Genomic DNA, 72,089 nt, shown 5'->3' on the forward strand with positions numbered 1-72,089 from the left:
TGTCCCAATCTAGGAGAAGGGGGATCATTTGCACAGTGGATACTCTTGGCAGCTAAGAACTCTGGCATCTTATTTCTCATTATTTGGTTAGAAGTAGGGGAGGACAGACAAAGAGAGAAAAATCTAGAGTTCTATATTAGAAAAATGAAAAATTTGAACCAAAGAGAAAAAGCAAAGCAAGGAAAGGAGGCCCTCTGAGTCAGCCAACCCTTTAGTCCTGTATGTGGTCAAGAAGAAGGGGACAAATCTGAGAAACAAGTAAAACTGTCAAAAACTTGGTTAAACCACTGAAAATGAAACACCAGTCATGTTTCTCAGTGGGAGAGCTTCCCTGATCTTCCTGAGCCTGGAAAAGCAAAAGGTTTCAGAGCACTAATTTGGGGGAACTTGGAGCAGAAGCATACTGGTCCACAGAGGAGCACTGCCAGGTCAGATGGTTCAACCATCAACAATTTCAGCTCAAAAATTTATGGAGAGGGATGGTCCTGTTGGAACACATATGAGGTTGAGGCCAAAGCACCCCTAAGAAGTTGTTTTCCCAGGCTTCAAAAATTTCAAAGCGAAGACTAATCCTCTAAGACCTGGCACACAAGCCCGTGGGTCTTGGGACCTTGCTGGGATACAGTAGGAATAAATTGGAGGTCAGAACAGTAGAAGATGTAACTCTATGCATGCTTCTGGTTCCCCACCACAAATCAGGAAGAATTCTTTCCACAAGAGGGAATGAGAGCTTTGTCACCAGAAAGAGCCTACTGAGTTCAATATGGAAGTGCAGGAAAAACTCACAGGGGAACATATCACCGGGCACACAACGTACAGGGTGGACCTGAGGGAAATGGGGCAGCAGGGGTAAGAGGCTGTGACTCAAAAATCATTGCACATCCTGGGAGAGAGAAATGTCTCTAACATTGGCCCTTCCAAAATGTCATATGGAAGGTGCCAGAATCACTTGGCTGGAGATTTCTCATAAATTGTTTTAAGTTACCATGCTTAGGAGTGCGTGCAGCAGGCCCCGGAATCTGCCTGGCATCCTGGAGCCTAAGGTACTGACAGTTTTTTAATTTTCTCTCACATTTTCTCTGTCTACGCTGCTTTTCCAATCTACCATTAAGTCTGCTGGAACCACGCGCCAAGTTCCAGGAACACATTTTTAATGTGAGTAATTGCTGGAGGGCAAGAGAGATTCTCATGTATTTCCCCAACATTTAATGGCAGGCCAGATCCTGTGATACCTTTCAAGTCCTACTGATCCTAAGACACTTATAAAAATGTGGGACACATCAAGAGTCTTTGAGTTAGTTTATTTTAGATCACTTAAATTTTTACTCAGTTTGGTGGAAGGTGGCCAGTGCTACAGCAGCTCAAAAAATAATCTTGACTTCACCCAGATATTTTAAAAAAGCAACAGCCTGAGAATGAGAGGAATAGGAAATTTCAGAAGGCAAACTTCCATATATTGCTGTGAGATTGTTAGAAACTTTATTCTCCTTAGAGAGTAAATAATGGGAAAGTGGTCATATTCAAAATGTGTGTGTGTGTGTGTGTGTGTGTGTGTGTGTGTGTGTGTGTTAATTTCTACCATTAAATTGTTTGGATATTCTTGGTATCTTTTGGAACCCATTTCATAGCCCTCCCAGGTGATGTAGATAAACAGTATTGGACAGCATGGTGAAAAGTCATTGGTTCACCAAGCAGGAAATCACCACCTTTATGGTTCTCCTTTAGTATCATTTAGTTCCGTCTTCAGAGTTAGCTGTTTATACATGCACTGTGTTCTCCCCACTAGACCACATTCTCTTTAAGTCCGGAACATTGTTTTTGCATTTTTCTGTAACCCTAACAATGCCCCAGTGCCATCCACTAAGCAGTGAGACAAACACAGCCAGCAAGTGGGATGTGTATCCTTCCTCTCTGTAGATGGGACATGCCGACTGGAGAAGATGATGTCAACAAGCAGCAGTGACGGGGATGGGGGTGACAGACACAGCTGGGAAAATAGGATCCAGCTGCAAAAACAGTCAAAGGAAAACTGAGCTAGAGACACAGACACCCTGTTTCCTCAGTAGAATGGTATTCCCAGCCTCCAACCAGGAGCTTTTCCTCCCTCTTTCTGTATCTCTTTTCCATCATTTATTGCACACAGCAGTCATGCACTTTGGACTTACCTGCCTTCACCTGCCATGCTTAATTCACTTGAATCCGGGGCGAGTCCCTCGCTTGGTGCTCCGTCTTTACACAAATACATAGACGTGCGTGGGGGAGGTGGGGAGCAAGGAATTTTGGCAGAATTTCACTTAAACATGTGCAGAGTGCTCTATAATATTTTTCTTGGCTCTGCCACTCACTAGTTACCTTTAAATTTGCTTTATGTGAAACCAGAGAAACCTCATCCTGAATAACCATTTCAGGTGGAGTTGGAGCTCACAAACTGGATTACAGCGTCGGCCTGCCCACTGACCCTCGCCAAAGTATTGGTCAAACAGCCACCTACACTTCTGACCCTCTGGATTCCTTTTTTTTTTCCTAAGCACATACCTAATGCATATGCTACACACACACACACACACACATGCACACACACACACGTGCACACACACGCATACACACACACACACTCACACACACACACAGGGTATATATAAGGAGATGCTGTTTCCCAATGAGAGTATCAGAGAAAATGAAATGTTGGTCAATTAAAATTGTAGTGACATAGAAAGAGTAGCGTTTCTGTGCCTGATAAGTAATGAGGTCCATATGGCATATAAAATAATCCTTTACTCAAGAAATTTTGTTCTTTTACTTTCACGTTTAATGAAGAATTCTACCCAGAGCCTCCCAGGCAGCTGTGAGATTGGTATCTCCCTCTTCATGAAACCACTTTGCTGAGCCATCACGTTCCCAGAACACAGCCTCTCTGTGTCCATTCCAAAGGAAAGTACCCTTGGAAGCTGAAATTTTGTTTCAGGCCACGATTTCCTATTCTCAAATCATAAAGCCATCTGCTGGTTGGCTGGTTGGTTTCCATTCATCCTTGAGGGGTTTATGTATGATATCTGCCACAGAGCCACTGTTAGACTTTTGAAAACAATATTTAAATGGTTTGATTTTTTTTTTAAATCTGATAATGGAAACAATTCCTGGGTCTGGTTAGATTCTTTTGCTTCTTTGTTTCTAATAGATTATGTCAGGTGCCCACTGTAAAGATGGAAAGTTTGTATTAATTGAAGCTGTTGCTGGCTAACATCTTTCCCAAATGATCTGTTATTGTTCAAATTAGAGTGATTGAGAAGCACACACAAAATTAGAGAATTCGTAGTGATTCAAAACTATCACAACGTTATCTTTTGTATTAGATCAATTTTGGGGGAAACTGTGCTTTACATACATGTATCTGTATAGTTAGATTTTACTTCTTATATAAAACCTGAGTCATATCTATTGCAAGGGAATTATCTCTTATTTACCAGGACTCTTGGCTTCAAAGAGCCTCCAAACAAAGACTTTAACTCAGACTAACAAAACATACAAAGTGACATAGTGGGTCATGTACGTACAGAACAAGGATAAAATAGATTCAGGAGTGGCTGAATCTCAGAACTAAAAGACTCTGTATTGGCTCTTGATTGTCCTGCCACTCTTGAGTAATGTCTTCCTAAGCCGTCTCCCTCATCTTTACTTGTCTGTGTGTGAGATTCATTTTCCTCTTCCTCCACAAAGTTCTTCTCTGTGGAAAACACACAGACTGGGCAGCTCTGGCCTTGTACCATCCCAAGTGAGCAGCTGTGGAGAAGGGGTGGTATGGCTGTTTCTCCCTCTCTGAATTTAAGAAGTCCCAGGAGAAGAGTCTGAGGTTCTGTGTTCATTTTCTCTTCACAGTGCCTGAGCTAGCGAGTCACTTGAATTGACCTGGCCTGGGCCACACACCTATCTACCTGGAGAACACTGCCGTGTGCCGCCGGCTCCCCGAGAAGCAGGCTGGGGGACCTTAGAGGAAGACGAGAGGGACTTGCTGGAAGAGTGTGGCAAGGGAATTCTGGGCATGCCAAAACCGCAGGAGTTCACTGCGGACAGTTTAGAGTTGTTCAAACGTTAACTAATTTGAAGAAATTTTTCTTTAAATAAAATATTCAGAAATTGCTTTATTTTTTAAATAGTTAATAAACTGCTTAATGCATATTTCTTGCAGTGAGTCTGCCTTATAATTGTGTCACCTGAATGTCCAAACTGTGAGTATCTAGTTTCTGCTTTATAATATGATTAACTTAATAACATACGTCTGTGTCTAAGCTTGCATAGTAGGAAAGACCAAGTGATAAACTCATTCACTTTGCTCCTATTTAGCCATTTCTTCTATGCTTATGCATGAATTTTCTTCTTTGAACTTTTCTACTGGCCTATTATTCTTGAGACCTGGGAAGAGAAGTGAAACCTATGTGATCTCAAGATTCAGAGCAGGCACTAAGTCCTAATCAATATTTTACCTTACCTGCAATCAAAGCTGTGGGTCTCCTTAGGCTATGAACAGTTATGCTTCATGGTGAAATATAATTCTGTCCCCCTGCTCTTTGCAAAAGGCTTCTGACCGCCTCTCCATCTACCATAACTGCTTTTCCCAGCTGCAGGGGATTACACAAGTTATGAGATTTTCCTAGCAGTAAACTTTCAACAAATAGAACAGTTTTTCCTTGTGGTGTCTGGGAATTTTTCAAAGGTTTGATTTTTTTTTTTAGTTATTTTCCATTAGGTTTTAATTTGCAAAGTTTTATAATCAAAACTAACCAGGAGAATCAGATTTTCATTTACAATAAGTTTCCAATTAGAGAGATTTAATTAAACAACACGGTGCTGGCCCGCCTTCTTCCCTTTTAGATGGTGTGCATGCAGCAGATACTCCAACACAGGGGTGGGATCAGTTGGAGCACAGTTTCAAAAGTCAGCATATGTGGTGGTGCTAACGTTATCAGGTGTCACCCTTTTTATGAGCCTCAAATTCCAGTTACTGCAGGTTTGGAGTTGGGCAACCCTGGTAAAACTGAAAGTTACCAAAGAAAATAATCTTTACTACAAGTGAATCTAAAGTAAAACATCATCTAAGCCTGCAGAGGAAAGAGCTTTAGGAGTTTGGGAGCTACTCTGAAAAGCTGACATCCATCAGAAGTCGCCCAGCTGCTGACTGTCTCAGCAAGAGTAAGTCCAAGTCTTGTAACAGCCGCTGGACTCCATAGGACCTGCTCCCCAACTAGAATTGCTAGATTTGACAAATAAATACGCAGGACGCCCATTATGTTTGAATTTCAGATAAACAACAGATAATACATTAGGATCATAAATTGTATACATGTGTCTCCTGTTTTCAGTGACCACCCTACTCTGACATCCCCTCCTCCCCTCCTTTCTCTTGCTTGTTCCATTTCTGGTGTAACTCTGTTTCCCCCAACCCGCCAGCCCCTGCTGGTCACTCTGCCTAGACCTCTCTTCTCCCAAGGCCTTTCTCCTCAGAGCCCAGGAGGCTGTTTTCTTGTTGTGTCTGCTCACGGCCTTTTGTGTGTGTGTATACCCCTTGTGTCTCTTCTTCTTATAAGGACACCAGTCCTATCGGATGGGGGTCTTGCTGTTAGGGTCTCGTCTAACCTTGATTGCCTCCTGAAAGGCGTTATCTCCAAATACAGTAACATTGGGTGCTGGGGCTTCCACACATGAATGGGGCTGGGGACAGTTCAGTCCACAGCACTCCACCCTCCGGACCCCTAAACCCATGTGCTTTTCACATGCAAAATACATTCATCCCCATATGGACAGCCCCAAATGTCTTAACTCCTTCCAGAATCAACTCTAAGTGTAAAGTCTTATCCTAACTATCATCTGAATCCAGTATAAGCAAGACTCCAGATAGGATTCATTCTGAGTCAAAAATCTTCTCCAGGTATGAAACCACACAAATCATGTGATGACAAAATACCCTGGTGGGATAGGTGTAGGATAGGTGTTCCAATTCCAAAAGGGGGACATGGAAAGAAGACAGGGACGATGGGTCCCAAGCCTGTCCAGAAATTAGCAAGATAAATTCCATTTGATTTGGGGACTCAAGGACAGTCCTCTCTGGCTTGTTGCTCTGCCCTCCTGACCGCTGGGGCGGCAGTGTCAGCTCCTCAGCCCTGGGTGGTGGTGGCCTTGCCCCTGAGCCTGTGTGACCTGGGCCTTGGTAGGAATGAGCCCTGAATTGCCTTTGGGTCATCCTTACCTTTTCTTTTAAAGATAACACATGTTTATAGCCAAACAGACCTATTTGTCCTGTCAAATCCCAGAAGCCCCAGCCTTTCTTTATTCTGTCCCATCTCTGTCCCTCTTAGTCAAGGTATAAGAGTGGTCCCATTGGTAAAATTTCATCTCTGGCTTCCACTGAGATGGGTGACTTTACATTTGTTTCTTGATTACAGCCTATTTATCAAAGGATTTTCCAACACACCCTTGGTGTTCCCTCCAGAGCATGCTTCCTCATTTTTTGCAATGCACATAGGCTGAGACTTTTCAGATCTTTAAGTCATGGATCTTTTTTGGAATGTACTAAATATCTTCCATGCATCTCTCTCCCCTTATATTTTACTATTAGTAGCAAGAAACCAGGCCTTCCATACTTGATTGAGAAATCTCCTCAGCTAAATATCCACCTTGGCCATTTGCAATTTCTACTTTCCACAAAACACTAGAACACAAGTTTGCTACTTTATAGCAAGGATTGTCCTTCCTTCACGATGGCAAGGTGCTCGTTTCCATCTGAGACTTCACCAGAATCACCTTTAATGCCTTTAATGCCTGTATTCCTGCAACAGTCTCTTAAAATCAATCTAGGCTTTTCTCAAATGCACCACTCCCCTTTCATGCTTCGTTTTCTCCAGGCAGTTTCCACTTCCTGATTATTATACATTTTGCTGGTTAATTATTTGTCTCCTCCTACATGAATGTTAGCTTTGTGAGAGCAAGGATTTTTATTTGAATTTTTTGTCTATGGTATGTGTGGACCTGGGAAGTACCTCTTGCGTGGTAGTGCTCTACAGATAGTTGTTTAATGTTAACAATGAACAAGTAGAAGGAGGACCCTGATCCCTGTAGGCTGGGGCAGCTAATGGGTCTAGTGAGAAGACTAAAACTTTGGTAACTGTAGAAGATTCCAGAACTGCCTCCAACTCAAGGTCACCATGTTGTGAAGTACTCAAGCAATTTTCAAATGTCCAAATGCCTGGACTACTTGCTAATAATACATGTTCAGGTTCCAGGGACCCGCCTTCAGATATCTGATTCAATGAGGCAAGGACCAGGTATAGAGAGCTGCATGCTTAATAAACACAGGAGAAACATGATGCTAGGGCCAGCACCAAAACCAGCTCAGGCCAAGACAAGAGGAGCATGAGAGGGGAAGCAGGGAGAGTGTGGCAGGGTGCTTCTTGAGTTACAAAGCCTTTGGCTCACACAAATTTCTAGTCCTTATTCCTAAAAGGATCAAATGTTCTAAGTGATCAGAAAATGCTTTGAAAACATTATATTGCAAATAGAGTCAGTGCTATTTTTTGCAGAAACAGAGATTAATTCTTTTGCTCAGGCTGATAGCTGGTCCACAGGATCTCATGTCTCTCCTCTCCACTGCATATGATGCCCCTGTGAATCTGTGAACTGATTACAGTGACAGCGCTGGGTGGGACTTTGCAGAAATGCTAAGCAATGGGTCCCATTTCTGTCTGGGACAGAGAGATGCAATACTGTTGACCAGTGCCTCCCTCCTTCTGTCAAACCTCCTCGAGAGCTTGCTTATCTGGATCAAGGCAGGAAACATGTCCTAATTGCAATCTGTGTCCTCTTGAAAAGATGGGCAGCTTTCCTTGTCTTTTCTGCCTGTGAACAGCAACCTGGAAAGCACCCGACCTGAAGTCTCTGCTTCACATCAGGCTGCACACACCATTTCTGTGTTTCCTGTTATGAGCTAGCTATGATGGAATGCTGAAAACTTCTCCAGGGCATGTTTAGTCATTCAACCATGTACACACAATTAGCTCCTACATGAAATGCCTCTCACTTAAAAAAAGAAAAAAGCCTTTTCATATGTATTCAGATTCCATTTTCAATTCTCAGTGGTGATCTATAAAGCCACATGTAATATGACTACAGTCTTAAAAGGATGGATAATAGAAAGAGGAAGGCTATTGGAAGAGAAGAAGCAAGGGGAAAATTGGGGAGATCCTTTGGAGAGGGAAAATATACTAGATTAGGAGGAAAAGCAGAGAAGAGGAATCACGTTTTCTTACTGTATCAGTTAGCTGTTGCCATATAACAAACTACCCCAAGACCCAATAACTAAAACAGCAAGCATTTATTACTGCTCACTACTCAACCTGCCGTCTGGGTGGATCTGATGATCTGCCCGTATCTGCCTATAAGCACAGCGTCCCAAAAGAATCCAAGGGCCTTGATGGATTTCAGGTCACACTGTCCCAATGACGGCACCTTGGCATATTGGAAAGCTTAAGCAAAAAAAGTTTGAGTTACTAAACACAAGGCAACAGTCTCAAAATGGAGTTGCTCAGGCTAAGCTCCACGTCAACACGTGGAGATGCAGCCCCCATGGCCCAGCACTCCCAGACATGGAACCTTAAGCCAGGCGATCCGTAGCAGTGAGTGAGCTGCCTGACAGACCGTGCTGTCCCCTGAAGGAAAGTGACCTCGCAGCAACCAGCCTGCTTCCTGGCCACTGGGACTTCTCGGCTCCCACTCCCCCTGCCTTTGTAAGACTTTCATTTTATGCAGCCCCTTGAATCTCCTCCTGTCTGCTAGGTTGTATGTTGCCCAAGTCATGATCCGTTGAATAAAGCCAATGAGATCTTTAAAAGTGACTCAGTTGACTTTCCTTTTAACAGAGAAAACAACAAAAGCAGGAAGGTCACTCTGACCTTCTTCCCTGAAACAGGTTGTAAAATGCTCACACGGAAGGTGCACTCCCTGTTCTCAGAGGGGAGGAGCCTCCTTACTCTGGAGGCAGAGAGTTCTGTGAGCACGTCGGGCACGGGGGGCCTGCTGAGGTCCCCACTTTGTACACTTACCTCATACTCTCTGCTCTGCCGATGGCTACACAACTGCCCACTCTTCGTCAAACCCGGCATAAAAATATGAAGGCTGAGCTGTTTCTTTGGGTCTTTATTTTCTTATGAAGCAGGCACTTGTGTCATGTGAAACTTACATTAAATAAATGTGTAAGCTTTTTTTCCTGTTAATTTGTCTTTGTTGGTTTTATTTTCTGACCCAGCCAAGAACCCTAGATGGTCGAGAAGAAGTTTTTCTTTCCCTATAAGGTCTTGAGGCAGAGTTAAAAACCCCAATGCCTGCAGGGGCCAGGCAAGGCCCCTAAATGGATAAGGCAGGTGGGGTGGGAAAAGTCAGCTGCTCCTTTTAGCTGTCTTGCATTATCCCAGTTTTTAATGGAGAAATGTGTATAGGAAAAGATTTCTCTATTAGAGAAAAAAAACCAAACAGCATCAGTTCCAGGGCAATGATAATGGCTAATGACACAGCCTTGAGGGTGGGAAGCGCTGGGGTCCCGGAGGGCAGCTTTCCAAAGCCTCCCGCAGAGGCTGCTGCTTCTGGGAGTCCGCACCCTGCCCTGCGGAAAGTGCATCTCTTCTGTGAAATTATCAAATAATATTGGCTTGAGCTTTCCTAGGATCATAATGTAGGGCACACAGGTCAGAGCCACATTAAGGCCATGAGTGTCAGTTTAGAGCCTTAGTTACTGAGGGTCCAGCAGGAAGGATATTAGTATATATAAAGCAGGGTATTGACAATGTCGTTTACAATCACTTCAGCCGCACCCGTTTTTCTCGCAGATACGTCAGCCATCTGGGTTTGGCACTCTCTGGCATTATTCCAATGGAGAAAAGTGATTTCCTTTAGTAACTTGACTGGCTGACTCTGCAAGCCAGAGATGAAGAGAATGTCCTTAGTGTCCTTACTCGGTAAATCCTTCTCCCAGGAGCCTACAGGGAATCTTCTTTTTGGTCCCAGCTGGATATTTGCTGGTCATGTCCAAAGACATTAGCTGATAATGGCTTAAAGCCTTACATTTCCAAGAGATATTTAAATTTTAAATGAGGATCCAAAAATGGAAATCTCATCTCTCTTCACCATCCTCCGCCAGAGCGTTATGGAAAGGCAAAGCATTCAAGAGGGTGACGCCCTCAATAGATCAGAGCGACACCCTTCTGACATTTTTAAGCAGCATCAGTTAATTAAGTTAATAGTAACACAACTTCATTCCAGTTCCGGAGGTTATAAGGAATCCCTCTTGGTACTTTTTATGACAGCCTAGCATTCTTAAGGAAATAAAACTAATGGGGGTAAATGTAAAATTTCAAAAGAAAGAAAAGGATTTTTTTTTTACCGGGAGTACTGAATCCATTTACTGGAAAGATTCTATTTTAATGTTGGCCACTCACACAGACAAAGTTGATTATGAAGAGAGAAATTGTTTGGTTCATTAGGCTTTAATTATAGAGATGAATTATTATGGATGAAAAGAGAGAACCACAAAATTATGGAGATTGAATTCCAGTTCAATAAACAACTTTAAATATCTTTACTGGAGACATAAGCTAGTCATGTTCTTTTTTTCCAATTTAATTTGATGTCCGGTGACAAATGATGTTAGAGAGTCCCTGGAAAAATCTTAATATCTACAGTGTGTTGGTGGCTATCATTCAAATTATACTTTTTCCCCCTGATTATATTTTCTGATGGCGGTATGGAGATAGATAGGTCTTACTTCTACTTCAATTTATTTGTGTAATAATGACAAAATGTTACATTCCTGTTTTGCCACTATCCATGAAGCTAAATGACTTTTATAATAGCTCAATGGCTCCCCGATGTACGCAAAGACAAGCTGAAAACCCTGAGCTTGATATTTAATGACTTTCAGGATCTGATCCAACCTAAACATTCAATACCATCTCTTCAGTGTTTTGTTGGTAAGTTACAGAACTTCTGCGGGAGCAAATGTTGTGTTCAGCATCTCAGAAATCGGCCTTGTATATTTTGCTTCTGAGATTTTAGCCACATCTCTCTCTACTCTGTATTTTCCCTCTTAAATTCTGCTTCTCTGGGTCCTCATTTTCAAGGCCTTGTTCAGTATACATCCTTCATCTTCTTTCCTGAGCACAGTATTCTTTTTTGATCCTGCTCTCCAATTTGGTAAAACATTAAATAACCTATAACATCATTAGTAGGTTTTACTCTGAAGTCATTTCAAACAGATTTTTAAACTCCAGACACACACTATATTTTATGTCTTAATAATTTGAAATAACGGTTCAACAAAATATTGTGAAGAAGTAACATTTATGTGACATTGAAAATGGCATGTTTGAATGTGTCCGAGAAATACTGGGAGTTTTTAAGTTTGATACATAATGGTGGTTATGTGGTTACCTTTTTTTTAAAAGAGCATTTTCATTTTTACAGGAATAGAATAAATAGTTATAGATTAAGTACTGTATTGTCTACGATTTGTTTCACATTAATATGAGAAAGGGAGAAGTGGTAGGAATAAATGAAACAAGATTGACCATAATAATCAAGATTGACAAAGCTAAGTCAAAATGATCGATCAAAACTGACCAGTTATGGTTGATAGTTGTTGATTTGGAGTATTGAGGATTTATATAACCTTCTCATTTTATGTCTGTTTAAAATTTTCTATTTTGAAAAACTTCTTTAAACTTTTTAATGAAATAAAGTAAAAAAACTAAAAACCTTAAGAGACAGCATGAGAACACTGAAAAGGGGTCCCACTGTCAGCGTAGAATGCGAACTCCATCTTGGTGGGTCACTTCACCTTGTTGAAACTTCCGTTTCACTCTCTCAAGACATTCCACAGAGGTCCTCAAACTTCAGCCACTTCCAGCTCCAAAACTCTGTGAGTGTAACTGTTTAGAAGTCAAAGATTTTTGGAAATTGAAAAAATATATAAACTTTCAGGAGTGATCACTTGAACACCAATGAAGTGTAAACCCTCTTGGGAGTGAAGTAAAACACAGAAACCCAGCAGGGAGAACATTCAGCGGCCAGGAGAGGACAGCATCGCGGCTGGGGGAGGACGGATGGTCGTCGGGCAAAGGACTCCAGTCCTGACTTTGTTTAGAGAGCAGCAGTTTAGCAAGTAAATGTTCTCCTTCTCATGAATAGTAAGCTTCAAGGGCCTGGAGGGACCCAGAGTCTCAGCCTTGTCCAGCTCCAAGTGGGTTTAGGAAATCAACTCAGGACACACAGTCATGTCACAACAGGGAATGAACAGAAACACCTCATCATAGTGTGGGGAGAGGACGCACAAAGCAGGGCCGGGGAAGGCCAGTCCAGCCAGCGGAGGGCTGCATTTGATCCTGGAGAGCGCCCAGCATATTTTCATGCAGTGACCAGGAGGATGTCTTCCTGATGCCCATCTGGGAACTTTCCGGCAACCTGGAGCTATGCGTCTTTGCTGAGTCCTCCGAGGACCCAGAGAATAAACAACATGTCAGTGTCATGACCATCAAAAGCCCTTCACATCATTGGAGGCAGAGAACAAGGCATCTTGAGCCTTGCATGGTTGACTAGCTTCTTCAAGAAAAGCCAACTTCCGTGGATAAACTGTAGAAGAAATCACTTAAACTTCACTGCATGGTCAGAATCGAGGTATTTGGGTTTTCTAAGCACAAATGGAAGACATCCGGAGAGCAACAATGTGCACTATGCTTGTCAACAAGGCTGACTTTTAAAGATTGCAAGCTGGTTACTGGACTCTGTTCCTTTAGTATGTGGGCTATTACTCCAAAGTGCTGGATACCATTGAACTGCAGTTACGGGAAAACAAAGTAAAATAAAATCCATTCCTCTAACTTTGTATGTGCCACCAGCTCACGAAAGGAAGGATAACTAATTTGTTGAGTACTTGCCATGTGCCAGAAACCTTTGCGAGATTATCGGTACAGTAATCACCTAAATAAAAAGATCCTTCCCATGTAACGGGTGAGGAGATGGCCAGGTGACACAGTTGAGATTTCAAAGCAGATGACAGATGACCCCTGAAGATGCTTCCACTGTCAGCATCTCTGCAATCTTGTCTCTACATTTCATTCATCTGGAGAGCTTCAAAGGGTGCCAGGCTCTGTTCCTTTGAGATCTGTACTTAATTTGTCTTGGGTGGGGCATCAGAGTTTCCATTTTATTTTTGGGATTTCCCAGTACAAGTTGAAAGTCATCTGCCAGCAAGAAGCTGTTTCCTCCCCTTCTCCCAGGCCTGTAAAAATGAGAGGATTGGTCCATAATCTCTGTAAGATGAAGAGGCATTTCAGTGGATAAGCCCACAGCTCTGGAAACTACCTGCTCAGGTTCAAAGCCCCTCCTTACCACTTACTAGCCCTCTGACTTTCTGTTATGCACGTACACATACGTCATGGACAGTTGTGTTGGGAGTATTAATGAGTACAACATTTAGGAGAGTGGTCCGAGCTCACGACATGCCAAAGCTATTATGCAGGCTTGGCCCCCACCCAAACACAAGTCACGCGAAGGCCAAGGTTCCTCCATGTGCTCTGCAGGGTCACGTTTCAGTCCTGAGGTGGCGGTAGTGTCTTCTGGGGCTGCTCTGTCATCTCCTTATTCTCCAACCCTCACTGTTGGTATGTTTCCTGACTACAGGCTTTGCCCTAAACTCTGCCTCCAGCAAGTTTAAGAGTTCATTATTCTGTTATATCTACTTCTCATCTATTTAAACTTTCTATTAAAAAGAGCTAAACAATGTTTTTAAGTAGAATACTAAAATGATAGTCACTTGGATTTACCATTTAATCATTTGATATTTCCTTGAGAATAACCCTGTGAGAAACTTGTCACCTTTACCAGCAATAATACACTCTAACGAGAGTGTACTCCCCAAGAAGGCAGGCCGATAACTGAGGCATATTCATTGGTCATTTGTCACTTGCCCTGACTCAGAGAGTGATGTCATTTTTTGCTAAGAGTCTCATTGTATACAAGGCTTCCAATGTTCATTGTGCTGTACCTTGACAGGTTTTATCAGACCCCCTTATCCTTCTGAGAGCCTTAATAAAATACCTAATGAGTCCAGTGCTAAACACTTAGGGTTTTAAGTGATAACACTACAGCTCATAGGATCATATAATATTATGATCTAAGGAAACCTTGGAGATCTAGACCAATATCTCATTGGGCAAATGTGGAAACTGAGGTCCAGAAAGTGGTTGAACTTGCCTCAAATCCCAGGGCTATGAAGCAGAGCAAATTGCCTCTTTCCTATTTGCAGGTGCCTTTCAGTCTTCTGCTGGGATCAGAGGGAGAATGAGAGAATGAGGTTGGGAATTAAGTGGGAGTGCGGATCCTATGAGCTTTGGAGAATTGCTTTCTCGAAGTGTAAGCATTGACTGGCCTAGCTTCAGCAGATTTCTTAGATTTTAATAGATTTTTAGTGGATCTCAAATTTAAGCACACCTCAGACTTTCCTGGAGGGCTTGTTAAACTGCAGATGGCTGGGCCCTCTCCCCAGAGTTTCTGATTCAGATATCTATGGAGTCTGAGAATTTGGATTTCTAACAACAGGACCACACTTTTAGAACCAGAGCCATAGGCAAACATTTTGAACTCATATCCCTGATTTGCAATGACTACCATTGTTAATAATTACTCATTACCATTGATGATATTCTCAAGGACAGAGCTCTTCCCAATTCATCACTGTGCTTCCACGGGCAGTGGTGTCCATGGCATCCACCACCTGGGCTTTCTCCCTCTTCATTCTGCTTTGCCCTGTAATCCTTCCTTCATCATCACTGGGGCAGCTATTAGGTGTCTAGCTACGATGCACCCTGCATGGGATTCACCCCACGAATGTGGTCACCCTACATCACACCCAGTAAGTAGTAGGGCTCTCCTCAGGACCATTTCAGCTGTGCTCTGCGGTGGGAGAGGCAAGCCCTGTTTGTGTGGCGATCCCCAGCCAAGAGTGGCCTTAAAAACGGTTTCAAGCTCTTTTGATATGTTACTTTGATTAACTCATAAATCCTCTAGTTGTGGCTCAGTATGAAAGCACTTCCCTGAAGAAACATTACCAAGAAGTAAGCTTACCCACAGGCATAAGAAACCTGATTGAGAACCAAGACTGTCCCCCTTTATGAGAGTTTCCTGGCCCCCCTCTCTTACAGGACAGTGACAAGGAGGAAATGCCTCACCTGATATGCATTTGGACACTACATAGCGTAAAAAATTCCAGGTTGGAAACAAGGGGCATGTTGCCATCAACATTACATATGGTAATGTATGAGGGATTGTGTTTCTGCTCACAGTGAATCATGCACTTCAATCGGAGCAAGCACTTTATGACATATGTCCATAGGAACCTTTTGGTGAAAGGACCTTTCTTTTCTTTCCCAGAGCTACAAAATCACAGCAAAAACACATTTGGAGTAAATGGGAAAGGAACGAATTCAATGTCCTGAGGAGAATACATGGTGCATTCAAACCCACTGATAAGAAACATTTCAGTTGCTAAGCCACAAACACGGAAGGACCCTCGTACCTCAGTTACCTGATTCTTCACCAGGGCCTTGACTTCTCAGCTTCCCTTACTGATGAATGGTTTGTGTATTTCCACTGATTCTCTTTTCACTTACCCAAACTGCACTTCTCCAAGACCACGTTTGTCGCCGTGTACTTGAGCAAGTGCACCGAGCACCCCGAAGATGCTGCGTCTGAAATGAAGGGCTCCCAGTGACAGCAGAGGTGTCACTCCTGAAGCAGAACTGCCTACTCCCCTGCCTCCCAAGCAGGCTTTTTTTTTTTTTTTTACCATGTATCATATCGTATCATTCTTCAGTCATTTCTCAGTCTAATTTTTTCCAGCTGTGAGCCAATCAGATCGCTGACACCCCTTTCATGTTGCTTACAGTGTGATCTAGGGATTCATTATTTAAGAAGCCATTTCACCCTTGTGTGCATGTGTGTACACTGGGAAAATAAAGTTCCTCTTATGCTGCTGGTATGATGTCAAGGGCAGTTTTTCATCCCCTGCTACAAAGCTTTACTTCTTCTGATGCAGCAATTAGAAGACTATTAATAAAAAGACATTAGGTTATGCTTATTTATTTTCAAGGCATGACATCATTCCCTGCCTTAATGTCTAGCAATGGAGCAATTCACAGGTCTTTCCAGGAGTTACATCATGGAAGCTGATTGAGCTTGGCAATAACCTTGTAGTTTTTATAACAGTGTAGAAAGGGGTACTGAAAGGTGGGTCAGCTGCAAGAGTCTGGATAAACATCTATGTGGCTATGTGTCCTCTTATTCTGTTAAGTGAATTTGTACTTGGTAAGAAGTACCTGCTGAGCCCAGGTCTGAATACAAATATCCTCCCCTCATTCCAGGAACAAGCTACAACTCTTTGTCTGAGAGGTTAGCATAGACTTGGTAGTATCCAAGTAGTTAGCCAGCTATCAGAGACTGTCCAATAGTGAAGGTCTGCTAAATAAGAGCTACAAATCCCCAGTTTCTAAACTGAACCATTATAGGAACACGCTATATGAAACACTCTTGCAGATTCATAGAATTTTGGAAATGGAAAGTGTTCAAGGTTGTTTTGGATGTAAGGGAATTGAATCCTAAATTACTGAGAAAGTTTGATTAATGCTGAACCATTAGCAAGTGGGAAAACTGGTTTTATGTCCACTCTGTGATAATACCTCCATCTTAAATATGACGCTTCTCTAGATTAATGTGGCTCTCTTTCCACATGTGGAACTTACGATATCTTGCCTGAATTTATCTGGCTTTTCATCTTGATTTAAAAATAAAAACTGCTTCTCATTGCAGGGTACTCAAGTCATGAGGGTGCTTCTCACATTGAATAACTTTGTACCCATAACTCAAGCTTCAATAACAGGACTGCTCAAGCCACTGGTATTAAAGTGGAATCATGTCACCTCCTCCTTCCCAAAAGACTCCGTATTTTATGGGCACAGATTAGTCTTCACCGAAGGGATCAATTTCTTTTTTCTCAATTCTCATAATGGTTGAGTGCAAAGCAGTGGCTTTATCAATAAAGGGTCTGATTATGTCAGTCATTAAGAAGATAATCAGATGTATTGCTCAGTGATGGAACTGCCAGAGGTCTGACTAACTGAACAGAAAGACATGGCCTTTGACCAAAGCCAGTCAAGGGAAACTTCTTTTTCACAATCACAGCTTCTGCCTTTAGTAAGGTGTTGCATGGCAGGAAATGACAAGATTCAGAAACTGACCATCCACTTCACCAATAGGCATGTGTCTCGAGAATCAGGACTCAGATGTAAGACATAGATTGAACTATTGCCCCATGGTAATACCCATGGCAAGGGTAGGGGAGGAAATATTTCCCTTGATCTTCTTGGGGTCCCTGGCCTGGGCCTGAAAATTAAATTGACAAAGACAGATTAACGGTAGAAAAGCACGCACTATCTTAATTGAATTTTTACACGCACGTGGGAACCTTCACGAGAGAATGGGGACCCAGAGAGGTGACCTGACCAGGAAGTGTTTATGCCCTGTAGACAAAGAAACACTAAATTTGTGAAGAATTAACAGGACAAAGGGCTTGGGCTAAGGGTAGCAAATGGTGAGAAGTAACTAGGGAGATCAGGGTGAGTTTAGAAAGGTCTGTTTATTCAGTCTTCTCGGCCCCAAATTCCCCATCTCTGGTGATAAGAATATCTTCTTTCCTCCTAGTACACAGCGGGCAGCATTCACTTGGGAGCTTTATGTCTTGTTTCAGGGGAGAAGGGCAAGCCGAGGAGGTCACTGTGACCTTCTGCTTCTACTGTTTTCTCAAACTCCTTCAGTTTAAGAAACCCAATATGCAAGGTGCCATATTTCGGGGTAGCATGTCCTGAACCCCATCACAGAAAATGATGTCCCATGAATATGCCTAGAAGGCTGTCACCCATTTCAGTGACCTATCCATTTAAAGGTCTGAAGAGTTTTGAGTACTTTAGTTTGTTTTGGGATGGAAGAAGGTAACTGTGAAATGATAACACAACACAGAAATACCACTTTTTTTCATGCAGTACTTTTATTTCCTGCTTTATAGTGATTTCCCCATCCACAGAAGGGGAAACACAGAATTTCACATGAAGTGGACCCCATGTATTTGCAAATGAAAATGTCAAGAAAATTCGTATGGATTACATTACTCAGCCCCAAACCCCAGGCAGAATGTCTGTAATTAGTTGAAACAAGATGGGGACAGACACACAAGCTCTTTACCACCACCAGCACTAACACACACCTCACCTTCAGGGTTTCTGCACTGTGTGTGTGGCTCTGACACCATGTGCTATAGTCTGAATGTGTGTGTTCCCCGAGAAGTCGTATATTGAAACCTAACCCCCAAGGTGATGATATTAGGAGGTGGGGCCTCTGGGTGGTCATGAGGGTGGAGCCCTCATCTATGGAGCTAGTGCTTCATGAAAGAGACTCCACGGAGCTCCTCAGCCCCTCCTGCCAAGTGAGGATACGGTAGTAAGTCTGAGACTCAGAGAAGGGCTCTCATCTGCCTTTCCTGGCACCCTGATCTTGGACTTCTACGTTCTAGAACTGTGAGGAACAGATTTCTGTTGGGTATAAGCTACCTAGTCTGTAGTATTTTGTGAGAGCAGCCCAGATGGACTGAGACACCATTGCAACATTGTACCCTTGTACCACATGCATTGCACCATTCGTGGACCCACTAGCACCTTGTTGCTCACAGAGAAGAAGCCCAGGGAGATCCAGCATCAACCTCACTGAGCTTATTAAACAAACCAAGACTTAGTAAATAGCATCTGCATTTGTAATAAGCTCCCCAGGTGGTTCATATGCAAGTTAATGCTTGAGGGGTCCTGTTTTAGAGGAATGATTCCTAAACTTGGACAGACATAGGAATAATGGAGAGTTTGGGATGGATGCCTGAGTTCCATCCCCAGATATTTTGATTTAATTGGCATGAGGGTGCAGCCTTGGCTTTAGGATTCTAATGTGCATTGAAGGCTTCAAATCTCTGCTAAAGAGAGCACTATTTCTTAAGCTTCCTGGATAAAAAGCAGCTTCAGGTACTTGTTAAAAATTCAAGTTCTCAGACTTCATCCTGGACTCTCACTATTTCAATTATCTCCGAGGGCCAAGTCTTGGAGGGTCTGTTTTTCCAGGTGGCCCATGTGATTCTGATCACTAGGAGCCTTAGGAAAGCACTGCTTTAGAGTAGTTTGATTATATAAAGTCCAAGAAGAAAGTAGTATCTCTCAAAAAAATGTGGTTCTGGGTCTTTTCAGCCACAGCAATACTCTGTCCACATTAGTTCATTCACACTGCCTGATTATGGATTAATTATGCTTGGTTCACTAATGAATTGTTTTGATTATTAAACTCTTTATTTTAGAACAGGATTTTTAAATTCATTATTGGAAGTCTAAGGTGAGGAAATCCCAGGGCAAAATGCCTCTAAAAACCGAAATCAGTCAAAAGGAGAAATAAAGTTTAAAACCTGTTTATTGCTTACAAACTGCAGTCCAGCACCGTCTCTCTCCCTTGCTGCGGAAGAGGCAAGCAAGCCAGCCAGCCCCTCCCCTTAAACTCTCAGGTTCAGACACACCCTCAGTTGCCCAGGTAATTACCCATTGACCTGGAGATGAACTTCTCTCCATCCCTGAGGATATGCAAATGCACTAAAGCCAGACAAGAGATTCTGGAAATGTTACAATTTTATGCACAGGCCACCCCTCCAGAAATCTCGCCTTACAATCTACTCATTCCCCTTCTTCCACAATGGTCTCTGGGTGAGAAAATTGGAGCATTTTGACCAGGCTAATGACATAACAATAGCAACAGCAATAAAATTATGACAATCCTCAAGCCAGAGGATTCAGCTAGATTCAAATTCTTATGCAGATAAAGTCCACAGCTTGTCCATTCCATAGGCAGGCAGTAGCTGAGGGTTCCGAGCAATCATCACACAGCAGCGGCAGCCAGGGGGCGCATTCAGGCCACAAGGACTGTAGGAGAAAATAACCTGAAGGGCAATAAGATACATAAGATACATGTTTTAATGACACCAGCATAGGCAAATCTTGTCCATCAGGTAAGATACATGCAAGAGAGTGGTCTTGTGATTAAACAGTGGCAGGAATGGGATCTTGTCCTGGTCTAGTATACCAGACTTTCACCCCCCTCCCTGTGGGAGTTACAGATGGGTCGATATATAGGGCTATGGGAGGTACATACACTGACCATGAAGATAAAACAAAACTTCCCCACAAGATGCTCTTACCTCCTGAACATTTTGGGTACACTACTGTGACCTTTGGGGGCCATTCAGCTGTTATTCCGGGAATACATAGGAGGCCAGCTTCCAAGCCTTTCCCTCAAGGTTCCAGAAGGGCCAGCCATTGCTGGTCCCTGTGTCAAAATGTCCAGGGCCAGGTCCATTCAACAGTGTCTCCAGGGTTTAATGCATTAGGGAAGGGCTGGCAGCAGGATGTTGCTCTGCTGGCCACATCTTGGCTTCAGTAATTCTTCTTTGGTTGGGATGTACAATTGTATAGGACATACAGCAAGGTGTGTGAGCATATCCACAGGGCTCAAAGCTCCTTTATGTGCTATGTGGTTTCTCATTCAAATGCCACAGCACTGTCCATAGGCGAACTGACCCAGTCTCGCACCCACCCCACAATGGCATAGGTGGTTATTACCTTGGTTGGAGCTGCTCCAGTGATGGGCTCCGTAGCCAGCAAGGCGTGGTACACAGCAGGCAGTTGCTTCTCTATCAAGGTGTAGCGGACCTCTGCTCCTTTCCATAGTTGTGACCAGAATCGAATATGTCAATGTGTCCATTCAAGCCGCTGCCAAAGACTCCATCCATAACCATCTTTGGTTACATGAACATCTAGTTCACAGGACCTTGATGAGCCCATTACATTCAAGGCCTGTATGGCCTTGACTACCTGCTTTGCAGCCATAAAAGCAGCTGCACACGTCTCATCTCAGTCCCACCTGATGCCCTTTCATACCAACCAGTATAAGAGTTTCAGAATTTGTGCCAAGTATGGGATAAACACTCTCCAGTAGCTCAAAAGACCCAAAAACTCTTGTAATACTGCCACAGTGGTAGGGGTGGGGAAAGCCTGGACCTTGTCTATAACTGCTCCAGGAACAACTTTAGTTTTACCCTACCAGACAACCCTAAGAATTTCACAGAAAAACCAGATGCCTGAACCTTGGTGCTCTTCACAGCCCATCCTTTTTCCTGTAGATGTTGCAACAGTCTAGGAACTGCCCCTTCTAAATCTGAAAGAGAACCAGATGTGAGCATAATGTCATCAATGTAGTGATACAACCGCACTGTTTGCAGTTTCCTCCATGTGGCCAAGTGCTAGGCTACAAGTCCATGACAGATGGTGGGACTGTGGAGGTATCCCTGTGGAAGGGCAGTGAATGTCCACTGCCGGCCTTCCCACATGAAGGCAAACTGTTCCTGGCTTTCCTGTGCTATGTCAATAGAGAAGAAAGCATTAGCAAGGTCTACTACATAGTGATACATTCCCAGCTCATGGCTGAGGCTATCCAGAATGTCTGCTATAGAGGGGACAGTGGCATGCAAAGGGGGTGTGATTGTATTCAATTCCCTGTAGTCCACGGTCATACGCCAGGAGCCATCTGGCTTTCTCACTGGCCACACTGGGGAATTAAAAGGACTATGAGTGAGTTTTATGATACCCATCCTCTCCAACTCCTGTAGAGTTTTCCAATTTCCTTGTGCCCCCCAGGCAATTTATACTGCTTAGTATTGGTCACCCACTGAGGTACAGAAAGAGCTACAGGTGGTTGCTTAGCATGTCCCCTCAGAATTGCCTTTACCACACATACCCTCAGTCTGAACTCACCTGCAGTGGTCTGTAACCACAGGTCTTGCAGGATATCTACCCCCAAAACATATTCAGGGATGGGAGAAATGTACACAGTATACTCCTTTGGGGATAAATGCCCTATCCTCAGTGGGATTTGGGCTTTCTTCACTCTAATTGCCTTCCCCCCATAGCCATCTATCACAGCAGGGGTCCTGGGAAAATGCTCAGGGTTGCCATGAATCAGAGAACACTCAGCTCCTGTGACCACCAGCGCCAGGACATGTTGTACATTCACAGGGACCAATGAATCGTTAATTCTACATATGACCTCTGTCTCCACCATGTCCCCCAAGCTGGAGACTTTGACTCCCCCTCAGTTGAACCACAATGCCCAGTCATCCTCCTGTGGGAGTGAGGGCTCAGGCGAATCCTGACACAGGCCAGACATGAGGCCTTGCCTCTGACTTCCGTGTCCTGGACCTCAGCGACTGAAACTGCTGCTCTGGCTTTAATTGGTGCCACAGTTCTAACAATATTCTGTTGGGCTGCCATCGAATTTTTCTTTCACCACCCTGGCCTTTATCAAATCAACCCACATCTAGGTCCTAAAGACCTTCATGGGGCCTTTTGCACTTCTCCTTTCAGTCGTGGCCCATACTTCCCTCCGTGCCCTTATTGTTTCAACCTCCCCCAGACCTGCTAAAGTACGAGTAGCCTCACTTATGGGTTGCCCTAGGTGGGGGGCAAGAGTATTCACTAGGGACCCAAAGAGAGATGTGGGAGCTGTATGCAGCACCAGGTTTCTCATTCCTGTAGTGAACACCTCCTCATCAGGGCCCTGGGGGTCCATATTATAGATAATATTTTTCATACCCCATTCCCGCAGTAGCTGTTGGAGCTCTGCATACATTTTCCAACTACTGGGAAAATATAGTAAATCACCCTGATTAGGCCAAACTACCCTGATGGCAGCTGTCAGCCATTCTAGGAGTGTCTGATTCCCTGAGGCTTGACAGACATTTTGCAACCACTGCTGGAGGGAAGGGTAAGTTGTCAGGGAAGCCAGTCTACTCATCTCAGTATCTGACACAACAATGTTTTCCATCCGCATATCCCAGAGACATAAAAGCTATGTAGGCAGAGATTCTGATGGCCTCTGCCTATACTGGACGCTCATGTCCACCAGCTCATCCTGGGTATAGGGGCAGAGCATGGAGTGCTCCACAATCTGGGGAAGGGGCTGCTACTCCTCCTAAGGAGCCCACAGTTGTTTCATTTTTATTTTCTTAATTATAGGTAGGTGGGCCTTTAAAACAGGAGAAGATAGTACCTCTGGTGGTGGCCTGGGTAGCAGATCCGCCAATGGCCCCGCCTCCTCCTCTTCTCCCTCGGGCTCTTCCACCAGGGGCTCCTCCACCAGTGGCTCCTCCACCATTTCTGGGGCTGAAGGCACTACTCTGACCCCACCTCCCCCACGGCCTCCTGCAATGTGGCTTTTCCTGCTGCCTCCCCCTTGCTGCTAAGGAGTCTTCTTGGAGCGTGACCTGTCTTTTCAGTAACTGTCTCTCTTCTTTAATAGCATCCCATAGGTTATCACCCAGCTCCTCTAAGTGATGCTGAAGTGTGTCTCTCTCCTCGCTAACACTCTCAATAATCCTATCCTTCTCCTGTATAACATTTTCCGTTATCGTGATGAAAAGAGACCCTACAATGCCAGCTGCTATGCAGCCCCCTAAGGTCTCCAAGCAGTCTTCCAACCCATGGAGGGCTAATTCTTCAGCCTCTGGTGTTTCCACCCTTCCCCAGTTCCACCACTCTAGGAGGTACTTTACCCTACACCAATTCCCCACTCGGGTTCCCAACTTGGAAGCCCCACAGCTGGAGGGATAATTACATATGAAGAGGCACCCTCTGCCACTGCATCTGCTGGGGTCTTACCACCATTCCACAGGAGCAGCCCTCCCAAAGGTTGCACCATTATTTCAGGTTGAAAGTAATCCTGCCAACTATGCCAGATGTAAGTCCAGAGGAAATCCCAGGGCAAAATACCTCTAAAAATCGAAGTCAGTCAAGGGGAGAAATAAAGTTTAAAACCAGTTTATTGCTTACAAACTGCAGTCCAGTGCTGTCTCTCTCTCCTCTGCTTTGGAAGAAGAAAGCAAGAAAGTCAGACCCTCCCCTTAACCTCTCAGGTTCAGACACGCCCTCGGTTGCCCAGGTAATCATCCATTAATATGGAGATGAACTTCTCTCCACTCCTGAGGATATGCAAATGCACTAAAGCCAGGTGAGAGAGTCTGGAAATGTTACAATTTTACCCACAATTATCTATCCATTGCCAAATATTTCTTGAAGACTATGTTTGCTAGACAATGTTCTGAAAACTGAGGATATAATAGTGAACAAAACAAAGTCCCTCCTCCAGAATAGATCGTGCAAAAATGGTAAACAGGGTAAATATAGTGATAAGCATTGAAGAAATACACCGCACGGAGGTGATATGAAAACAGCTGAGGATGATGGGAAAGCCTTCTGGGAGGTGAGATTTAAGCTGAGGTTTAAAAGATGAGAACCTACAAAAAATAATAATAATACAGAGACCAGGAAAAGGAAAAACAGTAGAAGAAGCCAGAGCTGTAATAAGCTCAGTGTGTTCTAAAAACATGTCAATGTAGTGGTTCCATGGTGAGTACAGAATGGCTCACGATAATATTGCAGACCCAGGCAGGCAGCCAGACCATGCAGAACCTCGCTGGCTGTGATAAAGGAATTAGAATTTTTCCTAAACAATGGAAAGTCATTAGAAGGTTTTTACAGGGTAGTGGCATGATTTGGAGGCTCTTTGGAGAAAAGATTGCCATTGCGAAGGTGAGAGCTGGAAGTCCAGTTAGGCAGCTATTGAAGTCATCCAGATGAGAGATGATGGCAGCTCGGGCTGGGAGAATAAAGTGCATCCAAGCCCTGGTTTGTGCTCTATTGACATGTTTGTAGGAGTTGGTTTACTTCTCATTTTAAAAAAGAACTGATTTATTCCCATGGTGCTGCTCATGTTTTGTCTATTTTATCGAAGTCCATTTTTGTCTTTGCATATCCAGCCAGAAGCAATGAACTCTCAACAGTTTGGGTGTGAGACTAGGCAGTACAGCCCACTCATTCCTGATAAGCTTTTCCTTCTGGTTTAAGTGAAGGTTTCCATTCATAAATCTGTAGAGTATTTGCTTTTCCCGACTTTTTTTTCCTACCTTTGGTTTTGAAGCCCCTTTGTCAGTTATGCACTGCCTTCCATGGGAGGAGAATACCATTTTGAATGGTTAAGTGCCTTTAAATGATTTAAAATGCTGAGGAAATAATTTAACTCTTTGGCAAGGGGATTTGGAGAACATGTTATTTCCAGCTGTGGATTAGATCTGTATTTGGAACGAGAAATCCTTACCATCAGGAATATCACAGAATACATCCAGGTGTTTTTAAAAGCTGCAGAAATATTGCAGCTCAGAAGAATCTTTCATTGTTCTTTCAAGTTGCCACACTTGTTCCTCAGTGCAAATGGATACCACGCATCATGCTTCTGAAAGGACTCTTGGAATCATTCCCATCAGCCAGGAGGGAAAGTGGGCTTTTGAGAACATTTAAAGCAGGAAACTGGAGCAGAGAGTATGGGCCTGTGTAAAGGTGCTAAACATAAATAGGACTTAACTTTGTAAAGCAGGAGTTCATGGGTAGGTGGTAGAAAACCCCATTCCAGAAGAATGAAAGTTACAAAGAACGGGGATTGGGAAGAGGAGTCAAGAAGTAATAGACCATTACATTGATGGTGCTCGGTTAAGACGAGGAGGGGGAAATAAAGCCAAATATGTCATTATGACTCAAGTAAAATAGTTGCTCCCGGGACCTGCAGGAGTGCTCAGCTCACAAATGGGTATAGTCCACATTACTAGAGCCGGGCTCTTAGAGTGTATGCTTGGAATGTTAAGGCTGACAACACATTCCTTCATGTTGCTCTCAGGGAAAGGACAGGGGGGTGACTGGATCATGGACTATTTCAGGCTGAACCCTGAATAAAGTCTGCTGGGCTGTCATCCACCTAATAGCAAAGCAATTCAACATAATTGAACCTGGAATAGTTGATTCAGTGACACATGGACAGAGCTTTGACAGTTTAGCAGTGAGATCAGGGAAGGAAATTAATATGTGATTTAAGTAAATGCAGGCACCTGGTAGTTTAATAGACTTAGAGACTTTCATCTTTTGTTATTGGATTAAATCTGGCCCAGTCGGGAGTCACTGAAAAATTGATTGCAATAAACTGGCCTCCTTGATATGCCCCTTTGGGGCTCAAAGCTCCTCCCTGGATCTCCAAGGGGAAATGACGCAGCAGCAGTACTGGCTCTCACTCGTCTATTTAACTTACACAGGCCAACCTGTGTTTCTTCCTACGAGGGTGGCTGTAAAGTGGAATAAATGGCGAAAAGTTTTGGAACCCAAGGTAGGACTTAAATATTCCAGAAAGACATGGATTGGACAGAGTTTAAGCAATGCAATTTTAATTAAAGCAAGAAATTGGTCTTAAGCTGGTTTCTTTCACACTCGGGCCTTACATTTGATCCAACGCTCTCACGGCTGCTGTAAGAACTTGGGTTCTTTGCTCCATCTACCTTGAAATACCTGTTTATCCTTTGGTGTTTAGACTGTACTGATAGGCTCACGCCTTCCACCACTCCGTGTGTGTGTACGTGGTTATACGTGTCATGATGTGAGAGGTGTAAAAAGAGCAGGTCTACATTCTTTCATTAGCTTTAACCAATGCCTAGAAGATGTTAAGTCATACGGATATAAATGAAGTGAGAAGTAAAATAATATTTTTAGTTTAAATAAGCATCATCCAATTGCCTTCCAAAAGGTGTGACTAGTTTATACTCTCACAAACTGTATATGAAAGGGTCCTCTCTTTTTCATAGTTTTGTGAAGAGTTGGTATTATGGTTAGTGTCTCAAATCTCTCCCAGGTATCTCTCATAGTTGTCTACTTATTTCCCTCAGTGAACTTATCATAATCTGAAATACCCTTGTTCTTATATCTATTTGCTTGTTTTCTGTCTCTTTCTGCCAGAGCCATGATATCAAAGACCTTTACAGCTTTAATTGTGCTCTTTTTTCCAGCCTGGCCCAGAGACTGGCAAGGAATTATGATGACTCTGTGGAACTGATGGACGAACAGCTCCTCCATCTTTTTCTTGGAGAGGAAGGAGGAAGTGGCATCTATGATGACTTCTGCTGTCTCAGCTTCATACTCACTGGTTCTCTTAAAATGAACATGATGTTCCCCAGGAAATCAGTGCACTTTAAATAAATGAGAGTCAGCTTTTTCTTCACGTTCTCATTGTTTGATGAAATTGGGAAATGTCTATTATATTTTGAGATACTTCCTTTTTTCCTATTTACTTCAATGCATCTTCCAAATTATAATCTGCATCACGATAATTTGCTTGGTGTTATTGGAAAAGAAGCATATTAATTTATCTGATTTCTGCATTTTTTTAAGTCCTGAGAAAAAGCAGGGAAGTTCGTGGATGTTTGATGTGACAGGAGTGTGTCTTGCTGTGCTCATTGTAGAACATGCAGGCATCCTGGAGAGTACAAAGAAGGAGCTGTAATTGTTGCATCACCTTACAAAATACACATTTTGTCTTAAGCTGGAATCCTCCAAAAGCAGATGCTGAGATAAGGACTAGAAGGCAAGTCATTTACTTTGGAAATAACCTGGGAAAGCCCCTCTTGGAGAGTGGGGAAGTGAGAGGAAGAAGGGAAGGGAGTCAACACGGGCTGTGTGAGAGAGCAGGTCTCCATCTACAGTAGAGGCACCGTGGGCAACTGGGGCTCAGTCCTGCTGGAGACACCTCTGTGACCATGTAATATACACCTGCTCATTGTCCCACCTGAGAGACAGGTAAATTAGTGTATCCATTCTCCATTCCCAGTCCATGATTAGTTGAGGGCTGCTTCTCAGGTTGTTAGTTCCCTGGCCCTCACAGCAATCTTCTGGGTCCTGCTCTAAGCACAGGCTGAGCAAACTACCATGGCCAGAAAAATCCCTTAGCCAGAGTCATGGATACTTACAACACAAAGTCAGCATGTACCAGAAAAGTGCATGCCAAAGAAATGTAGGTGGGGCACCGAGATCATCTGCTATACAACCATTATAGACCCAATCTAGCACCACGTTCTACCCTCCCCCATGAGAAGGCAGTGCTAAACAAATATACCACTCGCAGAAACACTAGGTAGGAAAATCAAACTCAAGACTGTACATGAGAACAAAAATCACTATTAGTAATAGGCAGTCAGCCAAGTCTTCCAACATGCTTGCACTGATAGGCTTAGTCTCTTGTTTTCCCACCATCTACCAAGCGAAGAACATGCCTCCAGGTAGCTGCTGGTCCCAAAGAGAACATGAAGTGGCACTGACCTGAATCCAGACGGCATTCGGGAGCCTACCCATGCCAAGCACCATCAGGAGTAGAGCCGCCCTCATGTTCAGACTTGCAAGCAAAAAAACCAAATGCTTACTATTGTAAGCCACTACTTTTCAGAGTTATGTGCTGTGCAGTATTATTACAATGGTAGCTGACATACACAATATTTAAGGGGATAGATTAATAAAGTAATGAGAACAATAGTTTAAAAATATCAGTAGAATCCTCATCTATATGGAGTAGATATTACAGACTTTTTTAAAAAGGGAAAAAATATCAACTAGAGAGCTTGTTAACTATAAATTTTATCACAAAAATCAAAAGCTCAGTAATATAGACAAAATAGCAGTGTAGATACAGATTAAAAAAATAACTTAATGAATTAATAGATTGGGCCCAAAATTTCACCTGATACTCAGTACAAAAAAAAAAGGAAAAAGATAATTATGAAATAAAAATTAAAACATGATGGATAGACCCAGGAATGGAGGGAAGGAATATGGAACATAGTGAGAGAAAAAAATTCCAGAATTAAAAGCGCATCAAATATGAGTGGTACTAAATGAAAAAGGGCCACCACCTAGTTACATTACGGCAACATTTCAATAGAATAAGGTTTGAAAGAGAGGGTGAGAGAAAGGATATGTACATGGAACAAAAAAGTAGATTAATACAAATGTACTCATTAGTAACATTGGATTAAGAGATTAAATTTTAAAAAAGGTTTGGTACACTACAAACAGAGGATAACTTCATTAACTCACTAAAAATGATTTCCAGAAACCTATAGCAAATGTCACAATGGTGAAACACTTAAATTGTCCTTCTATAGCTCAGCAGTTTTCATTTTCAGTTTCAAATAAATCATATATATATCTCTATGCTAAAATGATATAGAGCTATATAAACATTTTGAATGGTTGCATAGTATTTCATTCTATGCATGGATATATTCTAATTTATTTACTCAGTCCCTCTTTAATGAGGATTCATTGTTTCTAATGCATAATCTATAAAGTGTGCTTCAGTGAACATGGTGAAATTTCCCACATCTGCTCTCTGATTGTACACTATCAGTATATCTTTGGTCTTGACTAATTTAATGATTGGAAAGTGAATCTTATGGATTTTTAGAAGTATACTTTTAAAAGCACTTGTGAAGCTAAAGATCTTCCTGTGTTTATTCATCCAACAAATAGTGCCTACTGTGTGCCAGGCCTGTTTCACACACTTGTCATAAATACACCACTGAACCAAACCAACACAATTCTGTCCTATGAGTTCTATGTATTTATTCTTTTATGAAGACTCATAAATCTACTCAGCTGCTCATCTTGTTCCCTTTGCTTTTTAGAAATTAAGCATTACAATTTTAAAATTATTGACTTAAATTATTATTTAATTACTGTAATTACAAAAAAGTGAATGTTCTGCTTATATTTTAGTTTCATCTTTCTTTTTTTTTTGCAGCTCAGGAAAGTTTTGATTTTTCTGTAGGCACATATTTCAATGTCTCCCTGTATTTTTCTACCTACTTATCCTAGAATTATAGAAATGGCCATCCTCATTTTCTTCTAATATTTTTTTAAATTATTAAGCTTTTAACTTTAAAATGAGTCAAATAACATACAAAACAGATGTACTTACTGGCTAAAGAATCACGTGTACCATGAATCAGGGCAGGTACACTGGTTGGTAATGAAGGAGAACTTTTCCATGTTAAGAAAGGGGTATGTTTTATTTTTGCACCAAATTCTCTGTGTTAAAGAAACAGAGCTGCATCAAATCACCTAAGTCAAAATATTCTCCCTGAAAGCCAAGTTACTGCCTTTAGAAGAAGGTCTAAAATCCTGCGCACACTCGTTGGCCCTGCTCGCTTCAGCTGCAGACCCTGATTGTGCCTCTCCTCGCCCCTGCACCCTCGGCATGCACCGCTCCTCTTAGCTGAAAAGGCTTTCTTGCCACTGGGGTATCCTCAGCTGCCCACACATCAGTCAAAGTGAATATGGACAAAACTGTAAAGCAGGAAGAACCAAGGGGGAAAGTGTGAGACAATTTCATTTCCTGGAAAGTGAACAGGGCAAGAGAAGACAAGCCCGCCTGCCCTTCAGAGCCCTGTACTGTCCGTGGCTTTGACAGAATGCTGGCTTTGAAGTCAGAGCTAAGTCCAGCTGTGGGATACTGTATGACTTTGGACAAGTAAACTCTCTCAACTCTCATCTCTTTGTCTATCAATTGGCATAAAGCCTACATTCCCCACATCTCAGGGTAACGTATCTTGAGTTCTTATTACATGCCACCCCCTGAGATTATTTCATTAACCGTATTACCTAGTTTAAACTTCATGCCTTGTGGTGGAGATACTATTATCATCCTCACCAATAAATCGGAAAATTTAAGAACATTGAGCCTGGAGGAGGAAATGGAATCACTTAGTGTAGTTAAGAGCATGGAGAGGTTATTGAGTGTCAGCTGAAATGTAACGCAGTTCAAAGAGTTAACTAAGTTCACGCAGCTTGAAAATGGCTGCGTTTCTGACCCAGGACCACCCGTCATGTTTGTTTAAGGCTTCTTCAAGCTGGGACAAAGTTGGCTAAGTGGATGGCCTTTGTAAACTGTCAAGCAGAAAGCAAACACTGGGGATGAGAGGCAACTCCTCTGCAGGACACAGAGGACAGCAGCCGTATCTGGATGTGCGTTTGCCTTCAGGGAGGAATGAATGCCCGGGATTTCAGATCCAATCCAAGTTCAATGTGTCTGGCCCAAGGTTATTTTTGATTCAAGGCCACTGTATCCTGGTTTCTATCAACACGGAAATAAACACCACTTTGCAATCTGCACCTTTTATTAATGGTGTGACTCACTTAATGAGGGCTTTGCTGACTCCCATCAATCTTCCTTGTAGAAGTGGCCCATCAAGGAATTTTAGACAGCTGCCAGCCTGGATCTACTCTACATTCGCACTTGGCAAGTCCAACCACCCTGGAGGCACCTTCTCCCTCCAGAAGGGTGGAAAAAGTAAAGCCTCGAGGCTTAGGATCAGCGCAAAACACACACAAGTTTTAAAGACTATTTTATTGGCTTTCTCTGGATATTGTTCTTCACTTATTTTATTTTCTTAGTTTCAGGCAGCCAAACATCCATAGATGGATTCCTCTTAAAACTTGACCATAAAATATTCTCCAAGTGGGCAAAGGTACTAATCAAAACTGTGAAAGGAAAGGTTTGAGTAAGGAAAGAATTAAATGAGACGTGGGGGATTTTTCATTGCAGCATTTCTCTAATTTTGTATTCCAGGCTGACTCATAAGGAAGAAAACATTATGCCTTGATGACAGCATGTGATTTAGCATAGTCTGCATTACAGAATGGCAGTGGCATGAAGACAGCAGGCTGGTTTCCCTGGATTCTGTTAATCTGCAGTTCTATGTCCATGCAACCACACACTCACCATTGTTTTTCCTTAAGAATTGCTTTTTGTTTGCCATGAGAAACAAAGTCTTTATCCAATCCACTAGTTCTTCGGGCTAGCTATTGCCACTGGTCACACAGCATTCTTAGAAGGCAATTCAGGCTAAACCCAAGTTTGTTGTGGATTCTCTTCTGCATAACCCATGCTTCTTGTTTTACATGAAAAGACAGCTTGCTGCCTATGAGTGACGTGTTTACGTTGGGGACTTCTACATAATGATATCACCCTGAAGACTGGCTTCCTTTTCCTTCCCACCATGTAGTCCTGAATGAACTGAAGAAAAGAATATGAAAACTAGGGAGAAGTCTTTCTCAGCATCACAGACACAGGGAGGGTGCTACTTAGGGAGCATATAATCTAGATAGAGTGAAAAGAGAAAAGGACAGCTGGGGCAGAAATGCAGTGCATCCTCCTCAGAAGACAGTTTTGGCCTCATATGAAACATGTAGAAGAAAATCTTGTTGTCTCCTTATGCTTTCTGTTGCTTTAGGTTGAGGGAGGCTGGAAGTAAGGGGACATGGAGAAGTTCAAAGGAAATTCTTCTTTTAGAGGACTCTCCTTGACCACATAGAGGGGTAGGACTTGAGGGCTGCAGTTCAGAACCATTTCATCCCCTAACATGGTTGGTGCAGTACCTGGAAGGGGTCATATGCAATTCAGTTGACCTGGCCAGAACATTGGAGCATGAAGCCAGGAGCTAGCAAATGCAATGGAGGCATGATATAGGATTCTCCTCAAAGAATGACTCCTTACTGCCGTGGGCAGTGGCCACACTCATACAGCAGGTGGCAAGATACAAAAAAGAAAAGCTGCAGAGAAGAAGTTACCATGCCAGGGCTGCAGTGTCTAAAGTTTGACCAAGTCCCATCTGGCTATTCAGCTTTGGACCCAGTAACCACAACTCAGGTTAATATGGGAATGGACGATGCTATGGAAAGGAAGGGGACAGACTTGAGATGAGGCATTAGTCAAACAGAAAGAAACTGAGATAAAGGGAATATTGCACCCAGAGGTAGAGGAAGAATTAGGGCTTGTGGTAGGAAACAGACCATCAGTGTGGCACTCTCTTGCTGTTCTAACTAGCACCCCACAAGAGAGAGAGTAACTTCAGCCCACAACTAGCCAGGCTGTGAGCCAGATGGAAGAGAATACACCTGTTCTAGGAGAAACATTTTTTGCCCCCAGTCTTCAATCTAGTTTGACTGAGAGTTTGGTAACACAGAGCCTTGCAGGACTGAAAGAAAACTGCCCTGAACTCCAAACTGAAGTAGTTTTAGATAGTGACTCAAGGCCCTGGACTATACAAAAGATAAAACTCTGGCCCCAAATCCCTTTTGAAACACTTTCCGTTAAGCATTCTTTACCAGACAACATCTCCCAGTGTGGTGGGAAAGGTCAGGTAACCCAGGATTATCACCAAAGCCTGTTGTTCCAAACAACTTCAACGTCACCATACTGGAGGAGATGAGGGTTGGGTAGAGCACAGAGATAAGTAGGTAAAATACTTGGCCTAAAAATGGTATTGGGACAGTACTTACTTGCACATAGAATGGATGGGAAGGAAGTAGACAAGGACCCCTACTGTGGAGAAAATGGGAATTTCTGACCAGAATTGCTGGCTGGCCTTAATAGCCCATTGTGCATACAATAAGAGCCTATTTGCACATTTATGGGTTGTTTACTGGCAACAGAGCCATTGGCCACAGAATACTGGCCCAGGGGAGGGATGGAGAAGAGACACCCATTTTCTCCTCCCCTCAGTTCCTGGTACCTAATTGGTCAGGCATCTGCCAGTCACCAGAGACCCGCCCACAGAGTTCCTTCCGGTGCTAGGCGTGGGGAAGTAGCCAGCGGCCAGGGAGAGCAGTGGGTGAGGAGAGACTGAGACCATTTAAATAGTCGCCTTTTAAATTCCCAAATCCTTGCCCTTGCTTGAATTCGGTCTTATCGAATTCATAGTGAACTTGCCCCAGGCGGGGAACCCTCTCCTCCTGTAGCAACACCTACTAAAATATGGGGGGAATTATATCCAAAGAAATTGTTAACTTGGTTCCACAACTTCTAAGCAAATCCCAGGTCCTCAAACCGGCAACAGCTCCAAGGAGCTGCACAGCCTCCAAGGTGGTGCTCTCCCAAAGCCCACCTCAGGTGAGACCACAGAGAACAGTGGACAAAGAGCAGGGGCTGAGGCTGCAAGATGAAACAGCAAACAACCCAGCCCGCTGCCAGGAAGGATGGTCTTTGCTATTCCTATTTAGTGACTTGGGTTATTGCTCTAGTTTCAGCTGGGTAGAGAGAACTATTTCCAATTTCTCTTTTTTCTTAAGAATTAGTTTTAGTTTCGGTTTTCTTATTTCTTCATTAATGTAGACAAAGTATAGGGAGGATGGAACACTTGTGTTTTAGCTTATACGTTTCTGACCCATAAAGAGCCTTACCAGGCTGGATGGAGAGGGCTCCAAATATGGAGTTTGGGTGCACTGCTCAGACTAGGTGGGACTTGGGACAACCCTCCTGTGGAAGGAGAGGATGCCATATGTGTGGGGAAACAGCACAGCACATGGATATTCAGATGCCAAAAGGCAGACTTGGAAGTAACACCTAGTTGATCCCAATATTTAGTCCGTTTTCTCTCAGAAGTAAATGTTTAACCAAGCACATGGCTACTTGAAATGAAGACTGTGTCTCACAGATTCCTTTGCATTATAACCACATAATTAAATTCTGGCCAATGGAATGTAAGCCATTGTGGTAGATGAAACTTCTGGGAATTTTCCTTACAGGAAAGGGACCATGCTCATAATTGGGCTTTCCTTATTCATCACGACATGAGACATGATGGATGGTGCTGGAGCAGCCATTTCATTTCTTGGGAATGGACGAATAATGGGGCAGGTGAGCAGGGGTTTCTGGTGAATCACTAGTGAAACTAAGCTTCCAGAATATCTCTAGACATCTTGCCCCTAAAAGTGAAAGAAAAAATCAACTCCAAACTTGTAAAAGTCACTATTTTTTTTCTGGTTCTTGCAAACTTAGTGTAACTATAATACAGGTATATAACATAAAATTACTTGTAGTCAACTACTAGAAGAATCAAAGAGTTCACACATAGGGAAATATTGTATGAAAGAACTGGCAGTAAGTTCTAAAACTATTAAAGTAGAAAATAAAATCTTAATCATTCCAAAACTAAGGCTGAAAAAGTAATTATTAAATGAAAAGTTTCACGATGCAAAGTGATAATAATAATTTAAGAAACTTAAAGGATATATTAAATCCTACTTATAAATACAATGTTACTGAGGGCTTACCATGTACCAAGTACTGTTCTAAGTGCTTTTTATGCATTATCTCACTTAATATGTACAACAACCCTGCAATATTACTATTATGCCTACTTTACAGATGGGGCAACTTAGGCATAGGGGAGGTAAATCTTTGACCACTGCCATATTCTGTCACCCAAAAGCTAGGAGATGGTAAAACAAAGTAGAAATCAAACTAGACTGCTAATTTCTCCATTTTACATAAAGAGGACTTACAAATGTGCTATTATTACTCATTAGGTTATTAAGAACAAGCAAATGAGGACATATCCCTTCTAAATCACTAGAGGAAAAGGTCTCATGAAAAGGAATAAGAGCTTATACAACAAAAAATTTGAAAGTAAAGGAAAAATAAAAGGACATTAAAAACAGTATAAAGCAAGATGATCAGAGAAACAGAATAAAAGTAACACTCATTGCATTAAATATAAATGATTAAACTCCTACATGAAACATAAAGTCCCACAATTGAAGCAAAATATCAAATGTAAATGTAGATTCGATATATTGTAAAACAAGAACCATAAACTAACCCAAATCTTTATTATACGCTAAACAAGACATTTTCAGCCAATAGATAAAATGATGCAACTCATCAGATGGTAGCTTATCATTGAAAGAATCATTCCCTACAACAAAATGAAGTTTAAATGAATTGTAGGTTAAAATATTTAAAAAGCAACCTAAAATTTAGAAAAAGACCTTTATATAACTTATAACAAGAATAATCTTTATATATACATAGCAGTAAAGGCAAAAAGAATAATTGAAAAGATATGTGATGCAATGTGACCATTTAAAAAAATATGTCAACAAAGTGTCATAAACAAATCAAAATGAAATTGGAAAAAAATCTACAATGTTTATGGCAAGAAAAAAATAAAATTCATAATATATAAAGAGCTCCAAAAATTCAGTGAAAGAAATCAATCATCTAAAATTAAAGAGAAAAAAATGAATAGATAATTTCTCCAAAGGAGAAATGTACATGGCCAATAAATATGATACTACTCAAAATCTAATAGAATTCATTAAAAAGAAGTACATTTCCCAATGTCAACAAGGATATGGGAAAACATGTACAGTATCCATATAGCATTTGTATATGGGGGCATAAATTGGTTCAGCTTTTAAAAAGTGTTTTGGCAATATGTATCAAACCTTTAAAAATGTTCACCCATTTTTAACCTAGAAATTTTGCCTCTAATAATTAGACGTAGGATTTAACTGTGAGATATTCATGCAGTATTTGTTAATATAGAAAAACAATGGGAACAGCCCAATATTTCAAAATGAGATATTGTAGTAGAAAAGCTATAGTATCATTGGAAAACATTTAAAAATAGTGAGAAAAAATATGTATACGTATGTGTTTGTGTGTGTATACAACATATGTACAATATATAACCACATAACTATGCCATAAACCACTACTCATAGCTACCACTAAATTGCAAACAGTAATTACTGCTTTGTGGTGGAATTATGGGCAATTTGTTTTCCTTTGTGCTTTCCTGTGTATTTTAGTTTTACTGTGAGTGTTATTTCTATAATAGGAGTATATGTTGCTTTATGTGTTGAACTAATAAAGATTTTGAAATGTTCTTTAAGATTTGGTCCACTTCTTAAAATCAAGACGAAGGCCTTCTGTGTGTCCTACATGAGCTAATTATCTTCACTGGTAAAACCTGGCCCTTCTCGAATATTTCTTCTGGTGCCAACAAACCCAAAAGCTGGGAGACTTGCCCTTGTGCTCCAAATTTCCTCACACACACATTCTGTCCATTTTACTTCCTCCCAAACCTGACACCCTTATTTCCACCTCTCATTATGTAATAAACTAATTTAGGGTTGGCAATAACCCTAATGTGACCCTGTCTCTTCCTTTAGCCCCTTAGAGTACCTTCTCACCTACCCGAAGTTGCTGGCCTACCCATTTATGTCTGGCTTCCCACTGCCAGTTGGGTCATAGAGCCCCACATCCCAGAACCAAAGACTTTCAGAACTAAAAAAGAATAGTAAGATTATCTTGTCCCATCCCTAAATTTTACCAGAAGAAGAGACAGCAGGTCAGAGGTGTACTGTGACTGCTCAATATCACAGAGCTGGGTCATTGGGAAGGCTGATGAGAAGCTGGGTCTCCCAGACCCTGAGTCTGAGCTTTTCTCCAGTTCTCACTACCTCCTACCTCAAAAGTTCATTCAAGACGGTGCTTCTTAGTCTATGCCAGGCATTCTCCTCTGCCTTTCTGCAGCTTTGACAATAAAGGGGATTGCAGAATAAAAATATTGGCTGGATTTGGGGGTGCAAATTCTGGCTTTTAGCTGAACTTGCTACGTGGCTGCAGCTGAGCCATAAAGCAATTTGGTCTTGGCCGTTCCTTTCTTATAATTCAAACTTGCAAAGTAAAGTAATAAAGTATAACAGAAGCTTCCTTTGATTTGAGGCTGCCAGGGGAGAGCCTTGGGTTAGATCAAGTTGTTTATTTAAATAAATGAATGGAACTTTAACAGAACAGCTAATAAACAACCCTCCACAAGATCATGCCAGGTTCACTGGGACCCGATGTGTTGGGTCTGAAATTCAGCCAAAGAGACCAAGGCCTCACATTGGCCTCTCAGAGGTCTCCAGTGGTCTCCAGGGTCCCCCCTGGGCCTCAGATCTGGAATGTCTTCTGAGAAGCCAGGCCTAGGGGGAAGCAGCAAGAGGAGCCTTATTTTATACCCCTTGCAAAGAAGGACAGCCAAGGGACACAGCCAGCTGGGGAAGCCAGCACCCCACAGCCTTGAGGCACCCACACTGCTATTCTGAAACCATGGTATTCAACTGAAGAAGAATAAGGCTTCAGACACAGCCCAGCTGGCATTTAAATCTGAATTTTTTAAACCTTTAGATGTGATTTATAATTACATTTACATATTGACATACTATTGGCAGGCTGACCTCAGAATGACTCTGAGTCCCATCATGGGGTTTTCTCCTGAAGCCTCTATTCCTGTTGCCCTTCCACTGTAGAATCATCCTTCTGCAAAGATCCTTCTGGAAAAGATTCAGGACCTACATTTTTCACGTTTTCTTCACTTAACAATCTAAGCCCGAGAGAGCCTTTTCTCTTCTGCTTCTGTAAAGCAGTTGGTTGGACGTATGACTTGCCATTGTAATGTGTTTTTAGTATTGTATAGTTATGTGCACAGTCTAATTTCCCCTGCATGCTTTGCCCGTAATAAATGTTTAATAGAAAGACAGGAAACAAGGAGAAAGTAAGCTTGGTGGTGGAGAGCTGGTTTCATCCCAGAGAAAACCAGGGCAGCCTAGATGTATTGCCACATTACGGGGCCATTAAGACTCATCTCCACTCACAAAATGAGCTTTGGATGATCTTTTGTTTTGTTTTAGGCAAGATAGGCTCACCTTGGGGCTTAATTCCACCTCTTTTGCCTTTTAAAGTGAAGTGGGAAGCCCTGGCTGACTAACAATTGCTTGTGACTCTCCCTTGCAGTATTTTTACTAAAACAGTTTCATAATAGACTGTTTACAGTCATTTCCCTTTCACAGTTGGCCCCAGAGTAAAATGAAAACAAAAAAAGATACCCAGGGGTTTATCAGTTTTTCTCCCTTATAGACTGTTAGTGTCTCTCAGCAGGAGAAGTTCACAATCCCCAAGTTATAACTCCTTTCAGCAGGGCCTGTCTGCCCAGCTTGACTCACTACCTGGAAAAAACTCAGATCTCTCCAGTAGAGCCTGGTTCCCCCTCACTGAGCCTGGTGGCATCCCTGTTGGTCTGTGAGATGGTTGGGGGGCTGCCCCTCACGGAGCACTGGAGCCTTGCAGGGAGAAATGAGGATGCCATCCCAAAGTGGCTTTGTGAGGACTCCTAATGAGCACAGAGACTTTGTTCTCCCTGCACACATTTCCTTGAGTTTCCTTTTTAATTTTCGCAAGGAAAAAACCTCCATTGAGATAGTTAATATACACAAAGTAGGGACTAGTCTGCCGGCAGCTTAAAATCCACACCTGGGTAAAGGATGTAGAGGGATGGGTAAAGGGGCAGGGACACCTGGTCCAACTGGGGAGGAAACCGCCTGGCAGAAAACAAGTCTGATTTCTCCACTACTCAACGGAAGGAAGGTCACAGCCGAAGCCCATCTGGGTAGCATGTGGGCGGAGCTGCCCAGGTAAGCCATTTGCTCAAAGTTATGGTGAAGGCGGGAAGGAGCTTGTACTAGCGTCCCCTCCATCCTTTACATGTGGGTCTTGTTAAATACAACACGACCACACTGGGTATTTGCTTTAATCATTTAATTTCCCTTCTTCATTCTTTCTCAATGAGTATCAATTCCAAGCTGGGTAAATAATAAAACAAGTTTCTGCTCTCACTGAGCTTTCAATCTAGGGGTTGACATGGGTTTATGTAAATTATTCCACTAATTAGTTGTATAATACAGGGACCAAATCTACACTCAGTGTACACAGCACAAATGAGGACAGCCCTGTGGGGGTTCCACTGAACCTGAGACCTAAAGGATGAAAGGATTGAGCCTGGAAAATAGAGAAACCAATGCTAAGTGGAGAAAGGAAGATGATCAGAATCCTAAGACTGAAAGAAATGTCTTCCTTTTGAGAAACAGAGAATAAATGAACACAACTAGAGCATATAAGCAAAGGAGAACATGGCTTAAGATGAACCTCCAGGTGTTTGTAGGAGGCCCTGCAGTTCCTACTGAGGATAATAAATGTCATCCTATGGATGGTGGGGAGCCACTGGAAAGTCTTAAAGGATGACAAGATTTGACCAGACAATCATATTAGGATATTACTCCATCTGACTTATGGAAATTGGATCCAAGGGAAAAAAGATCACTGGGAGATTAGTATGGTGGTCTAAGGGAGGATAAATGGTGGTTTATTCCCAGATGCTAGCTTGGGCTAAGGTGATGGCAGTAAAGTTGGAGAGAATGGAGAGTCAAGATATATTTTGGAAGTAGAGTTGACAAGACTGGCTGATGGGTGGGATATGTGGCAGGCTTCTGGCCTGAGCAACCAGGTGGATGAGGCTTTTACTTTCTCTTACCATCACCTCACCTTATACTTCCCCCAAATCATTGAAAACTGAAGAGGAACTCTAAGCTTCTCTCTCTCTAATCTCACCCTCATGCTACCATCCATCTCTCTATCATCTGCCTCTAACCTCTACCTTGTCACTTGCCAGCTGTGGGTACTTGGCAAGATGTATAGTTTGCATAAGCTTGAGAGTCCACATCTGAAAAATGTGGGAAAGTTGAGAGAATTAATAAAGATATATCTATAGAGCTCCTGGAACACAGAAGGAACTCAATAAATGCATGTTATTTCCTTCCTTCTTTCCCTTCAGAGTTCTGCCCTCTGAGATCATGAATTTGGTTCTTTCCTTTTCCAAATGTAATCCTGTACTGCCCTCTCCCTCATTCCCCATCTCACACAAATGCGCTCTTCCACTTCACCCAGATAAATACTTCCTGCCTCCATCTTCTAGTTCTATTTTCCATGTCTACCCAACTTTCAACACCCATTTTTAACTTCTTGGTTATTTACTACCTGCATTTACGATGACCTCCTGTTCCCTACTGGGAGAAGCAGTAAAGTGGCTGAACTTGGGGACAGAGGTGGAGTACTCAGAAAATAAAGAGATGCTGCAGGTCAAAGGCAGGGCAGACAGGGACACTGTCTGGGGTAGAGCTGATTCAGAAGCAAAAACCAGAGCCAGGCAAGCTTTTAGGTGAGTAGAGGCAGACACAGCCCGACAGAGATAAGGGGTCTTGAAATAAAAGCAAAAACCTGCCTCAGACAGGAAGCCTCTCATTCCTTCCCCCATCTCCAGCTCTGCTGAGTCCCGGAGTCCTGGGCTCCTCCCTGAGGCTGCTGCACATTAGCAGAACTGACAGCAGGTTTTATGTAATCATGAAGTCTGGCTTCTAATAGAGATATCAGACCTGCACTTGTGTATGTCTGAGAGTGCCTTTCTAACATTTAAAACTATCTTTAAGTTAAGGAGTAAGTTTACATATTTCACCTCAGAGAGTCTTTCTAGTTCTAGGAATTTGTGTTCAGTGGAATGACCTTCAGTTTAGTTCATTTTAAACTTATGAATTGAATACATAATGAACACATACGGTAAGATGAAATCCAACAGCATAAAGAGGTACATGACAAAAACTTTCTTTTACTTTCTTCAGAGGCAATCACTGTAACAAGATTTGTGGTTATGTGTATATGAGTTTTTCCATAAAAATTCCACTGTGAATAACCATTTATGAGTATGAATAGCTGGGCATCTTATCCCATTGGTCACTTATCTTTCAATCATGAAGCCTCACCTTTGCCCTACCCCCATTTATAGAATCAATTTTCTTATTTTGTGTCCTCACTGTGCTATCACAGTGTCTATAATGTTTTCCTATGTGTGTATATCTCACTTCCCATATTAGAAATGATGAACAGAGTAATGAAATAAACCCAAAGAAATTAAAAAGAAGCAGAAGGAATTAATGATATAGAAAACAGCAAGTTATAGCTGATTTGTAAAACCCAAGTCCACTCTTTGTAAATACTAATGAACTGGATATATCTTTGGCAGATTTGATGAAGAGAAAAAAAAGGTAAAATTAAACAATATTGAAAACAAGAAAAATGAAATGTTGATAGCTATTCAGTGGGCTTTTAAATTATGAAAATGTTTTGTACTGTTTTATGCCAACAAACTCGAAAATCTAGATGAAATAAATGATTTCTTAGGAAAATAGAAATAAGAATGAGAACAAAACCTAAATATACTAATAACCAAAGGTAATCAAAGATTACCACTAAAATTCTGGGTCTAAGGATTTTATAGGCAAATTCTACCAAGCCTTCAAGGAAGAGATAATCTTTGTATCATTTAGTTTATTCTATAGCATAACATAACAAAAGAAGAAATTTCTCAACTCAATCTGCAAAGGTACTACATGCAAACAAAAACGTTGGCTGGTTTCACATATATATATGGAAACATCCTAAATAGTGAATTAGCATATAAGTCCAACAGTTTAATAATAGAATGCCAAAAGTTTTATCTCATTTACCACTGGACAACCTACTGATATAATTCACCACATAGACTGATTAAAGGAGAAAAAAAAAATATGGGTCACCACAAAAGATGCCAAAGAGAACATTGATAAAATTCAACATCCTTCCTCATTTAAAAACAGATACTTTAATAATATTTTTGTATTAGAATAAAATATCCTCAATTTCTAAAAGGGTCTTTACCAAATCATGCAGGAAAAATCCTATGTAATTGTAAAATATTAGGGACAGTAATACTAGCCAGGAACAAAACAAGGATCTCTATTATCATTGCCACTGGAAATGTTAGCCAATGCAGTAAGAGGAGAAAAAGAATAGTTTTAACTATTGCAAAGGAAAGCACCAAATGACTAATTTTCACAATTATTGGTAAAGAAAATCCAAGAGAAATCATTGAAAAATTATTATAAATAAGGTAATTTAACAAAGTGGCCATATAGAAAACAACACAGCAAAAACATTTTGTTTCTTATAGAGGAAAATATTTTTTTTAATGTAATAATAGTAATAAGGCAAATATTTATATATCCTTACAACATGCCAGGTGCTGCCCTAAGCACTTTGCACAGGTTAACCTATTTTCTCCTCACAGCAACTCTAGAAGTTAGATGACATCACTGTCACATTGCACAGAGGGGGAACAAAGCAGCCTGCCCAAGGCCATGCCCTTAATAAGTAGCAGAGCCATGGTATAAACCAAGGCTGCATTTTCCATGCTCTGGAAATTAAATTCAGAGTGAAGATCTTCATTAAAAGTTTTCTGAAGAATAAAAAAGAATTTCTATCAGATTGGCAAATGCATTTAAATGTGATAAAATCAAATAATGATGATCATTGAAGGATTCCAATTCTCCTCTATACTGTTATGTGAACTATGAATTGATGAAGCCCTTTTGAAGACAGTTTGTTAGCATCTATCAAAACTAAAAATAAATTAGGGTTTATACTAAAGCAATCCTTGAGTACAAGAATACTTGTTGCAGAATTGTTGGGAAGAGCATAAGATAGACAAATGTCCATCAATAGGAGAGTCTTGAGATAGAATATGCTGTGTCTTTACTATAAAATATTATGCAGCTGTCAAAATCTATTGATACAGAACAAATCACAAAAACAATTTTTCAGTGAACAAAGCAAACTATAGAACAATATGCATGGTACAATCCCAACTGTGTCTTTAAAAGGCATAATACATATAGACTGTACACATAGATATAAATTCACTGAAAAGGGACTGAAAGCAGATGGTCCAACTGGGTGGCAGAAAGGACTTCTGAGAAGAAGACTGGGTGAAGGACAAGAATGAAAGGAGGCTTTCAAGTTTTCTCTATATAATTCTGTGTTGGAATCTCATATAATAGGAATATATCTTAACATTTAAGTGCACTGTTAAAAGGAGAACAGTTTTTACATAGAAACTGAAATATTACTTTCAAAATCAGAGTAAAGTGAAAATCCTTTTGACTAAAGAATGCATTTAAACAGAAATACAAGTGGTTATACCTTTTTTGCAAAAGGACTGAGAATCTTGTGGAGAAGAAAGTTTGGAAATGTCCATCTTCTAAACACTTCCACCAATACTTAATATGATGAGGGAGAAACAAATTCTGCCCTTACTCTTACTCTTACATGGAAGAATGTAGGAAGCCCTGGAAAGGCAAGAATTTGACCCATTGTGTAAGAATGCTGACTAGTTTATGTTTCATCTTGGGAAGCAAGATTTGTAAGAACAGTTTAATAAAAGTTGTTTTTGAGAATGGCATTCGATTTGTGAATGACCTGCCTCTAGAGAAGATGTGGTGCTCATTTTCAGAAGGCAATGGGAAGTGGAAAGCATAAGACTGGGTTTGTGTCGGCAGTAGAAAAGAGCATTCAGGACTGCTTGGTTTAAACACCGTACCATCTGTGACTGGTGAAAAGGCCCCTTAGCGAAACAGTCCATCCACCCTCGTGCTTCAGTAAGAGCAGCTCCAGAGCAGGGCAGCAGCCAGCCGTGGGTGCTCAGGAGCTGGCAATGGTGTCAGTAAAGAAAGCAAAAGATCCAATAATGAGCAATATTTCTTACGGCTAATAGAGCTGGCTCTGGAAACATTGGCCAGAGGATGAATCCTAACTTCATAATTCAAAATCTCTGTGACCACAAGCAAATCGTATAATTTTGGTTTTTTTATTTTTTGATTTTTTTCTATTGAAGTATAGTTGATATACAGTATTATGTTGCTTTCAAGTATACAACTCAGTGATTCAACAGTTATACATATTATTAAATCCTCACCGCCAACTAGTGTAGTTACTGTAGAAAGTTGTTACAAAATTATTGACTACATTCTCGCATTGTACTTTCATCCCCATCAACAGCTTGTATTATGACTGAGATTTTGTGCCACTTTATCTCCTTAGTTTACTTACCTTTTAAAATGGTGATAGAACAATTTTCCCGTAGGTTTGCTATGAGTAACAAATGAAATAATCTTGTAAAGCACTTGGCATAGCGTCCAGAATATACTGAGTATTCAATATATATTAGGTTTTCATAATAATAATGGCATGACCACTTTAGGGATCAGGGAAACAGAAGTCACACTCCTTTAGGAATGTGATCTCTAGCTTGTGGTCATTTAAGCTGGTGGGCAGAGCCTGTTCCAGGGCTCACGGAGGAGCAGATGGTTGTGGGTGGGGGGCCTGGGCCTTGCTGGTCATGTTCAATGGTTTCTAGAATCAGGTGGCTTTTGAGTACCTTAGATGTGGCTAGTCCAAAGTGACATGTGCTAAAGGTAAATAATACCCTAGTTTTGAAGACTTTACATTAAAAAAAAATTAATAATTTTTATATGGACTACATGTTGAAATGATATTATTTAGATATATTGGGTTGATAAAAAACATTACTAAAATTAATTTCTTCTGTTTATTTAACTCCCTTTAGGTGGCTACTAGTACATTCTAAATTCCATTTCTATTGGCTGGAGCTGGACTACAGACTATTCGTCCTGTCAAGTACGTCTTCAGCATTTTCCAAACACTTTCCTATACACGTCTTTTGTTTTTTAGGAAGGTAGGGGAGAACACGTTTCTCATTACTAAGATAAACTGAGAATTGAGGTGATTTGTCCAAAGACTTTCTCAATGTGACCCATGCCCATGTGGGGAATAAAAACAAAGATCCAGCTAGAACAAAAGGCTTCATAATGAAAGGCAGCCACCTTCCTCCTCACCCCATGCCATGGTCTTCAGAGGCAAATGCTTTGAATACACTGATTTTGTGGCACTGTTGGGTATTCATTGTCACCCATGTAACTCATCAACTCAGAACATGTTTTATGGCTGTTTTCTGGCACAGCACCGTGCCTTTCTCAGAGCAACTCACCGACCATCAAAGAGATAGCAACCCTCAGTGTCACTCAGTTATCTGAGCACAATCTCTAGTTTGTATCGAAAAGTTAGGTTGTTTCCAGAGACAAGGAAGCATAGTTCTTAAGGACTTAAGGAGTTTTGACTCCAGTCACCTTTTCCTATACTTGGACCTTCTGTGGGTGCCGTTTGCTAGTTTGCAGCACAGAATAATCCAAGTATGAATGTCCCTCTTTGTGTCAGGATTCTCCCCAGTTTTGATCCAGGAATCCTTAAAATAGCACGTGGTCTCCCTAAAGTCTGTTATCAATTTATCAAAGATAAAGAGGGCCAAAGATCACATGGAACTGATGACATTAACTATGAGAAAGATTAGCTCCAAGTTACAGCTTTTCCTGTAATGAGCCATATAGTAAATGTTTTAGGCTTTGGGGACTATACGTCTCTGTTGCAACTAACAAGCTCTGCCTGTTGTTGCACAAAAGCAGTCCTAAACAATATGGGAATGAATGGGCCTGGCACTGTTCCAATAAAACTTTATCTACACAAACGGGCTGAGGGGCAGTTTTGCCCAATGACTGTAGTTTGCCAACCCTTAGATTAAGGTTTCTAGCTGAAACCACATCCAAATCACAAACAGCCTACAAAATTTGCACAAGAAGAGGAAATAAATATTAACACTGAGCAGCATTATCTATAAAAAATAGCAATCCAGGATTATCGGAGAAAAAGGAATGCGGGCTAAACCAAGATTGAGAGAAGATGCTTAGAATTTTACAAAGCAATGTTGAGAGTGGGCTGGCAGCCCTGGTGAAGGGCATCACGGCAGGCTGATCTTGAAAGCTGGGTGGAGAAAGGAAAGGAAAAATAGGCAGAGGAGTCTGTTCAAGCTGCTGTTGGTTTTCCTTCTCCACCATGGAGAAGACCTAAACATTTTGAACAGTGAAGAGGTTAGTAGAGACAAGTGGTTAAATCAGTAGGGAAATGGGAGGACCTGGAATCATGAAGAGGTGGGAAGGTTTGCCTGGCCAAGAAGGAGCAGCATTTCTTATTTTCATAAAGGAAGGAGAACTGAGTTGGCTCCAGTTCCTCAGTTTCAGTTTTTTCTTCACTTTCCATGTTTTCATGATACACTGATCTGTGCCAGGCTACTCCTAACTCACCTGCAGCCTTGCATCGTCATTGCTGAGCTGAGTATTATCCTTTCTTCTTGAGGAAAGGGAACCCACGGCAATCATCTCCCTATCTTCCTACTCAACCATCCTCGTGCTACTTTGCATGTGCTCCAAAGAAAAAGTGCCCAGAGCTATTTTCACTCGGATGCCAGACTGAAGACAAGGAAGCATGCATGTCCTAGAAACTCTTACGGGGCTCTGGGGCTGCCTTATTACCAAACCTCAGTTTCCGATTGAATTTAAAACCACCTCAATTTAAGAGGTCACCTGACAAAATGACGGCCTACCGTATGAGTGGAGGAGCATGAAATGTGGCAGGCGGCAGTTACCTTCTCTCGGTGTCCAGGTCAAAGGATGAATGGAGACGACTGCTTTTCCTGAATAAAGCTAGGTTTGCTTTCAAGATAAATGGCCAGGCAAGGTGAGGTTTGATGATGAATGAACTGGGATTAGCATTGCAAGAGTGTTGGAGAAAGGCCTTCTGTTCTTGATACTTAAAATCATTACTCTTGGTTAACATCTGCCACAATTAATCACTCCACCCCCATGTTTGCTCAGAGTACTTTGTTTGGATTTCAGTTTGGGCACTGATTTCAGCCTTCCTTCTATTATCCACAGATGTATTAGAGCCTGTCTTTCCACTGGACTATGATTCCTTTGAGAGCAGGAACTGTTTTAACTAATTTTGCATCATAATGGAAACTCCAGAATTTCTACATAGTAGTGGTTCGGGGGATAGCAATGCAAAGCTGAATGGTATAAGGAAAGAATCTGTGGGCTGGGTTGCATGACAGACCCATTTTCACTTAGATTTTCTATTTATTTCAGTAGCTCTAGACAGTGGTGATGGAAAAACAGTAAATCTCTGGGAAGCCACCCGTTGGCACCAGAAGAAGCCCTAAAATGCCTTGTACATCTACTCTGTTGACATTTTCCATGAACTTCTTTAAGTGTTAAGGGAACAAAGGGAACGTTTTTACCCAGCCCATTGTTCTCATGCAGAGAAATGCTTCACATGCTTGGAAGATATTTTTGATGAGTTCTGGTGACCTGTTCTTGTAAGACCAGCGGGCTCTCCTTTGGATGCACGGGCCTTCGGTGTTACTGAGTGTAGGTGGGTCATCTAGAGCTGGCGCTCAGACACTGCTGAGTCACATGGCAAGACCAGGAGGAGAGGCATGAGAAGGCAAGAGCGGTAGCTTGAGGAGTATGGGTTTTGGAGAGCAGAAGTAGCTAAGGGGCATTTAAATCTATTTTCTGAGTGGTGTACAATGTAATCTCTGCTGCAGATATAGTGACCTGAACTACACAGATCTGTGCTCCCCAGTGTGACGGCACAGAGTCGATGCACAGAAGTAGCTACCCAGCAGTGGTCTCCGTTTCCCAGCCACTGTGCATCTGGGCAGGTCCACATGGCTACTTCCTGATGAGGGCATGTGGTGAACTGAGGTGTGACCTTCTAGGACAAGGTGGTTAAATAAGGATGCTTGATCCTCTAGGGCAGGGGCTGGCCATTTTTTGTTGTTGTGAAGGGCAGGTAATAACTATCTGTAGGCTTTGTAGTCTCTATTGTCCAATAGCTATGGTTTGACACCCCTTGCATTAGGGTTTCATCCAAATCATAAAAAGCCTCTCTTTGCAATCTCTGTTGCAACTGCTCACTCTGCCAGGTGGAATCAGACAGTATGCAGCCTTTTCATACTGGCTTTTTTCACTTTAGTGACATACATTTAAGGTTCTTCCATGTCTCTTCATGGCTTGACAGGTCATTTCTTTCAGAGCTGAATAATATTGCATTGTTAGGAGTACAGTTTCCTCCATTTACCCACTGAAGAACATTTTATTGCTATGACTTCTCTTTTCAGCCAGTAAGACTTTTGAGCCAGTAGATGCTTGATCGACAGCTTCCCTTTCTCATTCATATCTATATATTTTATGGTCAAGTTTCAGTCCTATTCATGCCACTGCACCCGCTCCTGAGAGCACCTATGATTTCCAGATTAGCAAATCAGTCCTCTTTCCCAAGTTTTTATCCATCATAACTTCTATAGTCCCTGACACCTTAGAACATTAAAAGTCCTAGGTCTGGGGTGCACCACCTTGTTACGTATAACCTTGGAGCCTGTATGAAATTAGTTTTTTGTTAGCCGTTGGATCTGAGCATTTCCAGGCTCAGGAAAGGAAAGGTAGACTAGACATGAGCTTGACTGTTGACTCAGGCAAGAGAGAAGTCCTCCAATTGACAGAATTATCATCCAGTGTGCACATGTGTGCTCTTGTGAATTAAAGTGAGTTTGACCTTTAGTCACCTTTGACAGAGTCAACTGCTTCAGGAATAGAGAAAAAAGTGGAGAAATGACAGAAATATATTTTTAAAAATAAGTGCTTTATCAATATACCTCTATCATGGCATTTACATTTTATCAGATTGAATCAAATGAAATCACCAGTAGTTAACATTTTTTTTTACCTACAAAGAGGCACTGTCATATAACAATATGATCTGTCAGGTCAAGTGTCTTTTTTTCCAATGTCCTGCATTTAAAGGTCTGGGACATATCTTATTCAAATTATGCCTCTAAAGCGTGGCATCCAGTGGGGTCAATGCACATTGAACTAAATCAGAATTTGGTGGAGAACAATGCCTGCGTGCGAGGAAATCTGGATCCAGGCCTCTGCTCTGCCCCAGCTGTTGATTCCTAAGTAGACAGCCCTGATCTGAGTCAGTGTCTTCGTCTGTAACACGGGAATGGTTCCTGTCACATCTCCTTCAAACAGTCAGTGAGGATCAAATAGCATTGTATCTATGGCAGCATTCTTTCAACTATAAAACAGCTATGGATCTTTATATAGTTGATAACCAGGATTCAGTCATTATAGGAATAAGAAAAAACTAACATTGGAATGAGAAAAAACTACCAGTACAACCTAGTTGTGTTTTCCTATTTCACAGATGAATAAAATGGGCCAGGTCACATGCCTGTGATGTGTATCAACTCCTAGAACTCGGATCTTCTGTTTTTACCTCTTCCCTTTCTGAATCTCCTAAACCATCAAGCTACAAATTCCACACTGCTTTTTTAAGTAGGACTTCAGAAACCTGCACTATTTCTACACTCAAGTGAAAACTGTCTGACCCTGAGCAACTTTTGAGTGAGATTTTCAATGCTGAAATATTCCATCATCAGCTCCCTAAGACTAAGTATTCTTCCAGACACTACTTGGAGCTCTGCTTGGGCCTTCAACCAAGCCCCAGCCAAGCACAGATTTACACCATCCTTCCATTTGCAAGAGATCGACTGGATCCTGTCTGCTGCCCAGTCGAAAGCTTCTTGACACAATTCCAAGGAATCCTTTCCACCTCCATTTTATTAAAATTCAGTTTATCATATGACAACCTTTCAAGAAGACGTGGACTGCAACAGGGAAATAGAGCCAACCTATTTTGTATCATCCAAGTTCTTAAGTGATGAAGATGTGAAATACCAATTTCTCCTTTTTCCTTCATCATCACGCAGAAGGATTATCCAGTCTAATTGGAGCCCGTTACATTTAATCACTATTGATGTGGATTTTCGCTGAAGTGGAATGAAACATAGCATCTATGAAGGGAGATTACTTTTACAAATTAAACCAATGTATCTTACTGAGTTCTATTTCCAGAAATGTGACCTTATTACACATCATAATTTAAAATGAGAGCAAAAAAGACATGCCAGCCAACACGATTTCTAATAACGCCTGCTGGATTTGAATTAAGTTTGGTCTTGACCATTAAAACATCACAAGGACCCTGTAGGGACCATGACGAAAAGCCCCCTGCTGCATCGGCTGCTCCAGGCCCTTCCAGACACACAGTCAGCCTTCGTCTGCTCGTGGTAAATAAAAAGCTCTGAGTATTCTTATTGGTGTTATGAAAGGAGGAACCCAGGATTCTCAGCCTGACTGCCTGCAAGATGAGAGGGCAGAAGAGGAAGGGAGAGGGAGAGAGGGAAAGAAAGGCAGGTGGGCTTGGAATTCAGGTTTACTTTGGACAGAAGGCCCTCAAGTAAAATCAGAAAAGAAAGAAACCCAAAGGTTAGGGTGGAAAAGGGCTGGTGCTGGGAAAGGCTGACGGACTCAAGAGTCACAGCGCAAGAGTGAGAATGCCGTGGGTGAGCTGAGCCGGGCGTGGAGGACCTGCGCCCTGAAGTGCTAAAGAAATAAATCAGTTTTTAGAGCACCAGAAAAGGGGCTGAGGCTAGGAAGGGGCAGACTTGGGTGGATAAACGAAAGGAGTCAATTTAAAATAAAAAGGAGGAGGTTCGAATTTGCCCACTAAGCAGGACAATGCAAAATTCATCCCCATAGTTTCTCCCTGAATAGCTTCCCCTTCACACTTCACACTACGCCCTTCTGTGTGATGATGAAGGAAAAAGGAGAAATTGGTATTTCACATCTTCATCACTTAAGAACTTGGATGCATTCAGGCCCCCCGCTCACACTGTTATGTAAACTCAAGCAATGGAAGGACGTGAGTAGGGGAACTTTAGAAGAAAGCCCTGTCGTTCTAAACCAGGCCTCCCACTCAGAGTCCTGTGGGTCAGTCCCTGGAACCTTTCCTCTCCAGCCCACATTTGCTCTCCATTTACGGTCTCCCATGGCAGAGGTAGTTAAAATGCCTTTTATCCTCCATGTCCAGCTGGGCTTGATCCCAGACAGAGTGAATTTCAAAAAACTCCAGGGACTCAAAAGCAAGCCTGCATCTAGAATCCCACATCTCCAGCACTTCTCCTATTTGGCTCTGAAGAGCAGAATGCACTGGTCATATTTTTTAATGCCAAATAGCCAAAGATAATCTGTAGTCATGGGATGGATGGGATTTCAAATATCACCTTGCCCTGTCTCAACCCATCCCACTCCCAGAGGTCTGTTGCCCCTAAGAGTGGACAACCTGTAGGGTTAGAATATAGGGGCGGCAAGTTTCAGGTTGCCTGAATTCTTACCCTTACTCGCAAGCTATGCCTGCTTACACAATTTCTTTAAACAGTTCCTCATCTGTAAAATATGAATATGGACAGTACCTACTCTAAAGAACCATGAGAATTAGATTAAATAAATCATCGGAAATGCACCAAGGTTCAGGCCTGACAAATAGTAAATATTCAATTGGTGGTGGTTGGCACTACTGTGACCAAGACGTCTCATTAGACGACTTGCATTACTATTATTAGACTGCTCGTCCAGCATCACTTCCTTGGGTATGACCCCTTCCTCCACCATTCATCTGGCTGCAGTTGGAGTAACCATGTTGATACAGTGATACTTGCCTTCTTGATCCCCTTCTATCCCCCTCTATAGTCTATGTCCCAGAAGTTGTGTGCTGATCCATGCTCAGTCACTGGGTCCCTTCTAAGTAACCTTTAATGTGAGAACAAATTATGGTCTCTTCATATTTCTCTTCATGGCTGGACCCAGAGCATGTGAAAGATAGGTGATGTCATTGGCTATTTTCTGTTATGTAGGAAAACAGAAATGTGGTCCCTGGCATTGCTTTCTGATCTTTACTGAGCACCAGAATTACCAGGACTTGTAAAAATACATACTGTTGGTTCTGACCCCTTCTTCTGATTATGGGGCAGGACCTAAGAATCTGCATTTGTAACACGTCTTCAGGTAATGTTGAGGCTGCCAGTCTGGGGACCACATTCTGGAACCCACTGGTTTATAATAAGGAAGGAATAAAACCAACATGTTGAACAAATCAATGATAGATAGACAGACAGATAGGCAATAATAATAGATAAATGATGGATAGATAGATCGATAGATAGATTAGCTAGATGATAGAACATATTCTGGCTTCTCCAGAGAGACTCAGTCCCTTCCTAAAACTCAGATGCCTGTCTTTTGATTTCACGAAATAGCCCAGCATCTTTCCTATAACGTCCCTTTCTTGCCTAAGTTCGCATGGTGTTTTTGCAACCCAAAACTTCATCAGATCGTTTGTGGTGGGCAGTGCAGCATCCTGTCCTTGCAAAGCCCATTCCTCGTATCTCACTTCAAGCTCCCAGATGGCATCTATGTCCATACACTCTATGCATGAGAAGGAGAAGTGAAGGAGAAGTGACTCAGCGTTTCCAAGCTTCAGTTACCCATCTGCTAATGAATGAAATAACAGAGCCGCTTTGCGGGTTTATAATCTCATTGATTGATGAACTGTGCAAAGCGCCCCATGTGATTTCTGGAGTATCTATGGAAGGGAAGAACCATTATCACCATGAGATGTGGCAGGGGGAGGAGGCCAACGAGGCTAGTGTGGAGTATAAGAGGTTATGTGGAAAACATAATGGCCGTTTGTCAGGTGATGCATCCCGAGGGTTGATTTGGGCTCCTTCTGTGCCCCTTCCTCTCCCAACCATGTCCAACTCTACTGCTGAGAGCAGCAAGTGCAGAATCCCAGCCTCACTTATAATTCTCATTATATCACTGAACGCTTGTCTTTTGCCTGTTTCTTTCTTTCCACTTGGTGGCTCCAATTCTTGATTAGAGAACAGTCACCAAACATTCCCTGCCTGGCACAATCCAGCCAGCTCCGGAGAAGCCCTGCACACCCCAGTCCTGTCACCAGGTCCCTGACACAGACACCTCTGCACAGGGCTCTTCAATGTGGTGAGTCCCCAGGCCATGGCACCCCCTGTCTTTCACCAGTTTTCTCACTTTCATGGGATGGGGGAGGTTGCTGCAGAGCCTAATCGCCTGGGCCACACCAGCTGAGGCCTGCCAGGTGTAACGCTAAGGTAATTAGGCTGATTTTTAAAGAATAAGCATGCCAGAACCTTGGCATGCTGATGTGTGCTATCCCCTTTTAAGCAGGAGCCCCTGGAGGCTGTACACAATCAGAGACGTCAGCTTAGTATGGATGTCTCTGGAATCCGTCGTGTCCCCAGAGCTGCAGTGCACCCTTGATATTATTGTTATTGGTGACAAATCTTCATTTGCCTGGAGTGGATTTGATTTCGGAAAATAGCTAAGAGCTATTCATTGCCAAGCCTGGTGAAAAGGAGGGTGATTCAACAGGGGAATAGCACTTTGGATAATAAACAAGTGTGACTTTGAGACTGATTTTTCTGGGCCGGATCATAAACTGATTCTGAGAGAAATCAGAAATGCAGGCACATGAGTTTCCCCAAACAGGCTTCCTTCCTGGGTGAATGAGTGAACTAATAAGTGCTGAGCACCTACCATGTACCAGATGCTTTACATACATGGTATTTAAAGATGTAATGTCACAAATACACTGTATGATCAACACTTGCGAAAGAGAAAACAGTCTCCCAGAGCAATAACCTATTCAGTCTCACAGAGGCTGTGAATGGCAGAATCAGGACGGACTGTAAGCTGCCTGACTGTAAAATCTCGCACTCTGAGACCTACCCAGGGGACTCGGCACTCAGCCCAGTCTTGTGACCAACTCCTTTCTCAGCGGCCCCTTTTCTCCCCTCATTCTCTTCAGCTCTCTCTCATCTGAGTCTCAGCTCCCTGCCTAGGGTCCTCCACCTCCCCAACCATGGAAGCAGGGTATCTTTGCCCAACAAAAGAAAACTTCAAATTAGCCCTAATAGAGAGTTTTCACATTGTTAAGATGACAAGTGAGGCAATCCCCCTGTTTTTCTCATAAATCACCCCAAACTAACAAGCAATTAAAGAAGAAGAAAAAACAGTCATCTCTCCTTGAAGTAACTGGAAGACACCAGTAACCTTAAATTACAGCATAGTTTGTTCTTGTTATTTGTGGTAGTTGTGTTCTATAAAGTTGCTGGAAATAACAAATTAGTGAATACTGAATCTGAGCTCTTAGAGAAAATCCAGAGCTAATGTCCTGCAAGCCTCTGGACACATTTCTATCAGTTGACCAATACATAACCTTGTGTTATGCATGTTTCTGTTTATGTATATAAAGGCATCTTATTTAATATGTATTGTTGATTCATTATTATTGAATTCATGACCAAGGCTCTATCATGCTTGCCTGAATGAAGCTTGTCTAACACATGCAGTTTCTCCATAGGCATAGCACAGCTTTCTTGCACTTGGCAGCATTAGACAGCCCTCAGCACCATGCTGGCAGGCCATTTTAAACAGCAAAGACACCAACAAGCAGCTCAAAAATGCAAAAAACATGGCATTAGAAAGACCGTTAAGAAGGATACTTGTTTACAGTATGAAAACTGAAGCAGGAAGACAAGGTGCCACCTTGTTCCACCTCAGCTGGAATGTCTCTCAGCTGATCCCAATTTTTCGCCATTCACAGCATGTCCATATTTATTTGTAGCCCCAAATCCAAACTCAAGAAGTGCATTGAGTTTGGATTTGGGGCTACAAATAAATTTTAGTGAGAAGGCAAATTCACGAATACAGAATCCGTGAATAATAAGGATCAACTAGATATAAGAAGGCAGAATGAAGGTCAAGTGGGCTTGGGTGAAGGAGCAGGGAGGACCCAGATCTACAGTCTCGGTGAAGCTGAGAACGCAGTTCTCCACTGGAGACAGGGGTGGTGAGGACAAAACCAGGAGCCCTTTGTTTGGAACAATGGGAGCAAGTGAGCAGGTTGCTAGATGGAGCTTCTCTCAAACTTGGTCTGGAAACAAGTAGAAACAAAGAAGGTGTGGCAGAATGAGGAATTTCATAGACGAGTCATTTTCCAGGGAGCTGTCAGCTGATGACCCAGAGTAAGGGAGAAAGACCTCTGCATTTCCAGCAGCCTTTAACTGCCGGCCCTGGTTGGCTGGGAGAAGTGCACACTGGAACAACTTGCTCACACATCAAATGCATTATCATGACTAGAATTCCTGTAAGCCTGGAGCACTACCCTCCCTCCCCCACCTAACCAGGGAACTCCTGCAAACAGCAGACGGGGAAGGATTCACCTGTTCAAGAATGAGTAGTATTAAAAAAAAAAAAAAACAAGTGTAGGAAAGGGGAGTGGAAGATGAAGGACACTCACTAACAAAAGGGAGAAAATTAACTGAGTACGTCATCATGTCATCATTCAACAAAACCCCTAATGAAGTAATCATCTTTATAATATAAAAACACAAAGCAGACATACAAGGGCTCAGGAAAGATAAATGAGGTGACAGAAGGGAATGAAACAAGACTTGGAAACTATTTGCAAAATAAAATGAAAGAAAGATAAATCCATAAAGGCCACATTCAGAGTAGCGCAGAGAAAAACAAACCTTATTGCATGAGGAAAGCAAGGAAAATGAAATGGAAGAATCAGAGTTAAAAAGGATGAAAGAGAAAATAATGCACAAAAATTATACAAAGCTAAAATACACAAATAATTATATTTACAGAGAAAAGAACTATCACAGGATAAACTTCAGCTAACTAGAGATAAATGGAGAAAAATGACAAAAGGGCTGATGGAATTGTAAGAGTAAGATAAAAATACAGGCAAATAATGGTTCAGAATAGGAAGTAAATTGGAACCCTAAATACATTGAAATGGAATCCCTGACAAAAGTTTGAAGGGAAAGGCAGCAAGAAGTTGGGAGGTAGTGTGGCAAGGGGTGGGGAGGGGAGGAGGAGAGAAAATTTAATTTAAAGATGTTCTATCAAGTAACTGGGCTATTAGTGTATCTAGCAACTATAAGTTAAAAACAGAAAATATTAGAGCAACTAAAATCAGGTGGTGGAAACTAACATGAAAAAAACATGGAGACATTGTAACATGCCAATTTTGTTGTTTCTCAAAGACATTTAAATGCCTACATAGATATTTAAATGTCATACACAAATGCATAATATGTATCTTTATGTTTATAAAAGTAACTCTTGAACCAAAATATAAATTTTCCAAATTAGCTGAGCACGCATAACACACTCCAAAGGCCAAGAAAATTCAAACATAGAGATGATTTTTTAAAAATAAGAGATCAAGGAAAATACAAAACTTAACAGAAATTGGATTACAGAACTAAAAAGAAACTTACTTATCATGAATGGGCAACACTCTTTAAAGGAAAAAAAGACACAGATCGCAAAGTAAAATCCAAATTTACTGTGTAAATAGACAAATCTAAAACAAAATGACCCAGAAAGATTGAAAATACAAAAACAGGTAAATGAAATCTAAACCAAAAGTTGGTCATGATCCTAAGTGCAGACAAAATTGTATTTCAGATGAAAAGGTTTTAATAAATAAAAAAGAAACATTTTAACATAATAAATTCAATACATAATGAAGTCCTAATAGTTACTGATGACTAGTCACCAAATAACACCATTGTTTTCCATAAAGGAAATGAGCAGGAAATACTTAGACAAATAGACACAATTGTAGGAGACTTCATTTTGCCTCTGTTGAAGAAAGAGCAGGTAAATTTTGTGAAAGGATCTTTGAAAGTAGAAAGAACACAGTAATATGGATATCACTGGTATGTATTTACCTCTCTGCCCAAAAATCAGAGAGTAGATCTTCATTCCAAGTGCCCATGAAATCACTGGCAAAAAACTAATAATTCAATAGGCCAGAAAATGAACCTCAGGAAAGTCCTGAAAGAGAAAATATTTTTAAAATCTTCCTCTGTTTAAAATGAAACAAAGTTAAAAAGTAATTACAAAACAAGTAGGGGAAAAAAATACCCAACCATCTGGAAATCTTAAAACATTTAAATCAATTTAAAGTTAATTTTACGTTAATTAGTATATTTTAACATGTAAAGTAATAGAGCAGGAAAAAAAAAAAGAAAATAAGTAACTTAAATAGTCAACCTGACATCTTGTAACCCATAAAATAAATAAAACAGTATCAACTAACCAACAAAAAGTACAAGGAAGCCATAAAAATCCCTTACCTATGCTAAAATAAAATTCACATTAATCAAATGTGAACATTAAAATGAAATCATTAAAAATTGCTATGTTCTCACTGTAAGGACAAGTATTCCACAAGAGGCAAAACTCAGATACTGGAATTCACAAAGTTAAAACAAAGAAAAATTAAGGGGAAACGAAATGCTCCCTCCACTATAAAATAATTTTCTCAATATATAAAAAGCAACCCAAATCAACAAGATAAAGATGAAGAGAAGTGAAAAAATGGGCAAATATCATGAACAGGTATTTCAGAAAAGGAAATAAAAATGGTTCTTAAAACTATGGAAACATGTTCAGCTTCACTGACAATTACAGAAATCAAAAAGAAACTCTAATATGCCTTTTTTCACATATATATGTGTGATATGATATGCATATATGATATACATGACACATATACATATCCATTCTACATCTCTATCTCCTGTTGATTCTGTTTCTCTGGAGAACCCTGACCAATACACTTTGTCTCTGGGAACCACTGTTTTAGCATCTGACAAAATATGAATCTTGAAGGCGCCCCCCCACCCCTCATTACCTGACTTGGCAGCTGGGTGTACATATCTCTGGGCTTGTCTTGGAGTTTCATTACAAGCCTCCTGTCCAATGCCCTTCTGCCACCTGGATTACTGGTCTTGAAATGTTGCAACTTCCTCTTATTGTTCTGCCCCATGGATACTTCCTTAGAACTTCTTAATTATCTCATTTCTGTTTTGTGATCTTACCACACACACTCTTCTTGTCCCTTCTTTCCATACCCTATCCTCAGGAGGCTTCAGGATTTGGTCTAGCACAGCAGACATTTTTTGGGTATGTGCCACACATCATTTCAGACCCTGACTTTCCAAAGGGATGTATCAAAGTCATGGATTTCTAAATGCCTGGATTTCAGGTTACTGAATGCTGGTTGAACCTCATTATGTGAATTACAGGAAAGCAAAATGTGGCAGAGGATCAAACACTGACAGCTGTCTTCTTGGCCAAGTGAGAGACACAGTATGGTATAGAGAAAAGGATGTAGAGGTCCCGGTCGGGCAAACAGAGTCTGAATTCTCTGCCTAACTATCCTTAACTGGCTAAGCTTTAGTTTCCTCACTTATAGAATAATCACGTTAAAATCTGTCCACCAGCATTGTGAATAATAACTGGCAAAGTGTAAAGGCAGATGGAGGAATATCAGTGGACGAAGACCTCCTTTGCCCTCCTGGGCTCTCCTGACCTCTCAGAGTGCTGAAGACAGCAGTCAGCACCCTGTGGAAAGCCGGGATAGTGTGGACATTCAGTCGGGAGGGAAGCAGGAACCCCAGAGACAGCATTACTCTCCTACTGTTCTGTTCAGTCCTCTCGAGACTCTAGAACCAGTCTCAGAGAGAAACGAGAGGACCTTGCATGTGGAGAATGGCTGGAAGTCTTGCCTCCGCGTGGAGGGCAGTTTGCAACTGTGACCAGAGCAATGGGGACAGAAGCCAGAATGGAGTGAGCTGAAGTGGAAACTGCACAACAGCAACATTTTTGAGTTGTGCTCTCAACAGATGAGTGTAAATAATAGAGCAGCTGCTGTAGGAGATGGGGGATTGGAGAGCTTTTGCTGTGCTGAAGGGAATGAACTGATAGAAAAGATGAATCTCATGTTGAAGGAGAGAAGCGTGCCTGCGGCAGGGATGACCCTGGGAGAGGAAGAGGAGGTGCGTCCAGGTGATGAAAGGTCAGCCTTGGTGGGAGCAGGGGAACCTCTTTTTGAGGGACAATGTGCAAACTGATCAAGGCCAGTTTGTATGCTTGGTGGGGGGAAGGTGAAGAGGTCCCCATCTACTGGCTTCTAAAAATATTTATTTATATAAATTTCTAATAAATAGCTAATATTCTGAAATGTTTTGGTCACTCCAATGACTATCTACCATGTTGATGACTATGCACCTTAATTATCCTTTCAAAATTACTGCATGGTGTTTCTTTGTATGGTTCACCATTATTTATTAAACCAATAGTCTTGTGGGGATAAGTTGATTTTTTCCCCACATTTTGATGATAAATGTTCTTACACATTTTTTTTATTGTTTTCCTCAGGATAGATTTCTAAGGATGAGATTTCTGTGAAAGTCATCCTTTGCTATTAATCAGCTTTCCTTTCTCCAATATTGTCATTATTCCTTTTGGGTGAGCAGAATTCTCTTTTATACAACACAAAGAATGTAACTACCACTTTAAAAAAATTTCTATACTAGGTAAAAATCTTTGCCATTGACGTGATTTTATTCCCACAGGTCTCTTTTGATATATAGTGGTCTCACTTACAGATTGGTTGGACTTCATGTGGAATTTCCTATTTATTTAAAATGCAGGTTCTTGTTCCTGCTAATACAACTATCAAGAAGGTGCTGACTGGCCATTCTTGAAGAGAACTGCTCTGGGAGTTGACAGGTGCTGTGGTTGAAATTCTCCAGGAACATTTCTTCTTTCCTTCATATGTGACACACACCTCTTGTCATCTTCATTTCTTTTTTTGTTATTAATTTTGTTCATTGTTGAATGGTAAATTCTTGACTCCCAGAAACTGACCATTGGTCCTCTAGAGATAAAACTCCTGCCAGACTTGGCTCAAATGCTCCTGACTCCCTGACACCCTCCAGCGTTTCTCAGCCTTTGACATCACACTGAGTCCTTGAACTCTCCCCCATCCTTACTATACGCAAAGGCTACTGGGCAGGACACTCTCTGCCATTTCTTCTGAACCCCTTGCATTGTCCAGAGTAAAAGTACAAACTGATTGACTCTTAGTCTACAGCTCTTAGGAGCCAAGGATGTCACGTGAACCGGTACCTGTTTATCATGTCAAAGACGAATGAGCTCCTTAAAATGCATACCTGGCCATCTCTCCTTGTTGCTCAAAGCCCTGTAGTGATTACCTGCTGCTCCTGGAACAGTCAGTCTTCCCCAAGAGGACCTGTAGGGACCTCCCGCTCTCTGGTCACACGTCTCTCCGGGCCACTCCTTGCTTCCTAAAAACCACGTGCCTAGTCCCTACTTTAGTTCATGAGCAAGCCGTGTGCTCCTTTACTCCAAAGTTTGGTTCCCTTTGCAGGGAGCTCTGTTGGCAGCTGCCTTTGCCTAGTGAGCTAGGCCTCATCCTTTAGATCTTCACATAACTGTCACTTCTTCAAGGAAGCCTCCTCTAGCCCAGATAAGGCTGAATCTCCCTGGCGCATGTTCCCAGAGTGCCATGTGATTCTTTACGGTCGTTCTTACTCATGACTGAAATTTCACAGGTGCTTCTGTGCTTGCTTGATTAGTGCCTGTCTCCCCTACCAGAGTGTTAAGTTTCACGGAAACCAGGGTGGCATCTGTGTCCTCCACCACCGCACACCTATCATTAAATGCAGTGTCCAAGAAATGGGTGTGGAGGGAAAGGATGAATGAATGAACAAATGAATGGCTAAAAGGGCTAGAGATGGATCTGACCTCATGGTGGTAGTAGAGGGGAAAGCAGGAAGCAGAGATCATCTCATCAAAACCTTAATGTGAGTGCAAAGGAAGGCTTCAAAGAGTCAATAATCGATTGTAACAGTATATGCAATTTTGTTCATACATATATTTTGTGGCGACAGGGTCTACTGTATTTATTAAATACTGAAGTGGGTCCTCTGAATAAGATAAACCAAAAAGATTGAAAAAGAAAACAAAGACCATTAGTCTAATCTAATTTCTAATCAAGAACTACATACATGGCCAGGGCTGAAATCTGGGCTCTTGAATCCCAGCTGGTACTCTATCCATTGCCTTCCTACCAAACAATAGTGATAATAATAACAAAACAATTCAACATTTTAGATGAATTTCAGTAAATTCTCTGAAGATCCACTCAGTAAAATTAGCTCTGAAACCTGGGCTGCGCGAGGGTCAGGTAAAGCGCTGCTGGCTTTCCTTGGGCGCGCGGCCTGCCAGCCACTCCTTGAATCCTCACTGCAGACAGCTCGGCTGGGCGGGCAGCGGGCAACCCAGGGCTTTCATCCCCCATTTGCGTCTTGTTCCTAACGAATGAAACCTGGTGCCCTTGTTGGGCCTTGTTTCTACAAGGTTGGACTCCCTCTTTTAACAGGACGTACTTGAAAAACAAGATATTTTCCTTTGTACTAGAAACAAATGGTGATTAATGTGCTCATTGTAATTAATCTGTGGTGACAGATTAGCAGTAGAGCAGCAGTCTTTTTGTGCTGTGGGAGCTTCCTTGATAGGACAGCTGGTGAGAGAGGACACCAAATTCAATTTGTTTCTCATTTGCATACATATGACAACCATCTGGGCTAATAGCACTGCAATGTCTCCATTAGGCCCTGTGCTTGTGTACAGACTGTCCAGGTTCCCATTAGGCCTGGGAGAAGGGGAGCTCAGAACACAAATATTTGTACAGGGAAAGGGGTGGGCTTGATGGACTACAACCAACCATGGCCCCCTCCACCAGAGGGTGAGCATTAAACATGGGCTGACAGTCCTCTTTCACAGGAAGGCGATCTCCTTTCGACAACTGCTCATTCCATTGAAAACCTCTACCTCTCCATCTCCAAGATTCAGTTGAATTCTGCATTGCCCATTTCCTGTCACCCAGTTGCTCAAACCAGTTTTCCCCTGGAAAAGACCTTTTTTTTTTTATAACTGGCCCATTCATTCAAAAAACATTCATGGAGTATATACAAAGTTCAGGCATTATTCCAGGTGGAAGAGAAACAGGAGTTAATGGGAGAGAACAGGCTTTTGTTGTATGGGGCTTAAATGCCGTGGTGAGCCTTGGCAATACACAAATAAACAAGGAAAACATCACATACTTTTATGCTCCAAGCAGAGAATCAACACTGGGAGTGATATACAGAATAGAAAGTGTGTGGTGACTATGTTAGATTGGGTGTCTGAAAAGTTCCCCTGGAGGAGGTGAGATTTAAGCTACTATCTGGGTGATAAGAAGGAGTCAGCCTGTGAACATCAAGGGAAAACACTTTGTCCCAGAGAAAGAACAGGGAGCTTGTTGCATTGAGGATGAGAAAGGTGACCAGCATGGTGGGCAGGAAGTGAGCGAGATGGAAAGTGGTAAGCCTGTCTTAGTTTTCTAGCACAGGGTAAAAACGTACCCCAGACTGGGTGGCTTAAAATAATAGAACTTCGTGATCCACCATTCTGGAAGCTAGAAGTCAAGGAATCCAGGTTTCAGCATGGCCCTGAAAAACTCAGGGGGGAATATCTCCTTTCCTCTTCTGTCCCGTTGCCAGCAATCCTTGGCGCTCCTTGCCTGGTAGATGCGTCACCCTACCTCTGCCCCTGGCACCTTCTCCCTGTGTGTCTCTGTGTCTCTTCACTTCCTCTTATAACACCAGCCATACTGGATTACCCCACTGGGGCACATCAGGATCTGATAGCCAGATAAGGCATGGAGGTCACACCGTGAAAGCCGTGCATGACCTTTAAAGGCTTCTTACAAGGAAACAGCAGGATCCAATTCCCATGTGGGTATCATAGTAGATCGGATGGAGGTGGGCAACAAGGGAAGGATGAACGGAAACTACTTATCTTACCCATGGCATAGAGGCGTTTGGAAAATGAGAGGAATGACATTTTTTCTCCCTGAACAGTTGGCAGGATGGTGCAATATTTGCTGAAAGAGGGAATACCTGGGGAGGCAAAGAATACATCTGAGAAAGAAAATCCAGTGTCCCATTTGGGGCATGATCAGTTAGAGACATCTGTAAGACATCCCCATGGAAATATAAAATCACCCACTTGGGTGTGTCAGTCTAAATGTCAGAGGAGAAGACATGTCTTGAGACAGAAATTTGGGAGTCATCAGCTTCAAGAGATTATTTAAGGTCCAGGTGCTAGATAAGACTTCTCTAAAGAGAGGAATATAGGGGGGGAAAGGACCTTATCCCAAACCCAGAAGAACCCTATGCTCTCTTTTCCTCTTCTATCTGTGCCTTTGCCAGGGGTATCCCTGTCCTGTGGGTCAATAGTCTTCCCTATTAGGGACGACTTTGCTCTATGAGACACTGTGTGTTGTGATGAGTCAAGGGTTAACTGATCCCTCTTTTTCATGTCTCATTTTACCCATATTTCATCCCTACTACCCTTTGTCTTGTTCCACTTCCTGAAGAGAGGGTTCATGTTCAATATGTCTTTATTTACACATAGAAGGGCTTCTCAACCTCTTGACATTTGGAGCTGGATAAGTCTTTCCTGTGAAGGACTCTTTTATGTATTGAAAATACTTGGCAGTGTCCCTGGCTCCCGTCCACTGGGTGCCAGTAGCAGCCCCTAGTCATGACAATTAATATGTCTCCAGACACTGGCAGATGTCCTGTGCAGAGGCAAATGACCATTGCTGTAGACATATCACAAGGCTCTATGAAGAGGGGCACTCATTAAATATTTGCCACTGATGGTGACAGCAATTCTATCTTGGCACATAGCTTCTCTCTACCTTCCTCTATCCACCAAAGGAGATAGATTCTTTATTTAAAACCTTGTAAAATATCATCAGAGTTTCTCATTCGTTTCTGGCCAAGCCTCCAGACTCCAGATTCCTTCTTTAGAGTTGAAGACAAATGTGTGAGAAGTCAGAATGAAATGGGAAAGGGAGTTATTCATTCATCCAGTCAACACATGGCAAAGTTAAACAACAACTGAATTAAGAGAGCGTTTCTGCAAGCAAAGCCTGGTTTGATAAGATAGGGAAGGTTATTACCTAAGAAAAATTGCTACTACACATTCCAATGACTTTGCATCCTGAGTAAAAAGTCAACTTTAGCACAAAAGATGTCCTTTTAAAATTTTATCAACCAGAAATATAGAGAGGGGAGAATGCAAACCAAACCATTAAAATGTAATGTAGAGTCTATGAATCAATAAAATGGCAGCACAATCAGATTGAAATGGCATGAAATCAAATGATATATAGCTACCTTATGGTGCACCATAGCCCCTAAGCCCTAAAGATTGAGCAGAAATACGGAGTCTTCCCTGTGAGCTGCCAACGCAGACTCAGAAGTCTTGCTAGCACTGCACTCCTGCAAGCCACTCACAGTCAACCTGAGAGGCATTACTGATAGTGTGTTTGCCAAAGCCACCCTCTTGGGAGCCTTCTTATGGGTCCACACCTAATCACCTAAACAATTTGGGTCTCCAAATTGAGTGACTTATGTTGTCAAGTAGAGATATTAAAAATTGAAACCAAGGTAAAAGAATGTTCTTCTTTCTAGGAAAGAAAACCTGGACCACTGGCTGTTTGGCTCCCTTCCCCTGAACTCCATCTAGGTCTTGCTAGATCCTCCAATGGGGAGGTGAATAGGGTGGCTGGTCTGCTTCCCATGAAGGAGGGCATCTTTGATTAGCCCTGATGCTTCTGCAACATGAATCTGTAGGGAGAGAAGAATCAGTGGAAAAGAAAGTCATTCCCAGCAAAGGCTTTCAGAAAATAACCTGCGTGAAGAAACAGTAGTGTTCTGTTATCAGTGACAGCATAACAAACTGTGTCAAAATCTAATACCTTAAAGATTAACAGCAGTTTACTAGTTCTCATTCTGTGGGCTAGAGGGATAGTTCCACTTCGTTTAGTGTTGGCAGGAGATGGTGATGACTGGAAAGTCTGAAACAGCCACACTCACACAGCTGCCAGTCTGTGCTCGCTGTTGCCTGAGCTCAGCAGGGGCTGTTGGTGGGGCATCTGGCTTCTCTCCATGGGGGCTCTTCCACATAGCTGCTTGGTCTTCCTCACAACATGGCAGCTTCTTTCCATAAAGAAAGCTCCAGAAGGAAGCATTCAGAAGCTTCCAGTCTGTTAAGGTCTGAGCTTGAAAGGACTAGAAGGTTTAACTACATTCTATTGGCCAGACCAGTTTCAGAGCCAGCTTAGATTCAAAGGGAGGGAAAACAAGCTCTATTTTTTGATGGGGGGAGCCCCAACCTCACCCAACATACCCATGACATCTGTATGGGAACTGGATCATGTCATTTCATTGCAATAAGCCTTTACAAGCCATCCATTGCTACTGCACTATGACACACATGGCTCGCCTATCTTTCAAATCCCCATGTGCTCCAGTTGGTTAATTCAATATGACTTACTTTGCTATAAGGAAAGGAGAAGAGAGACACAGACACACAGGGAGAAGACAGACATGTGAGAGCAGAGGATACTACGAGGGTCATCTGGGGACACAAGAAGCCACAACACACTTGTCTTGACTCTGCACCCAACCCCTCTGGTGTAATTCTAGGCTCCTGATCCATATTTATGTATTTCCTCCTCTAAAGTATTGTCATACTGTGAGAGAAATGGGTGTGAAGAGAGGGATTGACCTCTTGCAATCATGTATACATGCACATGTCAATTGCATACACCTATGCAAATTTGAAGAGTGATCAGAGGGCCATAAAGAATGATTCTCTTTATATCAGCATTTGGCTTTGAACATCAGTTATTCCCCCATGCTGTTATAACAACATATATGGAAAACAATAAGAGGCATTTCCATCTAATCAAGTTCTTAATGAACCCAACTTTCCCTTCCTTTTCTGATATTTAATTAAGGTCTGAGTAAATAGTTGACTCAAATTTTTTAGAAATACCTACTTCATAGGGCCTATACAAAAATTAAGTGAGAGACTATGAGATTACCTTTCATAGAGTGAATGCTCCAAAATGTTGAATGGTGATGGTGATGATGACTCAATAGCCAATCACAGTGTCTGATGTATAGGTGCTTAATGAATGACAGCTAAAATCACTGTTAAGAGAAGCTCTTTCAGAGAAGAATGGTGAGGACACAGGGTGCAATCCAATGGAATGGGGAAAAGGGAGTACAAGGTTAAGTTGTTTAGGGTCAGGAGAAGGGTGGCACTCACGATGCCTCAAGAGACATTTGACAGAGCTATCTTTAATACCAAATTACCAGAGACCGTTTTGGGATTTTCACTGGCACAGGCATGCTTCCCTTGTGAGCTCTGGAATAAATACTTAGTAGGTTAAAGGTCATCTCATTAATCTCCGCACTTGTCTGTGTGTTTGAACACATGGATGCTCCGTTGTGAAGGCAATTTGAGAAAGGATGAAAGAGATGGAGACCATGGAAGACTGTGCATTCCAGTCCACCTCAGTACTATCACATAGTGGGTGGAGGCGTATGGGAGACAAATGATATGTTTTAATTTTATTCTCTGTTTTAAAAAAACTGTCATCAAATTGGAGGTTGGTGACTTGGTTCTGTTCTTTTCCAGGGTATGTTTAGGCAATGTGCCTTCTAGCTGGCATTTGATCAACTTTTCTTTCCCAAGTAAATTTTCATTTTGCTCCACCTGTCGATCAAGAGTAGTGTCAATTCCTACTCTGTTCTTTGGTATCAATGCTACCCTCCTGCTTTACACTAATTCCACACATCTTCAACCTTCTGTGAGGGGCTGTGGGGAAGTTGGGGTTCCTATGGCCAGGATCCTCACTGAACTTAAACCACCTGATGATGTGACTGATCTGTTGCCAGGCTACCATTTCCACACCTTGAGACAATAAGCTATTATTGTGCTTTATAGAGAGCTCGGCCCAGTGCTCTGGGCAGAGGCAGAGGCGCTACTGCTCGACCTACCGCTGGGAGAACAAGCCAGATAATTAAACCCTTTCACCCCAAAGAACGTTTTGCTGTCAGTTTCTTTGGTCACATTGAATTCATAGCGAACTTGCCCAGGGATGAAACCCATTGGCAAGACAATTGGTGAAAGTCAGCAGGATTCACTGTTGACCAAGGAAAAAGACAAGCTGCCCTTATGGAAGGGGTGCTTCAGCGGCCTGCCCCTGTGAATGGGGAAACAGTGGATTGTTTCCCCAGTGGGTATGTGGTCTGAGGTGGCTTGACTCCTAGAGGACTGGGCCCTACCCCAGGACTGGAGGAAAGTGGAGGTGATACCTGAGTCAGTAGAGGTGGCCCTTGGTATAGTAAGCAGATCCTTTGAGAAGCTGAGTGCCCAGGAGGCAGTGGGGACTGTGGGTTGGCTGCTTCTCACAGTCTTAAAAAGGTCTACAGAGAAGACCCAAGAAATGGCGGCATGAGAACGCGAGCTGCAAACTTCAGTAGATTCCCTGAGGAAGGAGATGGCCTTGATGCGGGAGGAGGCAGCACAAGAGCACCAGCAGCAAGGTGCCATTGGAGATCAGATGGCAGCACTGCCAGGTGTTCTGAAGGAGGAAGAGGCCACCAAGAAAAAGGACAAGCTCCTGAGGGAAGCACAGGTCGAGGTGGCACGAGAACATCAGCTGCGAAGCATTGAGCTGAAGGTAAGAGACCTTCTGAAGACTGAGGCAGCATTGCTGCGAGGCACTGTAGAAAAGGTAAAGGTTGTAGCAGAGGAGGCACTTGGGGGAGGGAAGAGAAAAGTGCCGTCAGCCCCAGAAATGGAGGAGCTAGGGAAGGATAAAGGGGTGAGGCTGGAGACACCAGTGCCTCCTGTATTGAAAGCATGCCCAGTGGTTGTAAATAAAATAAAGACCCAGCTACTGGACTTCTGGTTGCTCTTCCTACTCATTGTGCAGACCAGCAGGCAACCAAAAGAGGCCTGGAGCATCTCTTTGCAGCCTATGGCCAACCACAGGCAATTGAGAGTGATCAGGGCACCCATTTTACTGGACATACACTGTGGGAATGGGTGCGACAGCTGGGAATCAAGTGGAAATTTCATATGCCATACAATCCTACCGCAGCAGGCATGACAGAGAGGCACAATGGCTTGTTAAAATCTGGACTAAAGTCAGATACCAATAGTCTGCGGGGATGGTCAGTCCGCTTATGGACAGTGCTATGGCGTTTGAATCAGAGACTCTGAAAGGGAGCCCTGAGCCCCATAGACATGTTAACACACATGGATGCCTCCCCCATACAACTGCAAGTACAAACCAAGGAAGAATCACTGAAGCCGAGGTTCGGTTACCAGAATAACATCTTGCTGTCAGCCCCAGGTGCACTGAACCCCAGAGACTCCATTGAGTGGACGTGGCCTTGGACCTTTCGACACATGGACCAATGATGGCTGGCTCTCCTGGCCCCGTGGGGAGAAGGCCTGGAAGCTGGCCTCCTGTGTATTCCTGGAATAATAGCAGAGTGGCCACCAAAGGTCACAGTAGTATATCCTGAATGGCCAGAAGGTAGGAGCATCTTACCGGGGAGTTCTCTTTTATCATTATGGCCAGTGCACACTCCTCCAGTAGCACTATATATAGACCCTTCAGTAACCCCCACAGGGAAAGGAATAAAAGTATGGTATACTAGACCTGGAAGGGACCACCTTCCTGCTACAGTCCTATCACAGGACCACTCTCTTGCATGCATCCTACCTGATGGACAAGATTTGCCTATGTTGGTGGCATTAATACATGTGTCTTATCGCCACTAAAGTCTTTGTGGATTGGGAACTTCCTCTGGTTTGAGGATTATTATAATTTTTGTTACCTGTATCAAAATCTTGCTGTATCTTAATTTTTATTATCTCTAAATTGTTGTTATCCTCTGTTGCTATTGTGGAATCTGGTTACAGGGCTCCAGCTTTCTTGCACAGGGACCATTGCAGAAGATTGAAAGTATTAGATTGTAAGGTGAGAATCCTGGAGGGGTAGAGTGTGGGGAAGTTGGGGTTCCTATGGCCAGGATCCCCATTGAATTTAAACCACCTGATGATGTAACTGGCCTGCTGCTAGGCTACCGCTTCCACACCTTCAGACAATAAGCTATTATTATGCTATATAGAGATCTCAGCCCAGTGCTCTGGGCAGAGGCAGAGATGCTAGTGCTCGACCTACCACCGGAGAACAAGCCGGGAAATAAACTCTTTCACCCCAAAGGACACTTTGCTGTCAATTTCTTTGGTCACATTGAATCCATAGCGAACTTGCCTGGGGCTGAAACCCATTGGCAAGACGGGGCCCTACAGGGGCCCCATTCTAAGAGGCATTGAAACAAAAGCAGAGAAAAGACTTACACCTTCTAATGAAGTGAAATGAGGGAATTTTGATGAAATTTATCCTCATGAAACTCAGTAACATTTTCGTTAATTGACAAGACACCTCTTCATTTGGATCCAAGTAACCTGAGAATAGTCAGCTATCCTGGAGTCTTTCTAGAGAAAAATTCATGAGAAAAAGTAAGTGACTTGTGTAAGTTCACTTCTATAATAGGAGTGCAAAGAAGGCAGAACTGCATGCTTACTGTCTACCTGTTTGGAGGTTTGGCAGATAGACTTCAAGGTGACCCCTTTCTGCCTCCTGGTATTCACACTGTTGTGTAATCCCTTCCCCTTGAGTATGGGTAGGACCTATGGCCTGCTTCTAATTAGTAGAATAAGGAGAAGATGATGGGGTATCACTCCCATGGTTATAACTTGTTATGCTATTTCCATCTTGTTAGCAGACTTACTCTAGAGGCCATCCTTGCTGGCTGGATGAAGGAAGCCACCATATTGGGAAATAGACCATAGAACTCTGGGTGGTCCTTGAGACCCCAAGCTGGCCTCCAGGAACTCTACACAGAACTAGTAGCTGAGGGTAGTCTTCAGCCAAGCAAGAAGCTGGAGCCCTTGCTCCCCCAGTCAGAAGGAAATGAATTCTACCAACACTCTGAGAGAGCTCAGAAATTACTCTTCCACAGTCAAGCCTTCAGTTGAGGATTCATCTGGCTGATAGCTTGGTTGTGTCTTTGTGACACACTGAGCAGAAGAATGAACTAAGCTGGGCGTGGACTCCTACCCACAGACACTATGAGAGAATGAATATGTTGCTTTAAGTTATTAAGTCTGTAGTGATATCCTACAAAGCAATCAAAAACTAATGCAGAGGTCCTCTGCTGAAGAGGACCACACATCCTCAGGCATCCTACTTTTGTCTGCCATGAAGGCATCTCTGATTACTAATAAGTGAACAAAGGATTTCTCTTGGTACCTCCTTAACAAACCTTAAAATTTCCATAATGATTCCCCATACTTCCCATCACAATATGACCATTACTCAAGGCCAAATGTATAATGAATACCTCTGCTTTCTACCATGTACTCATTTTATTTGGTTATTTCATTTGTTGCTGCATCTCAGCTTGCCAGCCACCAAAACAGTCATTTTAGTCAAATCAGTTGATATTTTAGTACCATATTAAAATACCCACAATCACACTCCTACCAAAAATACACTGTCTAGAAACAAAAATAGAATCACATTTTAGACATTTAGAGAAAGAAAGCATTCTGGAGTTCTTTATTCTAACTTATTCATTTTACCAGTGCGAGAAGCTCTGCAGCAAAAATTAATAATGTGTTAAGGCCAGACAAAAAGTTAGTGACACTAATAGTGGCATTTACATCTATAGAGGACCTTAATTCCCAAGACACTGTGATAAGAACTTCACCTATGTTCCCACTAATCCTTAACAGTGTGGTAAGGTATGCATTGCTTTTCCTACTAGAGATTAATTTTCTCTCTTCCTTTCAACAAGAAAGGTGCCCAATAGTCTAAAATTGGCTAATGGAAGACTCCTTTAGAAAGTGGGAACTGGAAGAGCACATGGAAGGACAAACATGCCTACCAAGTCTGGAAGTAGTTTCCCTTGATGGGTATGTGCAGGGCTAGCAGTTCTACTTTCCAGGTGCAGGGATGTAAACCTAATTCCTTTTAAAAAATATAAAATCAACTTGTGATCAATAATTTATGGCAGTTTGGTTTAAAAAATACTGAGTTCAGAGAGAATGACCCCAATATTCCAGACAAGAATACTTTTATATTTGCAGGGCTTAAAAGAAACAGTTTTAAGGGGCCCCATCCTTTAGTGGGAGACTGGGTAAGGGACAGCTGTGACGTGGTACATTCTGATTCAATCCTGCCAAAGCAGCTGCCCTCTTTCTCAATGACAAATTTAAACTTCATGGCAAAGCTCTTAGCATCACATGGCTCCAGATGTCCTATTGTATTGTTTAACAGCCTGACCCAAACCAGGGATATTGGTCTGTAATTTTCTTTTTTTTTGTGGTGTCTTTACCTGGTTTTGGTATTAGAGTGATGCTGGCCTCAGAGAATGAATTTGGGAGTATTCCCTCCTCTTCTACTTTTTGGAAAACTTTAAGGAGGTTGGGTTTTAGGTATTCACTAAATGTTTGATAAAATTCAGCAGTGAAGAGGAGATTCTCAAGATGGCAGTGTGGGTAGGGTGGTGGAAATCTCCTCACAAAACCATATATATTTTGAAAATACAGCAAATACAGCTATTCCTAAGAGAGAGCCCAGAAGATACAGTATAACAGCCAGGCTACATTTACATCTGCGAGAACTCAGCATCTCATTAAAAGGGTAAGATAGAAAGCCATGACCCAGCAGGA

The sequence above is a fragment of the Manis pentadactyla genome, chromosome 4, assembly GCF_030020395.1.
Source record: "Manis pentadactyla isolate mManPen7 chromosome 4, mManPen7.hap1, whole genome shotgun sequence".
In the NCBI taxonomy this organism is placed as follows: Eukaryota; Metazoa; Chordata; class Mammalia; order Pholidota; family Manidae; genus Manis; species Manis pentadactyla.